The 72089-nt window shown below is 39.4% G+C and overlaps 1 protein-coding gene across 1 annotated transcript; it reads right to left on the bottom strand.

The window, feature by feature from the left end:
• Positions 1-31094: 31094 nt before the first annotated feature.
• Positions 31095-63559, bottom strand: ALPK2 (alpha kinase 2). Its single transcript, XM_044066162.1, has 5 exons — positions 63030-63559; positions 62849-62937; positions 48782-48999; positions 37705-37753; positions 31095-32480 (listed from the first exon to the last, which is right to left on the bottom strand). Exons 1-5 carry the CDS (start codon positions 63324-63326, stop codon positions 32267-32269), a joined length of 867 nt encoding a protein of 288 aa, XP_043922097.1. The 5' UTR covers positions 63327-63559; the 3' UTR covers positions 31095-32266.
• Between the last annotated feature and the right edge of the window lie 8530 nt (positions 63560-72089).

Raw genomic sequence — 72089 nt, 5'->3', positions numbered from 1 at the left:
TTCCTGACTGTATCTAAGAGAATTACTATACCCTAGAAACTTATGATCTGATGAAGCGTAGGGTACACTACGCAAAAGCGCTCATCTTCTTTTATGTGTTGTTGGAAAACTAGAAACTTACTTCATTAGAGCAAAGCAGATGTGTGGTGAATAGTTCTTCTCAGGTCCAAGACAGAGTACAGAATGCTCTGTCTCTCTAAGAGAGTTCTCAAATTAATATCTCAAATATTACTGCTGGGATAGCTTGCAGAATGACATGATTTCTTGTCATCTGACTCTATCCCAGGTGAGACCCCCAATACTGGAAGCTGACAATATTTAGCATCTACACATGAAAATACATAGACCTCAGATCTTTGGCAGATGCTGGAAATCATAAAACAATTACATTCCTCCACATTTCAAGACTAGTAATTATTTCACCCTAAAGACAATACATAAAGCTTCTCAGCACAGACTGTCTCTAGCTGCAATGAAAACTGAAATATACCATCTTTTATGGCCTAGCCATAAAATAATTTAATTTCATTTGTTTTTCTAAAATTTACTAGACTGAGGTTAACCTCTTGTATCCCAGTTTCCAGTGATAAAATATATACATTTAAACAGTTACAATAGTGCATGTATCTTTCCGTTCTTTTCTAGAAGGGCACATTGTGGTTCCATTTTAAACATAAGGATTTTGCAAAAGCCTTTTAAGCACACACTTCTGTACCAGCAGTTTGATATACACATGACATACAGTTCTAATACATTTGTAACATAAGCATCTTATATTAATCATGTTGATGTTCACAAATGACATATTTACAAAATTCCAGATAGCTCTGCTGGCAGTATCCCCCTTTGTCACAAATATAATAGTTGTATGATAATTATTATTCCCTTTAAAGGTCTGTATCCAAAATCACAGTCTCTCCTTGTTTCTTGAGCTTTTCCCCTGTTTCATCGACATCTCTTTCCACTTTGAGTTATAGTTTTCTGCTTGTGCTATGTATAGGAGCCTTAACTGTGTTGCTCTGAAATACCCCTTCAAATTGTGTAATCCCAATCCACCTTGTTCTATTGAAAGAATAAGTGTATCCTGCTTGACTCTTGTCATCTTCCCCTCACAGATGAGATCCTTCAGCTCTTTATTAATTGCTATCCACAACTTCCCCTCTGGTTGATAAAATATGCCTGGTCTGTGTATAAGACTAAAGAGACTAAAAACATTTTAACTGCTTGTATATTAATATTGATATCTGTATAATCGAATGAATTTAACAGAGAATGAGTGCGGACTAAGTTGTAGTATTTGCTTTGGCAGAGTGTTACCATGGGTCTTTGCAGGTACATTTCCAAGGGTGTATATTATGTTATCGAACTTTTAAAAGTTCAAATGTCATATGGTCGACACCATATGATCGAACTCTTAAAAGTTCGAATGTTTCAATGGAGATCTCTGTCCAATGCGAAATGGGAAAATTTCCCTTTCCTGCACTGTGCTGTGATCTTGGAGTTGGTATATTTAAAGAGCGGGGGGTGTGGGGGGCACAACCCCCCATGTGGAGGGTGCTGGGGGGCTTGCTCCCTGCTTAAAATGGTCAGGTAGGTTTTTGCTGTTGTTTATTTATTTATTTTTTTAGCTTTTTGAACTTTTAAAAGTTCGATCATATGGCTTCGACCATATGATGTTCGAACTTTTAAAAATTCAATAATGTAATATACACCCCATTTCCAAGAGCTGGCTAGTATGACTGAAGATGGTTATTAAAGTTAAGCTTACTGTCTGAGATCCTGATATCCAAAGGAAGGGTATTCCATATTTTAGCAATAGCACTGGAGTAGAGGGAGTCACCTGAGGTATTCCTGCTTTTGGTTACTTCAATAGCACTTTTTTGCTGGATCTTAGTACATTAAAGTACCAGCGAACTACCATATAGGTGGTAGTCCCCTAAATACAGAAAATGTAATAAGGGATCTGGGGACCCAAGTAGATAGTAATCTCTCCTTTGATAATCATATTGCCAAGGTGGTTAGAAAATCCTTCTATGTGGCCCACCTAATCACAAAAGGGTTCACATCTAGAACAAAAGAGGTTATTGTTCCTCTCTACTCATCACTCATTAGACCCATCATAGAATACAACACCCCATTTGGGATGTATCTTACAAGACACCTGCAACAGCTGGAAAGACCACAAAAGTACTTCACCAAGAGGATTACTGGCCTCAAACAGATGCCCTATGCTGCCCGACTCAAGAAACTCCAGCTGTACTCGGTTGCATACCGCTTACTCAGAGGTGATCTCTGCTTGACATACAAGGCCATGTCCAACCCGGAATTGAAGGACATGCTCCACCTAAAAAAAATAAAAACAAATTCCGGAGAGCCACACGCTCTAGAGATATAAACTTCACCATAACGATAAATAGGACATGCTAGAGGGATAGATTCCTGTCCCAGAGACTCCCCATGCTTTGCAACAGGATTCCAATATACATCAGGCAGAGCCCCTCACTAACACTCTTCAAGAGAAACCTTGATGGGTGGATGGGAAACAGAAAATTTATCCCGGGGATTACTGCAGTGGCTCTGCTGGACAGTGGCGCAGGGAACTAATGGCTCTGCTGGACAGAGGCACAGGGAACTAATCTAAGGGAGTGGTGAAAGCCAACACATTCTGGTTAGGCTTATAAATGCCCTTGGGCAGATAGCCTAGTACTTACCTATGAACCTATGAACACTTGTTCCACATGGACAGGCTCAAAAAACTCCAACTGTTATCTGTCTCATATCGACTAGTTAGAGGCGATCTCTGCTTGACTTACAAAGCCATGTCTGACCCAGCTCTGTTAGAAATGCTACATCTAAAGAAATCACAATCCCTCTGCACCACATGCTCCACAGACCTCAACCTCATTACCACAATTAACAGAATGTGCTGGAGGGACAGGTTCATAACCCAGAGACTGCCCATGCTATGGAACAGACTTCCCATACATGTTAAGCAGAGCACCTCGCTGACCCTCTTCAAGAGAAATCTTGATGAGTGGATGGGAAACAGTAAATTCACCCTGGGGATAACACCAGTGGCTCTACTCAACAGAGGCACTGGGAACTAAGGTTGGGTGGCACTATGCCAGGGTTATCCTATGGCTAGGCTTGTAAAGGCCCCAGGGCCATTAGCCTAGTACACACCTATGAACCTATGGTTGTTTGTACAGTGATTTAGGAGGCCTCGTAGGGCTGGGTTATTTTTTGGGGGTGGTATAGGATTTGGTGGGTGGTTGTAAGTTGGTTATAGGTAAGTATGTTTGGTAATTCAAGCCATGATAATTGTCTGAAGGCTAGACAATGATGGGTCTTGAAGGCTGAGTTGGTGGCAAACTTTGCAATTTTGTTGTAGTAGTTGGTTAGTTTAAGTCACTTTTGTTTAGATTAATTAGTATGGGAAAAATGTAGATTAATGTAGAAATTTGCTGGGTTCTACCAATGATGGTTTTACTGTTATCAGTGAGGTAGTTTTTCCATCTGTAAAGGGTTCCAATTTTTTTGTATACTTTTGTTATTGTTTGTGTTATATGCTTGTTGAAATTCATGTTGTGGTCTATGATAACTCCTAGTAGTTTGGTCTGTGAGACTGGTGTGATGAGGATATTGTTAGAGGAATATGGTCTATGGTGGGATGAAATAACATTAGTTGTGTTTTTTAGGGCTAAGTATTAGCTGTGAGTCAGCTAACCAAGATTTAGTGGTGGTGGTAAAGGATTTATGGGTAATCTTTTGCAATAGTTGCAGAGAGGGGGCAGAGCAGATTAGGGTGGAGTTGTTGGCATAATGGACCAGGCTGCCATGGAGGGTGGCTTTGTGAAGGTCATTGGTAACTAAGGTGAAGAGGAGGAGGACCAAGGATGAATCCATGTGGGACACCTAAGGTTACAGGGAGAAGAGAGGATAGGGAATTTTGCCATTTTATTGCTTGATTGTGGTTGGATAGATAGTCCTTGAACCATGATTTTTGTGGTGTTGCTTAGGTTGAGTTTAGAGACTCCAGTTAGGAGTTTGGCATGTGTGACCATATCAAAAGCCTTGGAAAAATCTAGAAATATAGTGGATACTAGGTTGCCATTGTTCCACTGGTGATTTACAGTGTTGGTAAAGCTAATAAGGGCTATGGTGGTACTGTGATTAGAATGAAAACTATGTTGTGTGTTAGCCAAGAGCTTGTTAGTTAGAAGATGGTTTACAACTTGGGAGTGTATACATTTCTTTTTAACAGGGTCAATAGTTAGATAGGACAGTTGAGTTACCTCATTTTGTTAAGCGCTTTTAACCAAATTTTGTACACTGCAGTGCCTGTATTTCATAAAATTGAACAAGGAAAAAGAGAGAAGAAGGGAGAAAGAAAGAAAAAAACAGCAACACATATTTACATTAGTAACCTCATTACACTGAAGAATAACTGAAAAAATACTTTATAACATGGAAAGAAAATCATGCAGTATTAAAACAGTACTATTACTCTTACCTTGCATATAGAAGCTGGAGAAATCAGACTCAGGACTAATAGGTGAAACTTAGCAGCACACATTCTTAACCTTTTGTGGTACACTGCCAGAAAAAAAAAGAATGTAGAAGTGAAACTTTTGTATTGAAGGACTCCTATTGCTACCAACAAGTAGCACTCCAGACATTGGGATGTGCTTAATGCTGTCCAAAATGTTGTAACCTGAAAATGTATATTACTTTACAACAGGGGTGCAGCCAAGAGTTAATATTTTGTACTTAAACCCCATACTGCCACCCCCACTATACACTTTGAAAAGGACACATTATTTTCACCTCTTGGCACTGCAACAATTATAGAGATGCATTCCTGTGACATACGTATGTGTTATGACACTACTTTAAGACAGTTCAAAACATTCTTAGAGAAAAATGTACTTATTTGAGTAGTATCATACCTTGTAACTGTACAGATTTTTGCAGAATGTCCAAATTTTTACCTCATATTTTTGGTCTTTTCCTGATTAAATTTGAAGTTTTCAGGCAAATTATAGAGGAAGAAAGTTACTACATAATGACATACATTTGACTTCCAGACTTTATACCCTTCAAAAAGTACATGCTAATGCAAAACCTGTTATTCTAGCAACTTTCTAAATTTACAAGAGCAATATTTAGATTCCATACTTATTATTGGACCTTTGCCCCCCCCCCCCATTATTTTTGGCTTTATGCAGATTTCTTGCACTTATAGATTGAGAGGTATTTTGAGTATGTGTCAGCACCCCTGCTTCACAAAGTTTATCTGCCATTAATAATGTGCAGTTTTTAAAAGAGCACTCGTGTTACAATTAAACGATACGATCATTCATAGTAAGGCCTTTTGTTCTACCAATGACAACTATCCTGTTTCCTTCCTGCAAATGGCTCTTTGAGTACTTTGCTTTATTTCGAACCTGTGCTTGCATCCCCTGAGATTTATTTTGATTTGAAGATGACAAGCTTACAATTAAGGGACACTGTCATGAAAGCCATCTCCACTTGAAACAGTACGAAGACGCACTAACTCAGTATATGTTCTGTATCCTGTATTGCACCAAAATATATTGTAGGTCATTTTTATTCCCTCCTTAGCTCTAAAGTGAAAGTTGTGCAGCACCACAAGTTCTGAAAGCATAAAGCTACTTCCATTTTAGTGCTCATATGCTATATTACTGTTGGTGCAGGCCTCGTTAATGTGTAACGGGATGTATCTCTGTCATTTCTGTGTTGTTGAGATGAAACAGGGGCTTTGCATTTGACCTTGGACACAGAGTCAGCTATTGCGAACATGCTGTTGTAACGACTGATAAGTGTATGTGCATTCCCCCAAAGGATGTGACTGTGCAATCTTTCTCTGAGTATATATGTTGGGGGGGTTGAAGTCTCCCACATGGGGTGCAGGTGAATTGCATTTACCTTTATTTTAAAGTATTAGTCTAAATTCAGCATTACTGAATTAATGTCTATGTACTTATATTAAGCACTGAGGTTAAGACACGTGTGTGTGTGTGTGTGTGTGTGTGTGTGCGTGTGTGTGTGTGTGTGTGTGTGTGTGTGTGTGTGTGTGTGTGTGTGTGTGTGTGTGTGTGTGCATGTGCGTGTGTTGTGTGGTAGAGTGGCTTCCTCTGGACTCCTGGTTCAGCAGCAGTTGACCGCCAAACAGTGCCACCATTTGGCAGAGTCTCACTTTCATTTCGCTTCTCTGTTTCACTGAACTCTCACTACTGTGCCTAAAGAAGCTCCACTTCAAAAAGTCTTGCACATTTAGTTACTTCAGTAAAAATATAGTATATCTGACAGTACCGATCACATGTGTAAGTAATAGGGAAGTAATAGTGTCAGGCAGTTTTGAATGCTAAGACACTGACTGGGATGCATGATGAATCTCCTTTCTGAATTGTGCAGCTGACACTTGCTGGTCTGACTATGCTAAGAACTGACCACTTTGTGATACATGAATAAATAAACAGATGGTCCTGGTGCACATTGTAAGCTATTGTTGTGAATTCTTCTGCCCAGCAGCACAAGTCAAGACCAGTAGTATTATTATGGCTACACAATGTTGCACAAATAATTGATGAATTCAGTTTTCATTTTTTCCTGCACATAAATGTGAACCTTCTCCTTTATTAAAATATCATGCTTATATCTAGGTTAGAGACCACTTCCCGCCTCCCTCCTTGTGATAATATCGCTGGTATGAGTATAAGTACATAAACACTCATTCCTATCCTACTTATTATCAAATTTTTAATCCCCCCCTTTCTTGTTTCCACTTTCTTGTCATATCCTTGGCAGCAGTAAAAGCATATAACCCTCCTCATCTGCATCCCTTAATCTCATGGCCCCGGTGATGCTATAAGTGTAAAACTTACATTGTTTCTGTCCCCCTCCCCAGCTTGTTGTCATGTCCCTGATAGCAGGAGAAGTATATAACTCCTCCCTCATTCCTGCCCTCCTTCTTGCCATAACCTTGATAGCAGTATAAATGTATAAAATCCCATTTGTTAAGATCAGTTACAGGCTTGCTGTTCTTGAAATGCTTGTAAGTTTCTGTGAGGCCATTTTTTGCTTGGGCTAAAGGGAAGTCTCTCTGTTGATCAGTGGCAGTGAAAAACATTGAGCAGCCTGCCTGCCCCTGTGGGAGTGGTTACTGACTTGAAACTGTAGTTATATTGGCCATTTTGGGTCAATTCCAAAACTCCTTCATCTTCCTCTCTTAAAACCTGGTTGCCTCGTGGTTTTGGCATCTTTTCAGGCTTGTTGGCTGTTGGTGAAGCACCCACCAAGAGGAGAAAATGCAGAGAGAAGAAAGGAGCCACTTTTGAGATTTTAAGTATTTTTCCTCTGTTTATTTGCTAAGTTTTTCTGCATAGCCGCCTATTTTGAGCATTTTCTGGGTTGTTAAACTTGATTTCTGCATTAGTAACTGTATTTAGAGCACAACCTAGAGCTGTTTACTGAATTTCCTGTTTGCACTTATTTTAAAATCGTTTTTCTCAAAACTTGCATTTTATCTGTCTTTGGCCTAGCACTCTTGTGTGGGGTCATTTACTGCACTGTTATAACTTGTTGATACTTGTAAACCTCTGCTATCTCTGAAAAAACAAAAACAAAAAAAATCTTGCTTTTTTCCCACTTTTCTGAGATTTAAAAAAGTTCAGTTACAGGCTTGCTGTTCTTGAACTGTTTGTAAGTTTCTGTGAGGCCATTTTTTGCTTGGGCTAAAGGGAAGTCTCTCTGTTGATCAGTGGCAGTGAAAAACATTGAGCAGCCTGCCTGCCCCTGTGGGAGTGGTTACTGACTTGAAACTGTAGTTTTATTGGCCATTTTGGGTCAATTCCAAAACTCCTTCATCTTCCTCTCTTAAAACCCTCTTTTGTACAGTTTTGCGCGTTTTTTAGCATAGCGCAACAGCGGGCAGCGCCGCCTAATTGGGTTTAAACTATTCCTGGCTCCACAAAGTCTGCTCTTCACTTTTTCCCTTAGAACTACTCTATCTCTCAATTTAAACACCATATTCTCATTGTAAGGCCCTTCACTGGTCCAAATAAGTAATCCTACAAGTTAGCACTATTAAACCATAAGCACTACTTACTCTTATACTCTCTACGATTACCCTGTCCTCTATTGGTCCGTCTTAAATTCAGTTTCCCTATATTACTCTAGCATGTCCAAAGGTCAGTCAATGGTTTCCTCACCAGTCCAGCTGGTGAATCTGGGAATTTTGAGGCAATGTTACAACTGTCTCATGTACACGGACAACCCTCTCCTCCTCCAAACAGGTTCAAATATATGTGAGAGATGCAACTATTTAGCCAAACTGGAGGCTGAGCTCTCTCATCTCAAAAGTGGTGAAACCAGTCAGGAGGAGAAGGTAACCTCACACAACACAATTCCAGTATCACATAGTCCCACCACATCAGTGAACCAAACACATAAATACACAAAAACATACTTGGAGGCTCTAAATAAGAATCTACCTAAGCAACAGAGACCTCCAAAGCAGACATCCAATCAAACGCTACCTCAAAACAAAACACGCACAACACATAACCCACAAAGTCAGTGTGCCAAGCAGCCACAGCCCTTAAGGCTGAATAACACACCTGATACTCTTGTAATAGGTGACTCTATTGTCAGACACACTGACGTCCCACTCACCAGGCTGAATAAAGAGAAGGTCACGTTGAGCTGCCTGTCAGGTGCTAGGATCCGCCACATAACGCAAGCACTCAGGTCACTCCAAAGCAAATACAAATATGACTCAGTCATTGTACATACTGGTGTGAATGACCTGAGACGTACCTCCCTGGACTACATGAAAAGAGACATAGAGGAGCTCTCTGATCATGTAGCCCAGGCTGGTATGACCCTGACCTTGAGCAACATCTTACCCTCACCTAGAATGATGCCACAGTACAAAGACAAAATGATCGATTTTAACAATTGGCTAAAATTTTGGTGTCATTCAAAGGGGATCCAGTGTCTGTCAGCCTGGGATGACATGCTTGACAAGCCACGTTGCTTTGCCAGGGACGGCTTGCACCTGTCACCACTGGGCTTTCGGATATTGGCAAAGGCTCTTGCCACCCCCATAGTGCCTTTTTTAGGCAAGGCTCAAAAGTCAAACCCACCCCCATAGACAGCACAAGGAACAAGAAACTAAGAGTAATGCTGCTAAATACCAGAAGTCTTAACCTCAAGATGCATGCACTCAAAGCTCTCCTCAATATGGAGAACATTGATATCTGTGCAGTGACAGAAACCTGGTTCAAGGCTCCAGAGAGCACCCCAGCACTACCAGGCTATACCTCATATCATGCTTTTCGCCCCAAAACCAGGACCGAACCACAAAAGGAGGGGGAGTTTCCATATTTATCAAGGATATCCACACCTCCAGGTTAGTGGCATTGCACGAAGTATCGGAGACCATCCATGTGCAACTAACAGTGGGCAAGACTGCTTTTCAGTTTATAGCATCCTACAGACCACCCTCTCAAAGTCAGGAATCACACTCGGCTTTCCTGAAAACATTGGAGAACATGAAGATCTCTCCGAACACCATTATATTGGGTGACTTCAACTACCCAAACATTGACTAGGAACACTACTCAAGCCCCAGCACCTTAGCCCAAAGGTTCCTGGAAATTATAAACTCAAATGCTATGGAACAACTAGTCACCACTCCCACAAGAGGGGACAACATACTAGACCTGATCATTACCAATGTGGGGACTCTATGCTCCACGCCAGAAGTATATCCCTCATTGGTAAGATTAGACCATAAATTAATTTCACTGGATGTCCCATCCCGACCCCACCCCCAGCCCAGAAAACCACAGTGAAAAACTTCTCAAAAGCAAACTTCTCACTTCTCAAAACCGAAGTGGAATCCTTCAAGGCCCCAGGGCCAGTGGAAACTATGGCCCAAACTGCAGAATCCTATATAAATGCATTCTACGGACATCTCCAGGAATGCATGGATCATGCTATCCCAAACAAAACCAAGACCCAATCATCCAAAGGCAGGCGTCCAGTCTGGTGGACCCTTGCCATAAATAAACTGTACAACAGAAGGAGGAAGCTACTACATGATAGAGCAAAATCCCTAATAGGGAAGGCATCTCTGATCAGTACTAGCAAAAAATGACGATCCCTCATAAAATCCTCCAAGGCCAGCTTCGAGAGAAAAATTGCACAGGACACCAAAGACAATCATAAGGCTTTTTTCAGTTATGTTAGAAACCTGGGATGCAACTCCCAGACTTGTTCTAAGTTGATTCTAAACGACAAAAAATACACTGAACCCACAGACATCACCAATATCCTGGCAGACAGGTTCAGTGCAAACTTCTCCACCCCCCCCCAAAAGAGCAAGTATCTATCCCGGCAGAGGGCTGCCTCCCAAACATCTCTGATGCTCAGGTGAAGGCTGCCCTCTCCAAAGCAAAAAACACTGCTTCCATGGGACCAGATGGCGTCCCAGGTTGTGTCCTACATGAACTCCAAGAGGAACTAATCCCTCAAATAAAACAGCTATACAATCTCAGCCTCACTACAGGATATGTGCCCACAGAATGGCGTACAGCAACAGTGGTCCCACTCCACAAAGGTGGAGCCTCTACGGACCCTGGAAACTATCGCCCCATAAGCCTGACTAGCTTAGTCTGCAAGGCTATGGAGAGGATCATCATGGAGCTCATAAACAAAGACATTGGGGACCTACAGACACTAGATCCTACCCAGTTTGGCTTTGTCAAGGGCAGATCCTGCCTTTTGAACCTGGTTGACTTCTTTGAAACAGTCACCAAAGCCATAGATGAAGGGAAGGTAGTCTGCACAGCCTATCTGGACCTTGCAAAGGCATTTGACACAATACCCCACTCGAGCATCATAGATAAGCTTTCCAGCTTAAATATAAACCCCTATGTCACAAGATGGGTCGCAAACTGGCTCAAAGACAGAACCCACAGAGTGAGAGTTGCTGGAGCCATGTCCAACTCAAAACCAGTCACAAGTGGTGTCCCACAGGCTTCTGTCCTGGGGCCACTCTTGTTCGGTATATACTTTTCCGAGGTACAGGCAAACGTGGGAGGACTATGGCTCACCAAGTTCGCAGACGACTGCAAACTGGGTGCCATAATCAACTCTCCAGCTGACACAAACATCCTTCAAAAAGGTCTCACAGAGACAGATAACTGGTGCCAGCGCCATGGTTTAAAGCTAAATGCCAAAATGTATAGTCATACCCTTTGGCAAAACAATGTGCCCACAAATTACCACATAGGCGGAAACCCATTAAGTACAGAGAAAGTTATTAGGGACCTGGGGACCCAAGTTGATAGCAATCTCTCCTTTGAAAACCACATTACCAAAGTGGTTAGAAAGACCTTCTACATAGCCCACCTCATCACGAAGGGTTTCACATCTAGATCAAGAGAGGTAATCGTGCCTTTATTCATCCCTCATCAGGCCCATCATAGAATACAATGCCCCTTTTGGGATGTACCTTACCTGACACCTGCAGCAATTAGAAAGACCCCAAAAGTATCTCACTAAGAGGATCAAGGGTCTCAAACAGATGCCATATGCTGCTCGGTTAAAAAAACTCCAGCTCTACTCAGTTGCATACCGCCTACTTCGAGGCGATCTATGCCTGACATACAAAGCTATGCCAAATACAGAATTAATGGACATGCTCCACCTCAGTAAATCTAAATCCCTTAGAGCCACATGCTCGAGGGACTTGAACCTCAGCACAGAAATAAATAGAACTTGCTGGAGGGACAGGTTCATAACCCAGAGGCTCCCTTCGCTCTGGAATAGAATTCCAGTTCATGTGAGGCAGAGCACCTCACTGAATCTCTTCAAGAAGAATCTCGATAGGTGGATGGGGGATCATAGGTTTGTCCCAGGGATTACTCCTGTGTCACTATTGGACAGAGGCACAGTAAACTAAACCTTAAAAAGGGCACAGTATACTCAAATCAAGGGGTGGTGTAAGCCATACAGAATCGGGCTAGGCTTATAATTGCCCCAGGGCAGATAGCCTAGTATAAACCTATGAACCTATGAACCTATCATAGGACCATAGGAGGTTACTGGGCTAATGGCTGTAGAGCCTTTTTAAGCCTAGCCATTTATGCCCCAATTTTCCTAATTATCAATGCCCATAGGCTAGAATGGCTTTGGTATATGCCTGTGCCTTAGGGCATCTACAAACTGTTCTTGTTTATATGGGTCACAGGCAACAAGCAAGGGTAAATTTGTGATTTCTCATCCATTGGACCAAAATGCATTCAAACAGGCTTAGAGAAGAGCTTTATTTCACATGAATGGAGAGTCTTTTCCAGAGAATGTGTAATCTCTGAGACAGATATGTGTCCCACCAACATGTTTTGTTTATATCACAGATGAGGTTTAGGTCCTTAGACCAGGAAATTCTAGTGCTGCTTGTTTTGTGAATGTATAGCAGATCCTTCAGGGCTGGATCACAGAATGCCTTGTAGGTTAGGCATAGATCACCCCTCAGTAGTCTGTAGGAAACTGAATACAGGGACAGGGTTTTGAAGCAGTCCACATAGGGGATATTAATTACACCCTGAATTATTTTAGTGAGGAACCACTATGGCCACTCCAGCTATTACAAATGCCTGGTCAGGTACATGCTGAAGGGCATTGTAATCGATTATTGGTCTAATGAGGGCTGAGTGTAGTGGGACTATGATCTCGTTAGATCTGGATGCCATGTCCTTACTTATAAAGTTGCACCACTTAGAAGGATTTTCTTACTGCCATGGACTCATGGTGACCAAAGTTCAGGGTTACCTACTTTAAGACAGTTCAAAACATTCTTAGAGAAAAATGTACTTATTTGAGTAGTATCTTACCTTGTAACTGTACAGATTTTTGCAGAATGTCCAAATTTTTACCTCATATTTTTGGTCTTTTCCTGATTAAATTTGAAGTTTTCAGGCAAATTATAGAGGAAGAAAGTTACTACATAATGACATACATTTGACTTCCAGACTTTATACCCTTCAGAAAGTACATGCTAATGCAAAACCTGTTATTCTAGCAACTTTCTAAATTTACAAGAGCAATATTTAGATTCCATACTTATTATTGGACCTTTGCCCCCCCATTATTTTTGGCTTTATGCAGATTTCTTGCACTTACAGATTGAGAGGTATTGTGAGTATGTGTCAGCACCCCTGCTTCACAAAGTTTATCTACCATTAATAATGTGCAGTTTTTAAAAGAGCAATTGTGTTACAATTAAATGATACGATCATTCATAGTAAGGCCTTTTGTTCTACCAATGACAACTATCCCGTTTCCTTCCTGCAAATGGCTCTTTGAGTACTTTGTTTTATTTCGAACCTGTGCTTGCATCCCCTGAGATTTATTTTGATTTGAAGATGACAAGCTTACAATTAAGGGACACTGTCATGAAAGCCATCTCCACTTGAAACTGTACGAAGACGCACTAACAAACTCAGTATATGTTATGTATCCTGTATTGCACCAAAATATATTGTAGGTCATTTTTTTCCCTCCTTAGCTCTGAAGTGAAAGTTGTGCAGCAGTAGTTTTATGCATGAATGCTGTTGCCTTCCCTAAGGAAAACCTATTTGTGGTTTAGCTGAGCACCACAAGTTCTGAAAGCATAAAGCTACTTCCATTTTAGTGCTCATATGCTATATTACTGTTGGTGCAGGCCTCGTTAATGTATAACGGGATATATCTCTGTCATTTCTGTGTTGTTGAGACGAAACAGGGGCTTTGCATTTGACCTTGGACACTGAGTCAGCTATTGGGAACATGCTGTTGTAACGACTGATAAGTGTATGTGCATTCCCCCAGAGGATGTGACTGTGCAATCTTGCTCTGAGTATATATGTTGGGGGGGGGGGGTTGAAGTCTCCCACATGGGGTGCAGGTGAATTGCATTTACCTTTATTTTAAAGTATTAGTCTAAATTCAGCATTACTGAATTAATGTCTATTTACTTATATTAAGCACTAAGGTTAAGACACGTGTATAATGTGTGTGTGTGTGTGTGTGTGTGTGTGTGTGTGTGTGTGTGTGTGTGTGTGTGTGTGTGTGTGTGTGTGTGTGTGTGTGTGTGTGTGCATGTGCGTGTGTTGTGTGGTAGAGTGGCTTCCTCTGGACTCCTGGTTCAGCAGCAGTTGACCGCCAAACAGTGCCACCATTTGGCAGAGTCTCACTTTCATTTCGCTTCTCTGTTTCACTGAACTCTCACTACTGTGCCTAAAGAAGCTCCACTTCAAAAAGTCTTGCACATTTACTTACTTCAGTAAAAATATAGTATATCTGACAGTACCGATCACATGTGTAAGTAATAGGGAAGTGATAGTGTCAGGCAGTTTTGAATGCTAAGACACTGACTGGTCTGACTATGCCAAGAACTGACCAGTTTGTGATACATGAATAAATAAACAGATGGTCCTGGTGCACATTGTAAGCTATTGTTGTGATTTATTCTGCCCAGCAGCACAAGTCAAGACAAGTAGTATTATTATGGCTACACAGTGTTGCACAAATAGTTGATGAATTCAGTTTTCATTTTTTCCTGCACATAAATGTGAACCTTCTCCTTTATTAAAATATCATGCTTATATCTAGGTTAGAGACCACTTCCTGCCTCCCTCCTTGTGATAATATCGCTGGTATGAGTATAAGTACATAAACACTCATTCCTATCCTACTTATTATCAAATTTTTAATCCCCCCCTTTCTTGTTTCCACTTTCTTGTCATATCCTTGGCAGCAGTAAAAGCATATAACCCTCCTCATCTGCATCCCTTAATCTCATGGCCCCGGTGATGCTATAAGTATAAAACTTTCATTGTTTCTGTCCCCCTCCCCAGCTTGTTGTCATGTCCCTGATAGCAGGAGAAGTATATAACTCCTCCCTCATTCCTGCCCTCCTTCTTGCCATAACCTTGATAGCAGTATAAATGTATAAAATCCCATTTCTTAAGATCACAGGACCATAGGAGGTTACTGGGCTAATGGCCATAGATCCTTTTTAAGCCTAGCCATTTATGCCCCAATTTTCCTAATTATCAATGCCCATGGGCTAGAATGGCTTTGGTTTATGCCTGTGCCTTAGGGCATCTACAAACTGTTCTTGTTTATATGGGTCACAGGCAACAAGCAAGGGTAAATTTGTGATTTCTCATCCATTGGACCAAAATGCATTCAAACAGGCTTAGAGAAGAGCTTTATTTCACATGAATGGAGAGTCTTTTCCAGAGAATGTGTAATCTCTGAGACAGATATGTGTCCCACCAACATGTTTTGTTTATATCACAGATGAGGTTTAGGTCCTTAGACCAGGAAATTCTAGTGCTGCTTGTTTTGTGAATGTGTAGCAGATCCTTCAGGGCTGGATCACAGAATGCCTTGTAGGTTAGGCATAGATCACCCCTCAGTAGTCTGTAGGAAACTGAATACAGGGACAGGGTTTTGAAGCAGTCCACATAGGAGATATTAATTACACCCTGAATTATTTTAGTGAGGAACCACTATGGCCACTCCAGCTATTACAAATGCCTGGTCAGGTACATGCTGAAGGGCATTGTACTCGATTATTGGTCTAATGAGGGCTGAGTGTAGTGGGACTATGATCTCATTTGATCTGGATGCCATGTCCTTACTTATAAAGTTGCACCACTTAGAAGGATTTTCTTACTACCATGGACTCATGGTGACCAAAGTTCAGGTTACTGTCAAACTAAGTTCCCAAGTCCCTTATCACTTAGTCTGCTCTTAGGGGAGTGTTCTGACCCTTCTTCTTGTCATGTCATGGTAGCAATAGACGTATACAAAACCCTCTTGTTCCTGCCCACCCTTGTTGTCATGTCCACAATAACATTATAAATAGTTAACTACCTCTTTGCTCCTTATCCTTTCTGGTCATGTTCTTTTTCCAGTATCACCTTCCTTTCTTTACCCCCTTGTTGTTGTGTTCCTGGCAGACCAGTTTTTACAGTAGGAACATTCATTATTACAAAATAGTCAAATAAAACTTCACTAAGGTTATTCTAAAAAGGTTGTACAATTATAAAGCTGTTCTTATAGAGTGATTTGAGAAAATGCATTATATAAGCACATAGAGAAGAGAGTTAAGAAAATCTATTTACAGTATTTACACAAGGGGGTTCAAAGATAAATAATTGTAGGACATTTTGAGAGCAAAGGTACATTCCAAGTGGGATATCAATGTGTTCTTGGATAAGTTTTAGGTGGGGTAGACTATATGCACTGCCTCACCTTTTTACATTCTAGGTAGGATATCGGTGTATTCTTGTATAATTTTAGGTAGAGTGAAGACAGGAACATTTCCACTTAGTGGACAGATGTTTGAAAAGCTGAGTTTTGAAATTTTCAGAGTTTGATATTGTTCTTAAAGAGGAAGGGAGTGAGTTCCAAGTATTGCCAATAGTGAAGGAGAAGAGATGTTGGCCAGCTGGACTTTTAGGTTTGTTGATAGCAATCAGACTTTGATGTTTGGATCTGAGAGTTCTATTGGGGATGTAGGGTGGAAGGATGTTAGCTAGGGCAGGACAGTTAGATGGCTGAAATATGTTTGTGCGCTGTGGTGAGCTGCAGATAGTTTAGGTAGTTTGGTAGTTCTAGCCAATTTGGGGATTGAAGGAAAAGGCAATGATGGGTGGAATTTTTACAGTTGGAGGCAAATTTAGAGATTTTGTTGTAGCAGCTTTCTAGTTTGGAGGTGATAGAGGATGACAAGTTGGTTAGGAGAGGAGCTTCATATAATAACGAGGGCAAACGGTAGGTAGTGGCCAAAGTGTGCCTGGTGGAGTGAGAGAGAAAGCGATTATTCCTATATAGCATGCCTAGTTTTTGGTGGGGTTTCTTAATATTTTGTTGAATGTGTATGTCGAACTTTTGGAATTCATTGACTATAACACCGAGAAGTTTGGCAGGGAGAACCACTTCAATAGTGGAGTTGGAGTTACTAAGGACTTTGAAAGTATCTTTATCATAGGAGTAGGACTTTCTGGGGGAGAAGAGGAGAATTTTGGATTTGTTAGCGTTAAGGGAGAGGTGATTTTGGCACATCCAGTTTTCAGTGGTTGAGACAGCAGCTTGGGTTTTGAGGAACAGTTCAGAGATGTTTGAGGCAGAGCAGACTAAGGTTGACTTGTCTGCGTATTGAATAATTTTGGCATCGGGGATAGCAATGTGAAAGTTATTAATGTAAATATTAAATAGCATGGGTCCAAGATTGGATCCCTGTGGTACACCTGTTGGGGTAGGTAGGAAGGAGGAGATGGAGTTTTTCCATTTGACTGCCTGAGACCTATCTGATAAGTAGCTAGAGAACCAGGATATAGAGTTAGATGAGAGATGCAGGCTTGAGAGATGAAGGAGAAGGTGTTTATGGGAAACAGTATTGAAAGCTTTAGAGAGATCAAGCAAAACAGTAGAGACCAGGTGACCTGAATCTTGGGCTTGATTGATAGTTTCTAAGAAGGAGAGTAGAGCAGTAGTAGTGCTATGGCCAGAGCGAAAGCCATGTTGACTTGGTGTAAGAAGATGGTTTTGGGTTAGAAAAGGCATAAGTTGGAAGTGCATGCACTTTTCTAAGATTTTAGAGATTGGTGAGAGTAGAGCGATAGGGTGGAAATTTGCGATGCTGGTGTTCTTGCCTCCTTTGTGAAGAGGAAGGATGTAAACTGTAGCAAATCACTTAAGCTAACTGTAACACAGGAAGTGCTGAACACTTTGCCTCTGAGAAAAAAATGCAGAAAAGACCTAATTTCTGAATGTCAGCACTGCACTAGACTATCTACAGAGCACTGAAGTGATTCAGTGAATACCACGTCAGCATTCAGAAACTGAATGCCAGTACTAAGACTGACTCTCTAAAATCAGGCACCGGGGGGGGGGGCTGCTCTCTTTACTCCACCCTAGTTAAGCCTCAGCATTTACATGAAAGGCAGGTTAATATCAGAGAGAATAACTGTAATCAGTGTTGGTATCTCAAAAAGTAGACCACTTGCCTTTGACGCTTGAAGATCAAAAAGCTGTGTGTTCTATTTCCACACTAGAAGCTTGGATTCTTTTTTCAGTTTTGTCTCTGTAGTGCAGCATAAAGTGTGTGGGTGGGTAGGTGGGTGGGTGTGCATGTGTACCGCACTCCTGAGATGCTGCCATTCAGATGAGATGTTAAACTGAGGTCCCATCTATCTGAGTTGGTGGTAGCTCTGGTGGATGTAAAAGATCCAAGGGTGCATGTTATGAGTAGGAGAATTCTGCTGATTTACTGGTCAGATTTCTTCTAGTCAGCTTGAATACTACCTTTCACTTATTTCTTTATTTATTTTAGTTTGTTAACCAGGGTAGAGCACTAATTAGAAGTGGCCAATTTTTGATTCAGCCAAGACTTTCATTTTCAGCCCAGAACCCTGAAACTAGTAAATATTTAGAGGAACTAATGTAGTCAACAAAACATGAATACCATAATTAAAAGTCACCTCAATACCTATTCACAGATCTGTCATTTAGGCTATAAACCCTGCAAACAAAAGATTGTGGCTCTGCAGAGTTGTGATGCTTAGCTGCCTACCTATTGCCTGTGTCTATTTTTATGCAAGGCTATAACTAGTATCTATCTGAATACTTTTATACATTGTATATGTGTCTTACTGGACTTCCATACTAATGGCATATTCGGAATCATAATCTCATCTTTTTAGTTCAAGAATCAGGGTCAAAGCCAAAAAGAACGTGAGGAACAAAGGCCCCAAAGTAGAGGCAGATTAAAAAAAACTGCTGTTATAAACTAAGAAAGGTTTTATATTATCACACATTTACTGAAGGGTATGAAAATTGAAAGTCAAATTTATGTCATTTAAATTACTACACTCCTGAATGATTTGCCAGAAAACCACAACATTTATGAGGGCTACACCAAAGATACGAGGCAAAAGTCTGAGTGCTGTGAAATACTGGACAGTTAAGAAGTATATTCAGAGTATTTGGAATCTGCACCTGCCTGAAACTGTTCTTATGTTGTTATAAATTATTTTGATATTTTTGTACTGAGATGCTTGAATTTTCATGATGCTTTGGTCTTTGTTTGTCCACCTTAAGAATAGACTTCTTGGCTAGACTACCACATGGAGGTCTGAAGCTCAGATTAATTTGACTGCCAGCAAACAGGGATATGCCTAAATGTAGTGCTTATCTCAGATTGAGTTCTCCTTGAAACTTGTCCAGGCAGCTGATCTGTGTTTTATTTTATTGGTAAATATTGTAGTTCCTGGTATTCCTTAATGTCCTCCTAATGTTTGCTGCACTTTACTAAATATTTAAATTTTTGAATACTACATAAGAGCATGAATTCACACTTACTATGATCTGATAGTTTATTTTAAACAATGCTTATGTCAGCCACCTATACAGGACATTGGCATTTTGAAGGGTCATAGCTTTCTTGGCAATGCTATTCATCCTGATGCACCTGTTATGCTTCCTGAGCTGCTTCAGAAGTCTGGAAGGGGGAGAAGTAAAGTGGCATGTCCTGCTTGCCACTCAAAGAGTGAAGGAATGAGAAGTTTACATGTACTTGGAGATACATATGGCAGTACACTCTCCCTGGTGGAGACTAGACAGACCACAACTCATGCAGGGGCATAGCTGCTTGAAAGCTCCTGTTCCTGTGGAAGTGAGGGGAAGTCCTTCCCAAGCAGACCATTACATGCCCCTTCCTTGTGCCACTTTGGGGACATGTATGTTAGGGATGTTGAGAAAATAAAAAATCATGAACCCCTTCTAATGGCTATCTGGATGATCACCTCTCTTAGTTGACACTTTGCCAACAACAGGAGCAAGTGGGATGAGAGAAAAATCAACAGTCTGATGGTCAGCATGCAGCAGGGGCAGAGTACAAAAACAAGCTTCCTCAGCATTACAAATCACTGCCTCTTATTCCAAAGGACTTTTTGCCATTCGCTTGGTCAAATCTTATTAAAAAAAAAACAGACAAAAATGTCTCCTGAACCTTCAGAAACTCATAAAACCAAAACCAAAAACTGAAAAAATGTAGCAATGTGAAGGTAGTGAAAAGTATTGTTTGATATGTTCATAGATAGATGAAAGTGCTAACTGATTCAAGTTAATTTTACATCTCTGGTTATCTGCTTTTTGCTGCTGGCACATTATTTCAACAGTTTCTTGGAAGTGGTAAATCCACAGTAAACAGATCAGAGATTTCATTTCATGCACTCCTTAAAATGGAGAACATCGACATCTGTGCAGTGACAGAAACTTGGTTCAAAGATCCAGAGAGCACCCCTGCATTACCACGCTATAATTCATACCACACCTTTCGGCCACCTAACCCGGAATGAAGCACTAAAGGTGGAGGCGTGTCCATATTCATTAAGGATATCCACACCTCCAGGCTAGTTGCACAGCATAATGCATCCGAGATTATCCAAGTGCAACTAACTCTGGGCAAGACCACAATCCAAATTGTAGCTTGCTACAGACCCCTCACCATGCCCCAGGATTCCCATTCCTCATTTCTTGATACACTGGAAAGTATTAGGGTACAACCTAACACCCTAATAATAGGCGATTTCAATTACCCCACCATTAACTGGGAAAACTACTCATGTACCAACTCTTTTGCTCAACGTTTTCTGGAATTCATAAATTCCAACGCCTTGGATCAACTTATTCACACCCCCACCAGGGGCAGCAATATATCCTAGACCTGATCATTACCAATATGGGCAACCGGTGTTCCACACCAGAGGTCAATTCCTCGTTGGTCAGATCCAACCACAAGCAAATCACCCTAGACATCCACAACCTGCCCCCATCCTCCAAAAAAAGGAAGCCAATCTGGTGGTTCTCTGCCATAAACAAACTCTACAACAGAAGAAAGAAACTGTTGCAAAAAAGAGTAAAATCCCATGACTGGAGGAACTCCCTGGTCAACCTCAGTAAGAAGCTGAGATCCCTCATAAAATCCTACAAAGCTAGTTACAAAAACAAAATTGCCACTGATTCTAAAGACAACCACAAAGCATTCTATAGCTATGTCAAGAATCTAAATGGGAACACTCAGATCTGCTCTGAGTTACACCATAATGGCACTAAATATACAGAACCAACTGATATTGCCAACATCCTGGCAGATAGGTTCAGTGCTAACTTTACCCCCTCTCACCCCCTAGAGGGCCCATCTCTATACCAGAAGAATGCAAAGTTCCTGTAATCACAGCTGCACAGGTAAAAAACACACTCTCCAAAGCCAAGAACACAGCATCCATGGGACCTGACAATATCCCAGGCTGTGTTCTACACGAACTACAGAATGAACTGGCATGCTACCTAAGTACCATGTTCAGTCATAGCCTCACCTCAGGCTTTGTGCCCACTGAATGGTCACCACGACGGTTATCCCACTCCACAAAGAGGGAGCCACGACGGACCCCAGGAACTGCCACCCCATTAGCCTGACAAGCCTGGTCAAACAAAATGGAACTCATAAACAAAGACATTGGTAATCTCCAAACTCTGGAGCCTAACCAGTTCAGATTTGTAAAAGGCAGATCATGTCTCCTAAACCTGATTGACTTTTTGAAGCAGTCACCAAAGCCATAGATGAGGGTAAGGTGGTTCACACAGCTTATCTAGATTTTGCCAAGGCTTTTGACACCATCCCCCACTCTGGAATTATAGATAAGCTCACTAAACTAGGTATAAATCCCTATGTCACAAGATGGGTTGCCAACTGGCTCACGGACAGAACCCACACTGTAGAAGTAGCAGACTCCAAATCCAACTTCAGACCAGTGACAAGTGGAGTACCACAGGGTTCAGTCCTGGGTCCTCTCCTGTTTGGTATCTACTTCTCTGAAGTACAGGCTAACACAGAATGTCTTTGGCTAACAAAGTTTGCAGATGACTGCAAACTAGGAGCCATAATCGAAACTCCTAACGATGCGGACAAACTACAAAAGGGCCTCACTGAGACAGATGCCTGGTGTCAAAGCCATGGCCTGAAGCTCAATGCCAAAAAGTGTATTGTCATCCCCTTTGGTAAAAACTCTGTACCCATGAACTACCACATAGCTGGTAGACTACTTAATGCCAAAAATTGTGATGAGACCTTGGGACACATGTGGATAGTAGCCTCTCCTTTGATAATCACATTGCCACAGTGGTCAGGAAATCCTTCTACGTGGCTCACCTCATCACAAAAGGTTTTTCATCCAGAAAATAGAGGTCATTGTTCCCCTCTACTCATCATTCATTAGACCCATTATAGAGTACAATGCCCCTTTTGGTATGTACCTCACAAGACATCTACAACAACTGGAAAGGCCACAGAAATACCTCACAAAGAGGATTACTGGCCTCAAACAGATGCCCTACACAGACCGTCTCAAAAAACTCCAGCTTTACTCCGTCGCATATTGCCTACTCAGAGGCGATCTCTGCCTAACATACAAAGCTATGTCAAACCCAGAGCTGTTGGACATGCTCCACTTAAAGAAATCCCAATCCCTCTGAGCTACATGCTCTAGGGACCTAAACCTTGTCACCACAATAAACAGAACATGCTGGAGGGATAGATTCCTGTCCCAGAGACTTCCCATACTCTGGAATAGACTACCTATCTATGTCAAACAGAGCTCTTCATTAGCACTCTTCAAGAAAAATCTTGATGATTAGATGGGAGATAGGAAATTCACCCCTGGGATCACTTCTGTGGCTCTGCTCGACAGGGGCACAGGAAAATAATTTTCTTGGGTGGCGAAAGCCAGGGTACATTTTTGGCTAGGCTTATATAGGCCCTAGGGCCAATAGCCTAGTACCTACCTATGAATCTATGTATAGTCCATAATACCAAACCACATGTGGTGCAAATCAAACTCTTGAGCCTTTTTGAATGCTACAGATTCTACTATACTTTACCAATGAAATGCCTTTAGGAAAAACAGTGCCAATATCCATAACTGAGGGCTGACAAAATATTTTCTCACATGTCCTGTTCACCATTTTACTCCACGTTGTTTTTGAACATGTCAGCTCCAGGAAGTAATCCAAACCTTCACTCCTCAAGAAGAAATGCAGGATTTTTTTTCTGGTGCCCTGAATAAATTGCCTATAGTCCTAATAAATACCACTTTGGGTCTCCCCTAAAAACAAACAAACAAAAAAAAAAAAAGCAAAAAACACGTATTTCTAACCAAAGCCTTTTGTATACCATCTCCAAGAATACTACATGACTATGATTTATGTTATTTTCCAAATCTACAGGAAAAAGCATTTTGTGAACTTCACAAGAAGAAGTTGTATTAACTGCACACAGAATCAGCATCAGAAACAGATCAATCAAACAAAAGGTTTCATTACTTTATTTTATAGCAACAAGTTGTAGAAACACAAAAACATATAGTTGTAATCAATAGTACTGAAAACCACTAATGTTATTGTGAAGACCAGGCTTATAGTGATGAGGTTTTAAACCCACTACTGCCAACCAGTGTGCCACAAGGGTATGTGCAAGACAGGGATCTACAGTCATTAGATCCACTTCACTGCCCTGGATAGGTCTGATAGTTACTAGAGGGATGGTGTCTTAAATTACACCACTGGTAACCAACTAGTTAAAGTATATAATACTGCACAGAAATCTGAATCAATAACCATTTCACCAAATGTAACCGACACCAAGACCAAGAGTATAAAATGAATATACACTGCTGTCCTGGTATACACTTCAAACATCTACACCAGTCAAGGATTACACACTCACCACTGATAGAGCTGTCTTTAGCCTAGCAAAACAGGTGCTTTTCTCTGCACCAATTCTGTGAACACAGTAATTTCCAGTGTTCCTTGCTCACAGTAAATGCCTGTAAAACAATTTTTCACAAATACACACCTGCGCGCGTGCACACACACACACACACACACACACACACACACACACACACACACACACACATTTCCCAGAAGAAGTTCATAACATTATTCAGTTCCACAGAGCTTTTACAACTTTTTATCCTGGCAAGGTATTACAATCAATACCATAGATATGGTTAGAGACAAAGCATATCAGTTATCTGCCACTCTTTACTTAGCCAAATATAAAATAAGAAAATTATATTTCACTGGTAGCATGCTCAAGCAATCTGGTTAATTAGAGGTGGATACCACATCTTGTCATCCTACAGTACATAAATAAATAAATAATATATACTAACCACAAGATATTAAAATTGAATGAATAAAATTTTATGTAAACAAAAATGAAGTAAAGATAGTGCTGATACACACATTGAAATACTCAGATGTATATAATGCACAAGAAATAAAAAATAGTCATACAAGCCTACCTCGCTATGGCCAAGGCCTTTGATACCATTCCTCATTCGGGAATTATTGATAAACTCACCAAACTAGGCATCAACCCCTATATCACTAGGTGGGTTGCAAATTGGCTCAGAGACAGAACACACATTGTGAAAGTAGCGGACTCCAAGTCAGACTGCTGACCAGTCACAAGTGGAGTCCCACAGGGATCAGTCCTGGGTCCTCTCCTGTTCCGCATCTACTTCTCAGAAGTCCAGACCAATGCAAAGGGACTCTGGCTGACCAAGTTTGCAGACAATTGCAAGCTGGGAGCCATTATTAACTCCCCAAGTGATGCAGATATCCTACAGAAAGCCTTCACTGAGATGAATGACTGGTTTCAAAATCATGGCCTTAAGTGTAATGCTAAAAAATGCATCATCATCACCTTTGGTAAAAACTCAATTCCCACTAATTACCATATCAATGGGATCCCACTGAAAAGTGAAGGCATTATAAGAGATCTGGGGATGCAGGTTGACAGCAACCTCTCCGTCGACCACCACATTGCCACTGTGGTCAGAAAGTCCTTCAATGTGGCACATCTCATTACCAATTGTTTTGCATCCAGGAAAAAAAAAGGTCATCATCTCTCTCTGCTCTTCCCTCATTAGACCAATCATTGAGTATAATGCCCATTTGGCATGTACCTCACTAGACACCTGCAACAGCTGGAGATGCCACAGAACTACCTCATGAAGATCCTAGGCATTAAACACATGTCCTACATGGAGAGACTCAAAAGACTCCAGCTATTCTCTGTCTCATATTGTCTACTTAGAGGCGATCTCTGCTTGACTTACAAAGCCATGTCTGACCCAGCTCTGATAGAAATGCTTCATCTAAAGAAATCCTAATCTCTCCACACCACACACTCCAGAGACCTCAACCTCATTACCACAATCAACAGAACATGCTGGTGGGACAGGTTCCTCACCCAGAGACTGCCCATGCTCTGTAATAGACTTCCCATACATGCTCCTGGGCCATTAGCCTAGTACACACCTATGAACCTATGAACAAGACATAATATAAAAAAACATAACTAGGCTAGATAAATAACTTTGATATCTCTGACAGGATAATGTACGCCTACTGCTCTAAATTTCTAAAGTATGCACTGAAAATGTTGACAGCAGCATGTATAGACATATTTGCCTCAGTCATCCAAGTAAGACTGACTGACTTTATACAAGTTTCAATTCAACAGGTATTTCTACCTACAGACCTCCCCTCATGCAATGGAGAGTTTCTTATTTGAATACTGTTGACTGTCTCCTTTGAAGAGTCTTGCACTGCATTTTATGGCATTTTTCTTTCTGACTCCAACATGCAATCAAGTCCTTCCTGAGAAACTGCAAACAATTACACCTTACATTTTGATTATAAATTCCATGCATTTCTCTTTTGGTTTTCATCTCTTTTTTATTCATTGAGGAAGTTGACAAGGGTGCCTTCACTTTCCCAATGCCAGAAACACACATATTGCAGATTTCATAGACCTCAAATATTGGTATACAAACATGCTAACTGTCTGAAATAATATGGAAGAATGCATCAAATTTTAAAATGATGTTTTCTACCTTGGCATCATGGCTATAAGCTTGCATATTATTATTTTTTTATGCAGTGTCACAATTTAGGTAGTTTATATTAATGAATCTAGTACATTGTAATTGTCCCATTACAGTATCACTGCATGTAACATGCCTAAGTTTACATATTTTGGAAGCCGTTTTTATGCAGCTTGAAAAGTAACTCCCTCCTTTTTGCAGACATTATATAACTGAATATTCAGAATATATAATAACCATAACATTTAGTTTTTCATCTGACTTATTCTTCCTCATTATTCACTTATTGCTGCTGAACTGTACATCCAGTGCAGGCTGACATAGCATTGACAAATTCCAAGTTTTGTATATTATTATTATTATTACTTACCAGTCTCTGTTCAACGACATCCATCATCAGCATCCTAGGTATGAAATCCATAATCTGTTCTGCATTGCATTAGTGCTACCTAAAATACCAAGAACTCCAGCAGACTGTTGTCTGCTTAATCTGGCAGCTGTAGCCTCATAACTTCTGCATATGTTAAGGTTATAACTGATCCTTACATCATAAAATTGTCTTGATATCTCAGTCATGTGATAACTGCCATTTTTCAAACCTGGGACAACATGTTTTTGCAACCCCAAAATGGGAATCAGGGTTTCCTAGAAAACCTGCCTACTGAGAATGCTATAAGCATTTTTATTGTTTATGACACATGATTGTTTCATAGTATGCAAAAATATGGGGCAAGATGACTATAAACAACCAAAATTGTGAAGCAATATTTTAATAGATGCGACCAGTGCTATGAGGAGGACTTTTGTTTAGATCCTCAACTTTGAGCTGAGCGAGGTACCAGACCAGGAAATTGCACAGGGTACTAGATAGCCTATCTATTATTCTGAGGTATGATTTCTCATGAGAAATGTCATAGCGCTGGAAAATCTAACTATTCAAAATGGCTTCAGGAATTGTTCTTCTGTTCTTCTTCTTGCAGGTTACCTAGGGATGATCTATGTCTGGTCTATGTGCTACCTTTTTAAAAGCCTATGGAATGCATGTTGGGGGTGTTAACACTAGATTGGGGAACGTACCACATAAATTAATTATCAGCAATACAAAAACTGACAGATAAATTGCACAATATATTCAAAAATAATGGAATAAACTCCCACTTAGTATTAGGAGTTCATCATTAACATGGGCTATAGCAATCAATCTTTTTGAAGGACAATAGGTCATAAGCTTGACCATGAAACTTATGAATCAAAGCTTTTCTGTATAAACAATTTCCTCCATGCTTTAGTGATTATCTGTCGGTGTGGCAGAGATTCCACTGCTTTTTCCTTTGCCCTGCCCCAGAGATCAGTTGTTGAATGCCATTTTTTCCTGACTTTCTTTTGTTACCAGACAGCCTATCTCTTCAGCCTGTCAGACTCTCTGGAGCCAGTCCAGTACTTTTCATTTTGGTACAGTCTTCCTGCACCAGCAGCTGTCATATTACCTGGAGTTCTCAGTCTTGTTGTTTAATTTCCATGGTTATACTGCAGATTATGTTTGAGGAAATCTTGCATGGGTAGTGTAATTTATGTACACAAGAAATGCAATGAGTATGACAAAAATCATGACAAAGTATAGCTCACCTGATCTTTGTCAGACTCATTGCACTTTTTGCATACATAAATCACACCACCCATGCAAGATCCCATATTCTCAAACATAATCTCTTAAAGTAGGCAACCCAGCATGCTATCATGTAAAAATCTTTCCACTTGCATATATTGCCTTAGCCTTCTGTCAGCTAACCTTCACTGCACCATCTCATACCAGTCATTCAAAAATACATAAGCCACTGCTGTTGTAGTATAATAACACACAGATATGCATGACGTATATTAGTAATTAATCTGTTACACATCTGGTAGTATCTTACTATACCTTTGTCAATTTTACTTTTATACTATATGTTGTTGATAACTGTTTATAGATTTATATAAGCAATAATTAAATACTTTTATTTTATTTCAGACTATGCCGGCAAATGTTTTTTTTTTTTTTTTTGCCTTTGGCCCAGTAAATCTCTCACTTACCAAATGTAGTAACCAAGCAAAAAATAAATAAATAAACATATATCACTCAAAACAAATGGTAACATCTATGAACTATTTCAACATGTGTTTAAATACATTGTATCAAGACAGTTTATACAGAGGGTAAATATACCTCTACATTACATAGAGCATAGCAAATCTTACACTGACAAAACTACAGTTCAGACTTGAATTCTCATTTATTGCATTTACAAGTACTGCAGATGGATGAACCATCTCAATGAAGCAAAGTGCACTAAAACTCAAACACACCAAATTTTCACAACATCAATTCAAGATAAAGATTATTACAGATGTAAAAATGATGCAGCACTACATTGTTTGAGGAAAAGGTTCATTCAGCAAATAACATTTAATATGTATGTGTCTTGCATACAGATGTAGGTAGGTAGTGTAATAGTCATTTTACATATCGTGATAAATATATCATACACAGTGCAATATAGTATATGTGCAATAAACACTAATATGCTTAACACAGATTGCTCCAACATAGTACTAATATATATTTGTATGAGTAGTACAGAAACAAACACTGATCCAGTATCTTTCATAAAAATTAAACTAATATAGTTTGTAATTAAGTCAGATTGCCTTCTAAAGGCAATCTAGTTGCCTACAAATAAAAATTAAAAGTATATTTATATACAGTCAATGTACAGTTCATTTAAGATGACCCAGAAAAGTTTATTGAATACTCTAGGCACAAAAAATTAATCTGAACAGAAAAAAGAAAAAAAAATGCAGCTGAAAGAGAGGCTAATATGGTTCTAAAGGACCACATAGTCTATACTTTAATTTATTCATCAGGGTTGGCATATACAAAGATTCTGTTACAAATTATGCATGTGAGCAACTGTGAACACAAATACCACCTACTCAAAATGGTATTAACTAACCCCATTTATGGGCACAGTTCTTATTTTATGGTACATTTATTTATCAGTGTGCCGTTTCACTTCTTTGCCTCTCTTTTCTCACCTACTCATCTGTCCAACTGAAATTACTGTTTATTTATTAGATTTCTGCAAATATTATCGGTGGGCCATGATCTCTCATCACTAACTATGAAATATAGCCATATGGAATCCTTCACACATCTGGCATACCATTATGAAAAAAAAAAAAACTAAAATACAGTGTGCTGTTGGAAGATAGGCAAGTATAACTGTATTTCCTAAAGGCTTTAGGTTTATTGTGATAATTCTTCCAATGCATTTTCTGTTCATTTTTCCCAATCTGCGTGTGGTACTTGATAATCATTGCTTATTTAATTTATATATTATGTAAGCACACTACACTGAACTGCATCTTTTCTGGGATGATGCAAGAGCTCTATTTTGTGGGTAACTCACTTTGTTAGAGTTACAGTCTAGAAGTGAAGACTGACAGACTCAAACCCAGAGCTGCAGGAAAAACACATTTGCAAGCAGTCTTAATTTTCTGTACTGTACTGTCGGCTATACTAAAATGCTAGCAGTTTTCCTTTGTGGTTTTGATGTTGAACAAGGAAAACAGTAACATATAGTTCATTGTATTACATTGTTTCTTTTTACATTAATTTCTCACTTTCATACTAGTCTTCAAGGAGTTACTTTGTTCTCATTCTTCCATGCTTTTGTATTTCTCCCGAGACCAAAATGACAACTTTTGAATGGCAAAAAAAGAAACAAAATATGCCATTCGTGCGTGTATAGAGATCAGTCTGTTTGTTACAGTCAAGCAGCAATGCTTATTAAACAGAAATATCTTTTTTTCAAAATCTGTTCCCTCCATCAGTTCATAAATTCACATTAACATCAAATGATGAACAATGGACAAGCAAAACAAAGCAAACAGATGGAAGTAATAGAAGGTGCTAGTTTAAATACCACAGAGAGTGCAGAGTCTACAAATTGTATAGTCTGTTGTCAAATACATGAATGATGTTTGATGAGGTGAAACAGAAAGGGAGTGACAGAGAGAAAGAGAATGTGATATGAAGTATACGACTTGCATACATACATTTCCTACTCTTAATTAGCTTTCATATTGGTGACATTATTAGAGACCAAAACAAGTGTTTAAGACAAAATACATTATCACACAGATGTTGCTATATTACCTTTACATAAGTTACCTTGATCAAGCCTATAAACCAAAAACATTTTAACTTTGAGATGTTAATGTGTATACTGACACACACACACACACACACACACACACACACACACACACACACACACACACACACACACACACACACACACACACACACACACACACACACACACACACTCACACTCAACAAGTTCTACTCCTGCTTGCATCAAGTGGATTGCCATCTTGTGGTCACAAAAAAAAAAAAAAACGAGAGAGAGAGATTTCCTGTAGCACCTTTTATATTAGTTCACTCTATGGTGGAACAACAGTGGTTCCTTCCAGCTATCATTTGTTTCTGTGCACTCTATTGTATTATTGTACTCTACTCAACATATAACTCACTAAAGAACAAACTCCAAAATGAATAAAAACTGGGGAAAATGTTACCTGCTGTTTGATTAACTGCATTTTAATGAATTATTCTGTTCTTTTAATTGTGCGCATGCATGTGTGTGTGTTAAAGCTAGAATGTATTTTCGTTCCTAAAAGTATGTCAGACATGCACTTTTCAAGTTTTAGGGGTATAATGGGGTGCAGCTAGCAAATAATGCAGTACAAAACTGTCTTCATTAGGGCTTTTCAGGGAAATGAGTACAGTATAAACAGAAGTACACATTTTATTTAGCTGTAAACTCTGCACATTGATACATGTTTTCCTTCATTGATTCCCAAACATTTGTTAAGTGACATAATCAATGGCACAAGGTCTCGCAGCACTGACATTTAACTTTTTCTGTAATTGCCACTAATGGGACAGCCTGGTTAAAGACATGCAATGTAACTTTTCATAGCTCAGGTGTATGCCATTCTTTGTATGTATTGTGGGGGCATGAATGACAGATGCACTATCATATAATAACAATAGCCTACTGCTCCCCCGCAAAACTTGATCATTTGATATACTCTAATTCTACCAGCTATGATCACTGTCTTAGAATAAACCATTGAGTGGGGGAGGCTGCTGTTCACAGACAGTCTGTGTTACCTACAGAAAGCTTGAGTAGGGAGGTAGAAAATAGGTACAATACATACATTCTGCTGTTTGCCACTGGGAAGACTTAATTATACAAACATTAATGCCTTTATCATTAGATTTACATATATCAGCAACAAGAAAGTGAACAGGACAAATTAGCATCCAATGAAAATAAAGCTTAATATTCAAGTGTGTCTGTATGCTTATATTTATATCTGTACATAGCTCACAATCATAGTGTGTGTGTGTGGGTATCTATAAATATATATATATATATATATATATACATACACTACACATATATACATTTGTCAGCACTTTTTCCACTATTTCACTGACTTCACTGACAAAAAAAAACAAAAACATGTATATTGCTGCTACTTATCTTCAAGTCATATATCCAGGATTTCTTAAATAGATATTCCAAGGTTATATATCGTTATCTGAAGGCAAGTATAAAAGCTCCATCAAATAAAACAAAGTGCCTGAAAACATGTCTGACTACAATTTACCTGACAAATTCATTCCAATATCCTCAAAATAGCATATTGGTTATATGACACATAGAAAGAGATGATTGCATGTGTCTAGATTATTTTTTTCCCAGTTCTCCACCTGCAACACTATATCCTTTTTTAAACAGGAAGGATTGTACCGATCCTTTTCTTTCAGTTAAGAAATCACCCATTGCTCAAATACCAGTGGAAAATACCTTTTTGTAGTATACAATGTCATGCTTGGCAGTTTGCATTTGGAGACTTTGATAAAATGGCTACTCCGGAGAAAGACATTGATTCAAATTTCCAGTGATCTGCTATTTGAATTACAGCACCAGCAATTTTATTTACTTATTTCACCTGTCAAGATGCAGCATTTCCATTATTTATTATATCATTGCTCTAGGCCAAAGGTTGTTCCATGTTATCACAAAACTGACACTTTGTGACTGTGCAAAGCAAGGAAAACTGGATGCCAACCAGATGACAGTGTGAAATGGAAAACATCAGCATCACTTTGCCTTGTTTTTTGGTAGAGCAGGAAACACAGCTGTTTTCTTTGAACTTGGCTGAGCTGTGGACTTTACATGTGCTGATTTCTTGGACTTCTGGCTATTCTCTTGTAGGGGAGTTAGTCCCAGCATTGCACAGTACTTATTACACTGATGAAGAACTTTAAATTGTTCAATGAAGGAAACTGAACAGTTGCCTTTGAAACCTTTATACCTGGAATGAAAAAGGAATTAGACAATGTTAAAGCAGTCAATAAGCTACTTACACTGAAAGAAATGAGTAACCAAGATATCCAAATTTAAACAGAAGAATTTACTGCTGGCAGTCAAAATTAATCAGTTAAGCTACTCATGGTTATTAACTGCCAATATAGACAGCTGCAGCTTTTAAAATATAGTTACTTCCTGTACTAATATAGCTTGAAATCATCTGATAAATTATATTTATGCCTTTCAGTGCTGCAATAGCATATAGTTATTGCCAGTTTCAGCCAAGTTTACTGATTTGCTCATGACATGTGTAGTTATGTGACTACTCTTAAACCTTCCCCTGAGAAAGATCCATACACACATGATTCAACAACAGTGCTCAATGCAAAAATAACAAGGGGGAACAGGCCCTCTCCATAGCTTGAACTTGTATAAACTAGTTTCTTGGTCACACATAATGATGGGGAAAGGAGAAACTCTCCAGTAATGCACACAACAGTACTGACTAAAACAGCAATCTTGCTGTAGCTAACTCTCTAGGCTGTGATCCACGGTAAAGACAATGATGCCAGCCACTTGAGCCAGGGCAAGTAGAACCTCATTAATTGATCTTTGATCACCTGTTAGAAAACTATTTGTAATAGCTGTATCCCCTTGGTAACTGCTGATCATGTCACATACTCTGTTCAGATCATAAACCAAGATACAATATGTCCAAAAAGTGGATGTCAAGAAATTAATATTATATTTTGGATGCCCCAGGTGACTTTGTTTTTTTCATACATATAAATCACACATTTATAATAATATGTATATTATGTTACTCATTGATTAGATTAGCAGATTATATCCTACTTTCTAGTCTTTATCTTTATGCTGCATATATACCTGACACTTTGAGGTTTTCCTTTTCACAGCATATCTTCCATTCCCCTTATACTAATTCTAATACTCCCTTGCATAGACTTCCATCTTCATTGCCCTTCTCAGAATGGCTGCCATGACTGTTATATTGTACTCCAAATGCCACTTTCCCCGTGCTCAGTCCGCTGACCTGAGCATCTCCCTTTAGCATTATACTGTGTGGAGACAGCCTATAACTGATTATAACATCAACATCCTTTAGTTTTTCTGTCTTCCTTAAAGCCATCATTCCTAATTTGTATGCTCCATGGTAAAAGCTAATGTGCATAATCTCAATTTTTTTAAAATTTAACCAGCCTGCCACCTGTCTACCCTCCAAACTTCACTAGAGCTTACTCATACTGGGTCCAACATTTGTGGCCCTCAGTAATTAATGGCTTCATAAAGGAGAATCCTGATCTTGTTCTCCAACTCTAGTAGGATTTCTGATACAAATATACTATGAGGAACTAGCCCTGGTGTACTGAAATCCAAGCAATTCCCACTGAAGTGTCACTGTCTGTTTCCAGCAGTCAGCAAGTTTAATACTTAGTTCACAGATATGGTGTCCACGTCCATGGCAACTGCCAGTGAGGCAGTGTCAAAGAACGTTCTAATGTTCATAATCATTGCTTCCACAAGGCAACTTTTTTTCATCGTAGTTGCAACCCAGGCACTGAAGGGAGCTTCGAAAGGGAAATCGCAATCCTGTTAGTCACACTTCAGAGATATGCAAAGAAAGAGTGTAAGGGGAATGGAAGACATGCTGTGAAAAGGAAAAACTCAAAGTGTCAGGCTTATATGTAGCATAAAGACAGAGAATGGGACAGCATGATTTCAGCTGACTATAGCCAGGCTACAGCCCATCTGCAGGAGAATTAACATTCAGAATGCAACAAGCTTGCCCAACAAGATCTTTTTCAAAGCCTTTCATGTGACAGAAATGAGATTAGCAGGCCTAAAAATTAACAATTCCTTCCTAGACCAAACTTTGTATGTCTCAGAAGTGTGACTAACAGGATTTCAATTTCTCTTTTGTAGTTCCCATCTTTACCTGCATTTATGTAAGAGAACTGCTGTATCTATTCTTCATCACAACTCCACTTTCTATGGAATACCTCTAAACCTCAATGTTCCCCAAACACTAATGCAAACTCTTCCAGCACATGGGAAGCTAGTTCATCTGGACCGTGGACCGTATCTACTTGCAGTATCTTGTGTTCATTTTTGTTTTCTTCCTGGTCACTTTTTATTTTGTACTTTTGTCCCCATGTTTACTCCCAGCTTTTCTATGTTGGCACTTTAGACCTTTATTCTCTGTAAAACTGATGTAAATTACTCAGTCAACGTACCTCTCTGAAACTTCCTTAGTCATTATTTCAGTAACCCTGTGACATACTAATTCCTCCTGTCTTCTCTAATATAGCCAAAGAATTTAATTTGTCCAACCTTTACCACTCTGCCACCTGTTTCTACCCTTTCTTTCCCTCTCAAACTATTGATCCTCCTGCAGATCTTCTTTTCATTTATTACCCCCCTTAACTCACCCCCCTTAACTCCATTATTAGCCAAGTTAGTTCTCTACCTTTCTCACAATCCCTACCTTTTCATACAATACATTCCCTTTCTGACTTCTTCCTTGAACTATGCCTTCTCTTCTGTTATTCCTCTGTCACTGACATCACTCCATATTATTTCTCACTGTACTTCCCAGCTGAATGATGTCTACCTTTGGCACTTTGTCTTAGATCTCTGTGCTTGTTGTACTTCACAGCACTAGCCTTTGAACTCACACTGTGACCTGACCAAAACTGATTGGTAACTCTCTGACCTTTATCCATCATTATATATATATACATTTTTTTTTGGAGAAGTCACTAAAGCACAGACTTTTACATTGAGTAGTGACTATTTGGCCCACATAATTTCCCTACCTTGAAGATAGTCTGCAAATCTTAACTGATCATTGATTTACTTTTTCTCACCCATTTTAAGAAATGCCTTATGAATGTGTCATACATTTTTTAATATTTTGTCACTCCAGGTAAGTTGTTTCAATTCTCTACCAAATTAATTTATTCATTCTCTGATAACTCAATCCAGTGCAGGGTCACAAGGAAGCTACAACCTATTCAGGCATTCACTGGGTACAAGACAGTGAATCAAATTCTGAATAGGGTACCAGCCCATTGCAGTACACACACACACACACACACACGCACACGCACACGCACACACATGCACACACACACACACACACACACACACACACACACACACACACACACACACACACACACACACACACAGTTTCTCTCTCTCTCTTCCTCTCACAAACACACACTCATACTCACTCACACATGATACATACATCCGTAGAAAATTTGGAGAACCATCCATTCATCCACAGCATGTCTCTGGAATGGAATATGGGGGGAGGGGGGCATAGCATAGGATAAAACCCTAGACAGATATAGGAAGGATATGCAAACTCTGCACAGAAAACACTAAAGCCAAGAGCCAAAATGGAGAACTGATCATTGTGGGGCAGCAATTCTAACCTCACTCTCATTTCTGTTAAAAAAATAAAATCAGTCCTTCCTTCCCTGAGCATCCAGTAAGTAGTTTCAAATTACGCCCTTTTGTCTATGTCTCTTTTTGTGAAATATGGAGCCTCTGGTCTTCATTCCCTTGCTACACTTAAATGTTCATAGTTATGCTACTTTATTTTCTCTCTTCATGACTGCCTGGTACATTTTTTCTATTTTTTGTGTAGTTTCTTGAACAAACCTTGGCCATTTTGGTTGTCCTGCTCTGAACTGCATACATTGTACCTGAGCTTTGCAATGTTGATGCTTACAGATGTCCTCTCAGTACCCTTCCTGTTACTGACTGCATTAAGCAGGTTCTCCTTCATTACTGGGTCCTCCCATTTTGTTAAAGTCTGACTGCAGTCCAGTTTTCCTGAGGTTTCTCTTTTCTTCTTGTATTGCATAGAAGCCTCTCCTATTTGTGCAGGAATGAGGTCTGTATTGACTGTTGTCATACAACCCTTTGTTATCAAGTAATATTGCTGTAGAGCCTGCTGGCATACTTTGTTCTGAATATATCAGACTACATACCATAAGTACTCACCATTTGGCCTTACTTTTCACCCCAGCCTCCAGGCTAGCACCTCAGCTTGTCCTCCCCCTCCTTGCATTGTCATCATCATCATCATCTTCATCACCATCATCACCATCCTCATGGGGCTCTTTCACTGTGCATTTTACTCCATCCTATACACACACAATTTATATTTCTGCAATGTCTGCGGTGCTTTTGCTGCACTCTACAATCACAGCATGCAGCTATATCATTTTTATCTGGGCGCCTTCACTGTGCATCATACCTTTCAGTTCACCACTTCCTACCTATCTTCCTTTATCCTTGTGTAATTTGTTTCTTCATTCCTACCCCTCGGACTGCCTTCTCACACCAGTTACAGATTGATTTCTCTCCTTTTCCCATTTTACTGTAAAAGGGCGCTGTTTTAATAAATGTCCTACTCTATCAGTACCTTCATTGCGTAAGCAGCTCAACGCAGGCGGTTCTAATAACGAACCCCTTGATTCTCCTCTGTATGCGTCAGTCACCTTTTAACCCAAATACCTGCTCTTCTACCACTCCCTCACTGGATTACTTTCTGTTTTCTTTCCTTATCGCTTTCATAAAAGGCACTAACAGCACCTCATTTTTTAAAGTTTTCATTGGGTTTTCAATCTGGAAAATAATCACAACAATATTTACAGTCATAGATTTGTGAACATAAATGAAAAACGTCCAACTACACCTCACACACAAAAGAAACAACAGTTATTTACAGGAGTGCCCAGCACCTCTTTGAAGACCACTGAGCTTCCAAGCTTCCTACAAATTACAGACCATCCACTTACCTTATAAACCATACCTTGTGCCCAGTATTCCTCACAGCCAAATGTACAAACCGCATTACCTGCTGCTCCCCACAATTTCATGAGATATACTATAATCTCACAAACCAGCACCTCACTCCCTCACTTCTACTTCTCTTGCCCCTTCCTTTTTAATTCCATGCTGGTTTCTTAACTCCAAAGCAGGACCTCATTTCCACCAATAGGAGAGAAGCATGCCCCATTTACCTGCTATCACTCATCACTCTCCTTAATTGTCCTCAGACTTCAGTACTGTTTTCCATACCTACGCATTGGAGAGTTAACTTAACAGTTACTGCTTATTCATATGAATCTTATTCATATGAATGAAGTTCTTATTATTATGTATAGTAATGCTTCAGTGGTACTTACCCTTTGCCTAATGTTGCTATGCCAACATCTGTCAGTTTCATGTTTACACCTGAAGAGAAAAGAAATCAAATTCAGTTATTCACATTTAGTTCAGTAGTAGAAAAAAAGCAACGGCAGTCTTCTAACAGACGGAAACATGATGCAGGACTTGTTCTTTAAAACCTCATAGTACACAGTCCTCCGACTGATTGTGCCACTGTCCTCTTAATAAAAACGCATTTGGTATTGCCATCTTGTTAAAGAGGTCTTGCTAGCATCTTGGCATGGTTTTACATAACATGCTGTTTTTTGAAGGATACCATTAACACCTTTAATTCCATAAATGTGAGATACCTTTCAACAAATAGCAGTCTATTTGGTTAAAGGTCATCTTGCTACAGCTAGGGATTGCCCTCCCCTTCTCCCATATAGATTCTGGTACGCTGCACTACATCACACATTCTGTTTACTGAATGAGAAACAGAACAGAGTAGCAGCTGTAATTTCACAGTAGTTATCTCTCTAAACTTACCACTGACAATTACATAGCAAATTAAAGTAGTTTTCATAGATTCATAGGTTCACAGGCAAGTACTAGGCTAGGTGCCCTTGTGAGCCATTTTAAGCCTATCCAGTTTCCCTTTTCATGCTCAAATTAACCTATTCCATTTGGTTAGAGACTGGCCTTAGCCACCCCATGGTCAGTAATCATACATTACCCCTAATGAGAATAACTGGGATCATACCACTGATAATTTGAGGGGACACATACATGGGACAAAACATTTAGAAGCTGCCTCTGCCCATAAGTAGTACAAGGGGCAATCCTGGGGTAAATTTTCTGTTTCCCATCCATAGATCTAAGGTGCGCATGAATATAGACAGGGATGTACTTTGATGCGAATGGGGGAGTCTGATCCAAAGCAGCAGTATCCTCCGTGAGATATACCTGTCCCTCCTAAGTGCTCTGTTGAAGTTGCAAAAGAGGGCTTAGGTCCTTAGATTGAGTATTTTTGATGTCATCTGACTTGCTGATATGCAATAAATTCATCAGTAATGGGTTGGAGGATGCCTTATATGTCAGACTCAGTAGTCTGTAGGATACTGAGTAGAGTGACAGGACTTTGAGTCAGTCACTGTAGGACATATTGTTCTGGCCTTGTATTCTATTATTAAAATATCTCGGTGGGTGTTTCCAATTGTTGCACGTGTCTGGACAGATACATGTCAAACGGGGCACTATATTCAATGACTGGCCTAATAAGGGGTGAGTAAAGAGGAAGGGTACAAACTTGTACTTGCTTTTGCTTGCTGCAGTCCTAAGATGCAGACTGCGTCTTCACTGGCCACAGTCTCATGCATGAATCACCTGGCCCTCCAATGCTCTCTTCCTAGATGTTCAGCATTCAGACATGGGCATACCTGCTTTCTCTTGTTTGGCCCCAGTCAATTGGAATGTGTTCCCTGCTAACTAAAGGTGGAGGTGGGCTTCTTTGCATAATGCATCATTTGTAAATTTACACAACCATTAAGTACTCCATTTTATATGCTTTTGTACCTGTTTGTAACCCCACCAAGATTTTCCTTCCAAACATGCCTCTGAGTTGTCTGCTTACCTTTTCCTACGCAAATCCTGTTATTTCTCTATTTAACATTTCTTCTTATGATGTTACCACCTTACATTTCTTTGAAATGGCATACTCTGTCTTCCTACAGATTTCTAAAATACTCATATCCCTGTATGCTGACTGTATTCTGTTGTTTGTCAAAGACTTTCTAGTCTACATCTGTTATCTCTATTTGATTGTGTTATTATGCTTCTTCAGTTATGTAGTGCCTTTGTAGTTTTGTTGTATTTGTGAATGCTTAGTGAAAGACCAGTTATCCAATTTCTCTGCATATCACAGCTTTCTTCTACTTTCCCAAGACCCACCTTCACAAAGTTCCTTTCCCTGAGCCCCAGCTTCTCAATACTGAACTCACCAATTACTGTTTTCAAAAGAAATCTACTGTTAGTGCCAGCAGTGATTTTTTTGTTTTGGGAGATTCCCCCTTTGTATTTATACAGCTGTAGTATTGATATATGTAAGTCCAGGTGGAGCAGGGGCTTACCCTCACCTGCAGTGATACAGGAGGAATTGATTCCCTGTAAAACCTTTCCTTTTGAGCTTCGTTAGTGGGCTGCATTCCAAGCAGTTTAACTTGGTGAGTTGTGCTGTCAGTGAGTTAAACCTCAGTGAGTTGTGCTGTTAATGAGTTAAACCTTGGTGAGTTGTGTTGTCAATGAGTTAAATCTCAGTGAGTTCTGCTGTCAGTGAGATAAACCTTGGTGAGTTGTGTTGTCAATGAGTTAAACCTTAGTGAGTTGTGCTGTTATTGAGTTAAATCTCAGTTAATTGTGTTGTTGATGAGTTAGTTAATTTTGTCATTGATGAATTAAACCTCATTAAGTTATGTTGTCAGTGAGTTAAACTTCAGGGATTGGTAGATAAATGGATACATACAGCATTCAAAGTGAAGATTGTGGTGAATTCAAACTTAACCCCCCAACCTTGCCCCAAGCAAGTGAAAGAATGCCAACATGGAAATGTGCAGACAATGAGACTGTCATGTTTTGTGTGACAGTAATTTCTCAAGCACAGCTGCAGTCTTTATCTGACACATAATGGTTTTGATCTTAATTGTAACGCTAAAAGCAATCCATAATAGCCAATAAAGTTTAACCATAACCCTGAACATAACTATAGCCTTAATACTGGGCCTAGAACTTAAAATTATGGTTTAGACTGAATCTGATAGTGAGAAGGTTAGGCATGCTAAATGTGTGAATGCACAAGCTTGATTCATGAGTCTACCATCACTTGAAGGGCCAGCCATCTTTATTTATTTATTTAAACATTCTGTTTTCAGATATATTATAATTCCCTGGAGTACCTTTTTACATGAGGAGTTTTAGGTTTTAGTCACTGCTGTCATATGCTAGACTTCTGTGTTAAATGTAAAATATTACTGATAATGAATCATTTAATTAATCTACAATTTGACTTTCTGAACTTTGATGTAATTTCATCTGGTTGCTTTAATTTCAGCTATTTACTGCTGTCATAGTGACAGTTTGAACAGAAATGCTGTGCACTTTTTAATGTACAATTTATAGGCTTACCTCATTCTATTTTGCATTAAGTGTCTTAAGATGATTTTTTGCAGTATTTTACAGATGATATCTTCATTTAATTGGACATTTTCAGCTTGTATATTAAGGATATCTTTAATCTTGCAAATAATCATTTTTTTGCATGCACTTTAATATGTATATTTTAAGTATTCTAAGTTGTATACTACTATGTACTCATTTTGCAGGTCTAGGCCATCCTGTAGGAACATACCGTTTATTGCATTTGTTTATTAAAGGTCTTTTTCCATTACTTTTGCGTGTGCGTTTTCCTAAAATGACTTTGCAGAAAGGAATCTTTGCTTAATGGGATATTTAACATTTATGTATTAATCAATATTTTCTGGGTTTTTAGGTGATTTCAGCATGCACATTTCACAACTCTTGGAATTAAAATTGTATGCACTATAGCTGTATAGTGAACTTTTAGAACTGTTATATTTTTAAATTCTAGTCTTACACATCTGTTTAAATTACATTTCTTCATAGTTTTACCTTCCTACTGGTTTAACATCTTGCGTCACTAAGTGCTTTCCCTTTATCTACTCTCTCTGTTATAATTCCCACTCATCTACTAGTTTAAGTTCTTTTCCATTACCATCTCTTGTTAACATTACTTCCAAACAGTAAAACAAAGCCTTTCTTTTTAATTTACACTTTTACTTTGCTTTCTGTTACCACTCGGCTCTCCATGCAATCTATTTTTCAGAGAATTCCCACCCTCTTTTAATTTTCCATTTAACTTCCTTATTTACTAAAATGCTTGATCCAATGCAACTTCTATTTCCTCTTTCATGTTCTTCCTCTTCAGTCTAAAAATACAGTTACAGCCACACACAACCTTCACCCTTTTCAAGTAATCAAGAATCTTCCACCCTTCTTAAAAAGACCCTGAATATTTTTCCACTTCTAAGCATTTCTTCTTTTACTTCTCATAGACAGCAGTATAAATCTCAACACTAGTGCTTCATTTCCATATCTTACAAATCAACAATATTAGCCTCCGTTCATAAAATCTGCATCTCAAATGCTGGAAACATGAAAACAAACTACAACATTGAGTCTCCTTCATTGACAACTATAGACCCTGTAATTGTAGAACTTACCAAAGTCTGTCTGAAAATTATATTGCTTTTTTCCCCTGGTTACTCCTATATGCACAACCCTAGACAAAAGGAAGGAAGGAAGGAGGCCTGTGTTTTTATACAGAGCCTTTTACCCAGCTGAACTTCATAACCAAACCCTTGGCAAAAATGACATGACTCAAGCTGGATTATTCAATTGACTCTACTAGACAAAACAACAACAACAACAACAACTATTTAACAATACAGCCCTCCTACTTCTAACAAAATCAGTTTTGAAACCCTTCCTAAGCATGTTATTAATTATACACCACCCTCTGTACAAGTAATAATTCTTGGAAACACAGTACAAACATTATTGGGCCTCTGAGTAATGGAGCTCTACCAGAGCTGGATCTGTAGCAGCTAATAAGAGATCCTAATACCTGTCTAAACCTTAAATCAGGTAAACATCCATGTCAGGACGTAGTCATTAGTAATATCCTCCAGTCCATCTCCTCCCTACAAATAATGCTTTCCAGCTTAAATGACCAATGTCCTATTACTTCTAATTAGAAAAAAAAACATCAACAGCAGCAAAACAACTAGGCAAGTTCACTATGTTTAATGACTTTTATTTAAATTGCTTGGTACTGCAGCTGTTAACCTAGATAGCATATTAATAATGCCAAAAACAGTCACTATTCTCTGAATTTGACCTACATACCTGTTTGGTGTTTTACAAGTATATTTAATAGCATACAACATACCCTGTGAAGGGCAGGTATATTTGTCATTATTATATACTTTAACACCATTTAAATTCAATCCATTAAAATGCATCACAAACTACAGATTGTGCACCAAAATCATAGTATGTAGATCAAAGCCAGAAAAAAGTTAAAATAAGGCTATTGAAACACTTAGGTGAAATCAGAAGAGATATTGATTCAATACCCAAGGAAGTACACAGTAATGAATTACGTTAGCAATGATATTTCACTTGTTAATGCTATTCTTTCTGGTAAGCCACTCTTAAAAAGAGCCGCCATATTAACATTGCAAGCACAGTTATTTTGTAATTATAAAACATTGACACCAAATGGAGTAGATATGGATTTAGATAGATCTGTTTTGTTATAGGAAACATAATGCTGTTTCACCTTAAAAACCTCATTAAATCAAAAAGATGTCAATAATGCCATGATACGGGAGAGTTAATTGAACTCTGTGGTAATTGTGTAAGAATATAAAGAGTAATTGGTTCAGCTGTCTACAGCAACCATCGGTATCTTCTTCCCAAACATATATTTTCATACTTCTCGCAACAAACATGCCTGCGGCAACCATATTTTTCTGCCCTAGCCCTTAACTTTTGGAATTACTCTCTGGGCTACAGTAAACGTGAAAACTAGACTCTTCCCTTATTTTTTGAAGGAGACTGAAAAAATTATTTGTTGAAAACTTCAAAATACAAATGATCCCAAGATAATCACTCTTCAACCTCTTTTTCTTCTTTTTGTCATTTTTTTTAAATCATAGCTCACTCTTGCAAATATAGTTATGTATTAAACTGAAAATATTTATATGCCATGTGTTTCAGTTATTAGCATGTTTGATATTATAAATGTCATCTGATATTTATTTCTCTGAAATTTCTTCTTCTTTGTTTTATAGATTATAAATACTATTCTTTCAGTATTCATGACTATATAGTTTGGCTTTGATATTTCGCATTTCCTGTTTTGTATGTTTCTTCCGGATGTGCTTCTGGGTTGAGTCTGAAAAAGGTTAATTTGGATCAGTGTTCTACCCCAGTAAACACTGCAAATGTATATTTTTTCTTAATGTTTTTTGTTCCTTCACCTGCTAACCATGAAACCTCCCCTTGTGAGTCTCTGCTGCTACTCACATCCAGTCCTTTTGGTAATTTTCCACAGGGTATGCACTTTCTTTGCCTGTCTATATAAGTCCATCTTGTCTACCTTAGGCTGTGGCCCTGTGGAAACTTACCTTGCTTGCTTGCTCCTGGGCGGGGAACAACATGTTGCACCCCCAAGAAGATCCATATCATTTAGGATGTGAGCAATAGGTGCATGTCTATGTTACGCCCTAATCTAGCTCTGGTAATGACTTGTGCACCTGCATCACTGCAGGAACTACCAATATCCTTCCAACCTATGTGTGTACATGCTATCCCAAGTGAAGACAAGGGCTACCACAACTGGCTTGGGTAGTCGTGACACAGATCCTTTCTGATAACAGATCCTGCTTTCTATGCTTTCAGAACTCTTCTGTTACCACTGGGGCAGCGGAAGAGCCAGTCCAGAAATCACCACACCCTTCCTCTCTTCAGGATGGATGAGCTAAAACTGTTCATTTCTTAGTCTCACCTTCCCAGCTCTTCCAGTACCTGACCCATTACTCAAACTCAGGTTATTTGAGTCACAGTCAGGGTTTTATCTCTCTTCAGTACACAGCTGGAACTTTTCAAAATATACTGTTGCAATGAAAGTAAGGGATCTAGGATTAAGTTAAGCTTGGGATGAGGGGTGGGTTTACCTTACAGAGGAAAGGTGAGGGAAGATGCAGAATTACTTCAGGTTTATCTTTAATCAGCAGGTCTTCCCTACTCATTAAAGTTACAGTTAGTGCTATGATTAGGATTTGGGTCATCTGGACTCTCATGGCTAGGTAGGTCGGGTCTATATTAGATGATCGAAGTTTTACTACTTCAAATCAGTAAACATCGATCACTACTGATCGAAGTAGTAAAACATCGAATCATCATTAAAAGGTTTTTGGAACATAAAAAATAAAACAAAAGGGTGTAGGCAGGGGGCAATCCCCCCTGCACCCCCACACCTCCTGCTACTTAAATATACCAACTCCGAGATCGCACTTTAATGGAGTATGGTGCGGAAAGGGAAGATTTCCCTTTCCTACAATGTAACGCAATCTCGAAGTTGGTATATTTGAGTAGCAGGGGGTGTGGGTGGTACAGGGGGGCTTGCCCCCCTGATTTAAGCCATCAGAGTAAGTTTTTCTTGTTTAATTTTTTTTTTTTTTTTTTTTGAAGTTACAGAACTTCGATCATATGGTGTCGACCATATGGTATTCGATGTTCCGTACCTTCGAGATTATAATATAGACCCGGTAGGTCATAGAAAAGTAGTGTGAATGAAGATGCAGGCTTATTTCAGGCATGTCTTGAAGCAGCAGATGAAATTTAGTCCTCCATTTTACAGAAAGCAATAGGATTAGGATTATGAAGACTCTGAGGACCAGGTTAGTCTATATTAGGCTGTGTCAATGAAGATTTAGGTTAACATCAGACATATCCCTAATCAACAGCTCAATATTAGTCTTCAATGCAACACAGTTAATGGCAGGGGATAGTGCTGAGGTCAGGATTAGGATTAGGAATGGGTTTGGGTGATTTTTCACTTAGAGTTGGATTAATCTACATGTGGCAATGGGAGTGAATATATAGACTTATTTCAGGCATACCCTAATCATCAGTGTAAATTTAGACATCATAATTGTGCCTGTACTTAGGAGTAGGCATTTATTCTGGCTATTTTCTGAATTTTTTTATTGTCTTTTATTCTCTTTCTCCTTCATCAATGTTGTGGTGTTGAATTTGCTTTGTGGCCTTTAATCCCTCACTGGAACATATTAGAGGAATAAGGAATATGAAAAGCTACTCTTCTGTTTCTGTTATTCTAATCATCACACTCTGCAATGAAGGTGTCTGCCTAAATGTTTTCAGTTCCTCAATGGAACTTTTCATTTTGCACATTCAGTTTAGCCTGAGTCTTCTTTTTTTCAGTTATAAACTAATCCTCATAGGACATATCACTGTCAAGAAGTATCAGGACTGCCTGCCAGGTCTGAAGCAATAATATTGTGAGTGTGTCAGTATGTATTGTGTATTGTTTCTCTTTCTGGATCATGTAACAATATTTAGGTGTGTCCAACATGTTCATTTGCATTCCACCACAAAAGTGGCTTACTTTAGCTTACATCACCAATACACACCGTGTCTCCGAATCCCATCCTCAAAATTTATCAGAAGCACACACACACATGCAGATGCACTCACATATACACAGACATGAGCACACACACACACACACGCACACACACGCACACACACGCACACACACGCACACACGCACACACACACACACACACACACACGCACACACACGCACACACACACGCACACACACGCACACACACAGACACACACACACACACACACACACACACACACACACACACGCACACACACGCACACACGCACACACGCACACACACGCACACACACACACACACACACACACACACACACACACACACACACACACACACACACACACACATACACGCACGCACATACATACTGGCATGACCAGCTACATGTTGACACATTTTATTCTTGTCCTGATTTACAGATGCAGGACTAAATGTTATAAACTACTTCCAAAACACTGTGATGTCATATCAAGCCTTGATTGCTTCTATTGTTATTAAATCATAACGTGAAGTCAGAGACTTTAAATTACCTATTACATTAGTAATGATGGCAATACACACAATGATGCCAGATAGCATGAAAGCTGTAAAACACCTGCATTTATTGTAATATTGTGGTGGCTCAGTGTTTTGTAATAACTGAGATACTGACATAGAGTGATTGCATCATACTTTTCAATACGAGTAGTGTCTGGATTGTAATTATGCCCCAAAAATATTAATTATAAAATTTTAAACTGCATGGCAATATTGAGGGTTATTTGTAGGAAAAGTCTCAGTAAAATTTGAATAACTATCACCTTGCAACATGCAATAAACAGGAGTCACACAAAGATAATGAGGACAGCAACTGTAAAGTGGACTGTGTTTATAATCAGTTGGGAATGTAATCCTTCAGACAGAGGTGTTGGGTCAAGGGCTACAGATCAAAGGTCATTTTGGTCATCAAGTACCATTGTGTACATCAGCTTGTGAGAGTCTGCATCTAAAATAAGCAAATCCTGTAATCTTTGCAGACATATAATAGATTAGCATTCTGTACTTTGGTTGCCTACAAGGTCTCTTACATACTTGCATCACTAACAAGTGAAAACGTGGTTAATACCTGTGCTTGTAAGCTATCTGACAGCAAAGTAATGAATATAATACTAAGGTATCTGCAACCCATGTATGACACATAGATGTTTCTACTGTGCAATACTAGTGCAGTGATATTACTATCAGCAAGTGTGCAGCTGGTACTTTTGAAACAGTATTGCAGTCATGAGGTGTAACAGTACAAGCACATGCTTCATTTCAAGGGATGTTTTACTGTATACATTACAACTGAATGACATCTTTAAATATCTTTGCAATACCTGTGATATCTGAGAGAGGTTTTATGTTTTCCTACCAGATGAAATGCATGATTTAAGTTTGTGGCAGACTACTTTTTTAGTAATAGTATGCAGCCGAAAAATATACAATAATATACTGCCAAGTGGCTTAGCTCCAGGAATGTATCTCTAACCGCAATAAAGATGACCTGTGTTTGATTAGCATCATGGATGCTGCAGGAATTGGGCCCGGAGGATTGGAGTAAACGGTCAGTGTCAGCTCACCCATCCTGGGAGGAGGGAAGCAGCTCTGGCTTGCCACTACAGTGCCATCTAGTGGGAGCTCTGGATACTGCACCTTCAAGGCATGAGCATGCTAAGCAGATGTTGCTTGTGGTGTGTAGGGTGAACAAGTAGGAAGCACTATGTGAAGCGAAAGGTAGCCGCTGCAGGGATTGTTTCATAAAGAAAGTTTGTCCATTGAACAGAAACCTGTGTATGGCCTGTTCTCTATTATCCAGCTCTCACTATAAGGTGAACAAATGGTCTTAAGAGGATGTGCAGGCAGGAACAAATGGGTTACAGGTCTCTTGTAGGGATGCCCAGACTTTGTCCCCAATGGAATGAGTGGACTGACTGTGTGAAGGTAGATTGTAGGCCCCATGGAGATAGGGGATGGGAAGGAGGGGAGATAATACACCAAGTGGAATTTTAAAGAGATTTTAGATACAACTGCCTAATGCTGTACAAACCAAAATGAAAGCTCTAGGAGATTACTCAAGCATTTGGAAAACACACACATATAAAACCATGCTAAATACCCAACCCCACATTTTATTTTAATATGGTGGTGGCACAGGGTTTTGTATTAATTGAGATACTGACATAGAGTGATTGCATTACACTTTTCAATATGAGCATTCTCTTACTAAAACCAGGAAAATGCAATAACGACTTGCTCTAGAGCCTTGGATTAAGTGGGATTAACTACAGTCCCCATAATTAGAGGAGGAAGTATGTTTGTATACGGTTTCCTCTGGAAGGCAATGCTTCATTTTGTTTCAGAAAGCAATGTGATTGCGAAGCATAATGACTAAGCAAAGGCAAAGCATCACTGATACACACAAATCAGGTTAACCTGTATAGTTCTTTTTTTCAACAACTTTTTATTTAATTTTAACCTTTGTAGTTCTGATAAGCATCTGACATACAAATACCAAGACTAATTATGGCACAGGTGAAGAGTGGAAGAATCCAGGCATGTGTTTACTATAAAAAAAGCTTTAAACTTCTACACTGAAAACATAACTACTCTCTTTCAAGGCAAAAGACTCTAATTATAAAGAAACTACCATGTTACTCAAATTTTGTAAGACTAAATTGTCATTATAATGTTAAATCCAACTTCTTATTAACACAGCAGTAACATATCCTTGTATATTGCCTCCTAATCACTAATAATATGCATTTTATGACTTGGAATGCAGTAACATAAGTTCATATACCTTGCATATCAGTGACTAACAGATTTCCACCTGTCTTTTGAAACACCCAGTGCTGGAAGGTACAACACTTCCGGCCAGATTCAGATTCTCGTCTCATGAAGTTGATTTCCCGTCCGTCCCTCACGGAGTACTTCACAAAATCTCCCATGAGTTCTTCCTCCAGTGTTGCATAAGGGACACTGTTTGTTTGCCGATGGATCAAGAACACAGGAATGATTCTAGATAAAAAAAAAGACAAAAAAACAGATTTAGAATTTTCTCAGATGCTTTTAGCGCACTGATAGAGCTAACGCATTAACACCTATGTGGTGTGGAATGTCACACCTCTAGCAGCCTTCACACATCTTACATAACAGAGCATTTTCTGATAAATAAACTTAAAAAGCATAAGGTAACAAATGTAAATATTTTAAGCTGTAAGCATTATTAAAATTGTACAGATAACAATGTTATCATTAAGAAGCACTCTTTACAGTTATAATAGTGCATTTGTGAAGACTGGTAGAGAAGGGTGAAAGCTGCCAGCCTAGCCAGATAGAATTTTATACATAATTCTATCATTTGTAAATATGAATGTGAATCACAGGCTTGTCTCAAATGAAAAATTGCTGTTACAAAAATGTGGCAACAGTGCTCTCTACTGACACAGTAAAAGCATGTTGTGACCCTTTGATCTAAAGTCGGCTCCAGTCCGTCTAGATGAAGACATTCTTTCTATTGTTTTAACCAGGAGTTAAATTGCTAGATTTAAACATGCAAATGTATTTTATTGCTCTCTTCCTGACCAGCTGCAAGATAACAAAAGGGAGATGTTAAGAATGTAAATGCAGTTAATGTGTTGCTTGGGAACTCCAGGAAAGTACAAAAAGATGATGTAGTGTTTATCAGAACTGTAATAGCAATTTAAACAGAGAGAATCAGAAGACATTAAGCATTTTTGTCTTGATCATCCAACTCACAGAACTCTGCCTGTTGTCTTATGTAAGTTATCTTAGACTTGTGTTTTCTTGTACTAATAGCTAGGAATTAGAAAGGTTAGACTAAGTGTTTTTCTGTGATGTCAGAGCTGTACTACTGATTTATTTTAGGTATTTCTGTGTGATCTCTGAATTCTTGACTTACACTGACTGTGTAGTCGAAAGTACTGTCTTGTGGTTTTAATTATTTATTATTAAATATTTTAAAACCTTTTAACTGTGGCTGGTTTGTGTAGAGATAAGTTAAGCTCTAGAGTACATTGCATATTTATAGAGTTAACTGTCCAAGTCACTCTAATAAGCCTTGAGACTATTTAGTCACATCTACCAATTGGATAATAATATTGCACAGTAATAATTGGACACCCTTTTAAGGGACTTTGAGTAGCTGATAATTATTAGCTGGGTGGTAGCAGGGTACTACCGTATAGTCTGGGTAAAAGGGGCACAGCTGGAGAATCTGTGCCAGCCATCCCCAGAAGTGTCTGTGTGGTTGTATAAACTCTTATCTCAAAGTGTGTGTGTGTGTCAGCTACTTGGGCAGGGACACGAAGCACTGGTTGGACAGAGAGGATGCTGGAGATTTTAGCTTGCCCAGCTAGGCTGAGATGTGGACCCTATAGATGTACTAGTGGGAAGTCTTATTGGGGATCTGGAGAGCAAGGGAGCGACCAGCCCCAGACTGACTGTGATCTCTGTGTGCTCTTAAGGGAACTTGCATTTTACTGTCTGTATTTTTTTATCCTTTCCTCATATATGAGATACCCTCTCTGATGTTAGTGGTGAGGATTGAGGCTCCTTGATTGCTGAGCCAGGGCACAGGCATCACATATTAATTGGTGGCAGTGGTTGGGATATCCACCTCACATATTAATTGTTTGTCAGCGGTGGAATATCCACATCACATATTAATTAGTTGGCAAATACTAGTTGGCTTGTAGTGGTGTGTGTATAGTGAATCCTGTAACTTGTATACAGTGAGCTTTGTATATGTTTGTACTCTACAACAGCCACACAGTGAATACTCAGAGTTTAGATCACAGTTGTTTTATTTCTTTTGTTAGCTTAGTTAGTCAGGGTGAGCAGACAGCATGTCAGCAGAGGAGTATGGAAAGCTGACAAGGAGCCAGCTGGCAGAAATGTGCCAGGATAGGGGACTGGTGCATGGAAACCTGATTAAGGCAGACCTGATTGCAGCCTTGATTACAGCGGCATCAGAAAACAGCAAACAGGAGGACAATTAGACTGGCAGTGGAGATATAATTTCCTTGGAGAATGGACAGCTCAATCTTTATGCAGTGGACTTAAAAATCCAGCTGGAGCTAAAGAGATTTGAGTTGGATGCCAGGCATTTAGAAATAGAAGCAGCTGAGAGACTGAGGAGTCTACAGGTTGAGGAGAATAAGAAGCTGTTACGTCTGGAAGCTGAGGAAAAGGAAAGACAGAGGCAGCACGAGAAGGAGATGCTGACTCTTCGCCAGAGTCATGGAGGTAATGGGGAAGGGAGTAACTGGACCCCAGAAGCACAAAAGGTCAGTAAATTTCTTCCGCAGTTTAAAGAGGGGGGTAATTTTGATAGTTTCATTCATATGTTTGACAGGGTATGTAAACAGTATGAAGTTGACCAAGGGCTCTGGGTACAGTTCCTGACCCCCTTACTCCATGGTAAAGCTGTAACTGTTCTGTCCAAAATGACATTGCATGTTTTGATTATACTGCTGTAAAGAAATGTCTTTTAGAACTGTCTAAGCTAACACCTGAAACATATAGGAAAAAGTTTTGTGAGCATAAATGCAAGGCAGATGAAAGTGTGTGTGAATATGTTGCTGAATTGAGCACTTATTTCCATAGGTGGGTGAGTGGATGTCAGGTCACCACTTTTGAAGGGCTGGCAGACCTTTTGGTGAGGGAACAAGCCCTTAGCACTTTGCCCGAGGACATGAGGATCTGGTTAGCTGATAGACAATGTGCTACTTCAGATGAGTCGGAGAAGAAGGGAGACCTATACCTGGCAAGCAGGGCACCCCTGCACAGGAAGAAGACTCCCAGTACTGCTCATGGGTCTAAAGGAACCCATGGTGGCAGCACAGACTGCCATAACAGAATCTGCCAGTAGCAGGGGAAGCCACTAGTCCAGGTAAATGTCCAGGAGCTAGGGTTAAATGTTTTGAATGCAACCAGTGGAGCCATGTGGCATACAGGTGTCTACAGAGGCAAGGTGGGGAACAAAAGGTGAGGGAGCCAGCAAGTGGGAAAGACAAAATGCCAATAGTAGGTTGTCTTGGGACAACAAGGGTACCAAAGTACCACCAGAGGCTATATCCTATTGTAGTGAATGGCAAAGAGGCCATTGCCAAGAGAGACACAGCCTCTGGCCTGCAATGGTTACAGAGGAGCACTACTTGCCTGGGCAGTCTACTCCAGTCAGGGCTTCAGGAGGGATCTCATTTCAAATACCTTTGGCTAGGGTTCACCTTGACTGAGAGGGTGGAAAATGAAGCCAGCAAGTAGGTGTGTTTAGGATATACCTGCAGATGTCCTGATAGGGAATGATTTTGATAGTGCAGTACCCTGTGCATGTGCAGTTACATGCAGTCAGGCTTGGAGACAAGCATGTGGGTATGGTAGCCTGGGGGAGACCCAGAGAGACTGCATACTTGCAGCCAGGACTGGTGAGGTGGTTGCTTCAGGGAGGAAGCAATGCAGTAACAGTGAGACTGAATGTGAGCCACAGCTGCTTGTGGGTACTGATGGTCCCTTGGACAGAGTAATTGCAAAGGTAGAGGTTAATAGTAGTATCCAGGCTGACAGTGAGGCACCACTGTCAGAGGATGCCAGACTTTCTGTGGAAGGGGTGCTGAGAAGGGTTACAAGGAGAGAGTTGAGACATGCTCAGCTCTCAGACCCTACATTGCAAAGCCTGAGGCAGGTAGCTAGAGAGGCACCTGATTCTCAAGGAAAGGGGAAATCTCTATACTGGGAAAAAGGGTTACTATACAGAGAGTGGACCCCTGAGGGAGGGCTAGAAGGTGAAAAAGTACTGCAGTTGGTACTGCCTAGAGTCTACCATCTGGTGCTTCTAGCCATAGCCCATGATATTCCCTTTGCAGGTCACATGGGCATAAAACGTACAAAGAGGCATATTATGCAGAACTTCTATTGGTCTGGAATTTCCAGAGATGTAACAGGGTACTGCAGAACCTGTGAGCAGTGCCAAAAGGTAGGCAAGGCAGGAGACAAGGTGAGAGCTCCTTTGATGCCTTTGCCTGTGATTGAGGAGCCATTTCAGAGGGTAGCTATGGATATTGTGGGTCCTCTGAGTACCCCAAGTTCCACAGGGAAAAAGTATATCCTTGTGGTAGTGGATTATGCTGCACAATATCCTGAGGCAGTGGATTTGTCCTCCATTGAGGCAAAGAAGGTGGCAAATGCTTTGTTAGAGATTTTCAGCAGGGTAAGTTTCCCAAAAGAAATACTGACTGACAGAGGACCCGATTTCATGTCAGACCTGCTGGCTTGTCTGTGGAAGTCCTGTGGGATGAAGCACATGAAGACCATCCCCTACCATCCCCAGACTAATGGTCTTGTTCAGAGGTTAAACTCTTGTTGAGAGGTTAAACTCTACAATCAAGTCCATGCTATGGGCATTTGCAGATCAGTTTAAGAGGGAGTGGGACAAATACTTGCCCCATCTGTTGTTTGCTTATGGAAAAGTTCCCCAGGAATCCACAGGTTTTTCACCCTTTGAGTTGCTGTATGGGCATAGGGTGAGGGGACCTCTAGATTTGATTCGATATGAGTGGGAAGGTGAGTGCGAGTGTCACAAGGAGTCTGTTGTGGCATACATCTTATACTTCAAGACAAGGCTCAGGGAACTCATGTGCTTGGCCCAGGAGAACCTGGCAGAAGCCCAACAACAGAAAAAGGTGTGGTATGACAGGAATGCTCGAGCTAGAGAGTATGCTGTGGGGCAGCAGGTAATGGTTCTCATTCCTGTCAGACACAACAAGCTGCAAGCAGTTTGGGAGGGACCCTACAAGGTGGTAAGAAAGGTAAGTGATGTTAACTACATGGTGGAACTGCTAGGCAAATGGCAGGGGCACAAATTGTACCATGTTAATATGATGAAGCCTTATCATGATAGGGAGGCACTTGTGCTGAGCATTTGCAGTGGATTGCAGGAGGAGTCTGAGGGAGATCTGGGGACTGATCTCCTCAGAGAGGCTCGGGCTGACACCTCAGTGGAAGGGGTAGCAATGTCCCAGAAGCTATCTCCTACCCAGGTTTGAGAAATCCAAGCAGTGTTGCAGGAATCTGGGGACATGTTCATAGGGAAACCAGGGTGCACCCACCTGGTGCAGCACCAGGTGGATACAGGACCCCAAAGGCCTATTAGGCAGGCTCCTTATAGAATGCCAGAGAGTCAGACAGACCCTGAGGGAGGAGGTACAGGAGATGTTGGAACTAAGGATGATTCAAGAATCCAACAGTCCCTGGGCCTCCCCAGTGGTGCTGGTGCCAAAGAAGGATGGCAGCACCAGGTTCTGTGTGGACTACAGGAAATTAAATAGTCACACAGAGTCAGATGCTTACCCCATGCCTAGGACAAATGAGGCCCTAGAGCAGCTGGGTGGGGCTAAATATCTTACAACCATCGATCTTACCAAGGGTTACTGGCAGGTGCCCTTGACTCCCAGTGCTAGAGAGAAGTCAGCCTTTGTGACTCCTTTTGGCTTGTATGAGTTCACAAAGATGCCCTTTGGGATGAAGAATGCCCCAGAGACTTTCCAGAGGCTGGTAGATTGTATCCTAGCAGGAGCAGGAGGGTTTGCTTTTGCTTACCTAGATGATATTGCTATCTACAGCCATTCCTGGCCAGAGCAGCTTCAGCATATCAGGGAGGTGCTGGACAGACTACAGAGGGCAGGGTTGACCATTAAGCTGAGCAAATGTCAGGACGGTATGGCGGAGGTCTCCTACCTAGAACATACAATGGGGAGTGGTAAGATAAGGCCAGAACCTGCCAAAGTGGAAGCCATTCAGGCATGGCCTGCACCTGTTACCAAGAAGCAGGTGAGGGCATTTCTAGGGACAGCAGGGTACTACAGAAAGTTTGACCCCAGTTATAGTACCATAACTGCTCCCCTCACAGACTTGACAAGGAAGAACAGGCCAGATAAGGTAGTGTGGACCTCAGCATGTGAGCAGGCATTCCAGAAGCTTAAAGAAGCTTTGGGAGGACCCCCTGTGTTAGCCAGTCCATATTACAGCAAAGAATTTGTTGTGCAGGTGGATGTTTCGAACCATGGGGTGGTGGCTGTACTTAGCCAGATTTTTTCAGAGGGGGAAGAGCACCCAGTGGTTTATCTCAGTCGTAGGCTCCAACCCAGGGAGGAATGTAATGCAGCTGTAGAAAACGAATGTCTAGCCATAGTGTGGGCACTGCAAAATCTTCAGCCTTATCTGTATGGAAGGAAATTCACTGTTATGACAGATCACAACCCCCTAACATGGTTAAATAGAGCCAGCCAGCAAAATGCCTAGTTGCTAAGATGGAGCCTAGGGTTGCAAGCATATGATATGTCAGTGGAGCACCGCAGTGGGAGTAGCAATGCCAATGCAGATGGGCTCTCAAGATAGGGAATGGGGTGAGGTACACTCAGATAGACCTAACCCTCTCAAGCGGCGTTTCTCAAGGGTCACTTGAAAGACTAGCTTGAGTTCTCTGGGGGGGGGGGTGTGAGGACTGGTAGAGAAGGGTGAAGGCTTCCAGCCTAGCCAGATAGAATTTTATACATAATTCTATAATTTGTAAATATGAATGTGAATCACAGGCTTGTTGTCTTAAATGAAAAAAATGCTGTTACAAAAATGTGGCAACAGTGTTCTCTACTGACACAGTAAAAGCATGTTGTGACCCTTTGATCTAAAGTCGGCTCCAGTCTGTCTAGATGAAGACATTCTTTCTATTGTTTTAATCAAGAGTTAAATTGCTAGATTTAAACATGCAAATGTATTTTACTGCTCTGTTCCTGACCAGCTGCAAGATAACAAAAGGGAGATGTTAAGAATGTAAATGCAGTTAATGTGTAGCCTGGGAGCCCCAGGAAAGCATAAAAAGATGATGTAAGGTTTATCAGAACTGCAATAGTAATTTAAACAGAGAGAATCAGAAGGCATTAAGTATTTTTGTCTTGATCATCCAACTCACAGCACTCTGCCTGTTGTCTTATGTAAGTTATCTTAGATTTGTGTTTTCTTGTAGGAATAGCTAGGAACTAGAAAGGTTAGACTGTGTTTTTCTGTGATGTCAGAACTGTACTACTGATTTATTTTAAGTATTTCTGTGTGATCTCTGAACTCTTGACTAGCACTGACTGTGTAGTAGAAAGTATTGTCTTGTGGTTTTAATTTCTTATTATTAAATATTTTAAAACCTTTTAACTGTGGCTGGTTTGTGTAGAGATAAGTTAAGCTCTAGAGTACATTGCATATTTATAGAGTTAACTGTCCAAGTCACTCTAATAAACCATGAGACTGTTTAGTCACATCTACCAATTGGATAATAATGTTGCACTGTAATAATTGGACACCCTTTTAAGGGCCTTTGAGTTGCTGATAATTATTAGCTGGGTGGTGGCAGGGTACTACCATATAGTCTGGGTAAAAGGGGCACAGCTGGAGAACCTGTGCCAGCCTTCCCCGGAAGTGTCTGTGTGTTTGTATAAACTCTTATCTCAAAGTGTGTGTGTGTCAGCTACTTGGGCAGGGACATGAAGCACTGGTTGGACAGAGAGGGTGCTGGAGATTTTAGCTTGCCTAGCTAGGCTGAGATTGGGACCCTAAAGCTGTGCCAGTGGGGAGTCTTATTGGGGACCTGGAGAGCAAGGGAGCGACCAGCCCTGGACTGACTGTGATCTCTGTGTGCTCATTAGGGAAATTGCACTTTACTGTGTGTATTTGTTATCCTATCCTCATATATGAGATGCCCTCTCTGGTGTTAGTGGTGAGGATTGAGGCTCTTTGATTGCTCAGCCAGGGCACAGGCATCACAGCATTCATAGTTTTACCATAAATATTGTAATATATTATAATGCAAACAAAACCAGAATCATATATTTTTTTTGCTAAACTTTCACAAACTGTCATACCTTGATAACTGTACAACCTAGACATATATTGTTAGAACATTTTTTTAACCAGACATAAGCTTTCATATGACAGCAAGTAATTCCTTTCTGAGTCCATGTTTATTGAAATATTTACAGAAATATGAAAACACATGATTAATTGTATAATTAGCAATATAAATTAACACTGAATGACTCTCAAGATGTGCAACTTAATGTGCAAATATTGATGTTCTTTTTCTTCAACAACATCTAATGTTTCTCCTGATGCTATGCAATAGTTTGTAAGTCCCTTGTTTTTTTGAAGTCTTTACATATGGAAATGTTGCTTAGCAATACCTCCAGTATAATATGATATAAATGGACATTGACAATGCATTTTTCTGTTTCCCATCATGGCATTTCACAACTTACCTCTCAATAGTGTGTGTGTCTCTCAGTTACGAAAATGTGAAGATAAATATAAAAATATGAATAGTAAGTGGCAAACAATGATTAATTTCTCTACTGTAGGACATTGTAGATTAAACATTTTAGTCTCATTTTGTTCCTAAGTCATGCCCTTTCTAATGCTGCCTATTATTAGCTGGTAAGTCACTTAGTTAAAGAAGCCAGACCACAGAATAGGTCTGGATACCATAAGGAGCTATGGGTGTTAACTAGAAGTATACAAAAAGGTGTTAAAGGCTTGATGTAAAACCACCATCACAGTTCTAGGGATAATTTAAAGTCTCATACAAAGGATGACAATGAAAAATGAGCACACCAGCAGGTAATGGTTGTCTTTGGTGAGAGTTGGATCAGTGCATGTGTTGCAATGCTGCAAACCCAAGGGATGGTGATGGAGACTGTCAAATATGAGCTGGTAAGCCCTGTGATGGCATGTCAGCATGTTGGCATCTGTTTCAAGTAGCTTGTGACTTGTAAGATGGGAAAGAAAAGGAGAAACAAAATAAACCCATGTCATGATAGATCCCAGAAATGCACCACCTTTATCACGGTGGTATAGCAAGAGGTGTGTGTAAATATTTAGGTTAGCATGGTAGCGCTGCCTGTTTATCTTTGGAGTTCACATTGGAGACCAGCATAGTGAAAAGCAACAGCACAATCTAACATATGTAAAATTTCAATTGACCAGGTGTTCTGCAGTATGAATGGCTTAAGTGATGGCTTCACACATATGCAACAGTTTTATTGAAGCAGTGCAACTATATTTATAGTTCTGCATTTTTGTTTACTTTCCCCAGTAGGGCAGTCCTATACCAATCATAAAGAGGTAGGTATATGACCAACATGCTTTTGCAGGGAGTTGAGGGTTGATGTAGTGGTTAAGGTGTTTGCCTCACAGACACAAGTTACTTGGTCTGATTCTCTGAAATTAGCTAGGCTTAAAATTAAGAATGTATAAATAGTTAAAAGTTAAAGTCAACTCCTCATTGGTCTGATCCGACCATAAGCTAATCACCCTTGATATCCACATCCCACCCCCACCCCCCATTAAGGAAACCACAGCAAGAAATTTCTCCAAAGCCAACTTCATGCTTCTTAAGACAGAAGTAGTGAACTTCATGACACCCATGCAGATGGACAATACAGTTACAACTGCTGAATCCTACAAAAATGCGCTCTATAAGCACCTACATGAGTGCATGGATCGTGCTATCCCAAACAGAACCAAGACGCTATCCTCCAAAAAAAGGAAGCCAATCTGGTGGTCCCCTGCCATAAACAAACTGTACAACAGAAGGAAGAAACTGTTGCAAAAGAGAGTAAAATCCCATGAGTGGAGGAGCTCCCCGGTCAGCCTCAGTAAGAAGCTGATATCCCTTATAAGATCCTCCAAAGCTAGCTACGAAAATAAAATTGCCACTAATTCCAAGGACAACCACAAAGCATTCTATAGCTATGTCAAGAATCTCAATGGCAACACCCAGATCTGCTCTGTGTTACAGCACAAAGGCATGAAAATTACAGAACCAACTGATATTGCCAACATCCTGGCAGATAGGTTCAGTGCTAGCTTTACCCCCCCCCCCCACCCCCTAAAGGGCCCATATCTATACAGGAAGAATGCAGAGTCCCTGTAATCACAACTATGCAGGTGAAAGCTGCACTCTCTAAAGCCAAAAACACAGCATCCATGGGACCGGACAACATCCCAGGCTGCGTTTTACACAAACTTCAGAATGAACTGGCTCCCCACTTAAGCACCATGTTCAATAATAGCCTCGCATCAGGCTTTGTGCCCAATGAATGGTGCACAGCAACAGTTATCCCACTCCACAAAGGGGGAGCCACCACTGATCCTGGGAACTATAGACCTATTAGCCTGACAAGCTTGGTCTGCAAAGCCATGGAATGTATCATCATGAAACTCATAAACAAAGACATTGGTAACCTCCAAACTCTGGATCCCACCCAGTTCGGGTTTGTGAAAGGCAGATCATGCCTCCTGAACCTGATCGACTTCTTTGAGGCAGTCACCAAAGCCGTAGATGAGGGTAAAGTGGTTCACACAGCCTATCTTGACCTCGCCAAGGCTTTCAACACCATCCCCCATTCTGGAATTATAGTTAAACTCAATAAACTAGGCATAAATCCCTACGTCACAAGATGGGTTGCCAACTGGCTCACTGACAGAACCCACACTGTAAAAGTTGCAGACTCCAAATCTGACCTCAAACCAGTGACAAGTGGAGTACCACAGGGTTCTGTCCTGGGACCGCTCCTGTTTGGTATCTACTTCTCTGAAGTACAGGCTAACACAGAAGGCCTCTGGCTAATGACGTTCGCAGATGACTGAAAACTAGGAGCCATAGTCAAGTCCCCAAATGATGTGAACATCCTACAGAAGGGCCTCTCTGAGACAGATGCCTGGTGTCAGAGCCATGGCCTCAAGCTCAATGCCAAAAAGGGCAGTGTCATCCCCTTTGGTAAAAACTCTGTACCCATGAACTACCACATAGGCAGCAATCTACTTAACACCGAATGTGTGATAAGAGACCTTGGGACCCAGGTGGACAGTTGTCTCTCCTTTGATAGTCACATCTCCACAGTAGTCAGGAAGTCCTTCTACGTGGCACACCTCATCATAAAAGGGTTCTCATCCAGGAAAAAAGAGGTCATCGTCACCCTCTACTCATCACTCATTAGACCCATTATAGAGTACAATGCCCCTTTTGGAATGTACCTCACATGACATCTGCAGCAGCTGGAAAGGCCACAGAAGTACCTCACAAAGAAGATTACTGATCTCAAACAAATGCCCTACACTGACCGCCTCAAAAAACTCCAGCTTTACTCCATAGCATATCGCCTACTCAGAGGTGATCTCTGCCTAACATATAAAGCTATATCAAACCCAGAGCTGTTGGACATGCTAAACCTAAAGAAATCCCAATCCCTCCGAGCTACATGCTCAAGGGACCTAAACCTTGTCACCACAATACACAGGACATGCTGGAGGGATAGATTCCTATCCCAGAGACTTCCCATACTCTGGAACAGGCTACCCATCTATGTCAAGCAAAATTCTTCATTAGCACTCTTCAAGAAAAATCTTGATGAGTGGATGGGAAATAGGAAATACACCCCAGGGATCACGTCTGTGTCTCTGCTCGTCCGTGGCACAGGAAAATAACTTTCATGGGTCGCGTAAGCCAGGGAACCTTGTTGGCTAGGCTTGCATAGGACCTTGAGCCGATAGCCTAGTACCTACTTATGAATCTATGAACCTAAAAGTAAAGTAAAAAAAAAAAAACAGTTTAATACAAGGAAACACCTTTGCATTATTGTAAGATTCATGCAGGAAAATCATTCACAGAATTTTGTTGAAGATGAAATTTGATTTATTAAACATGGATCTTTTAAGGTCACATTCAAACTTCACCCATCAGATGACTATGCTAGAAAGGGTAAATTACTTTAATCCTTGTTATAAGTGACAAATTTCTTAGTATCTTTATTTCAATAGTGATGATCAGGGTATTAAAACACCTTTTACTCTCACTGTTGTTTTAAGCTGAAATTTAATTCCTCATGTTTATAATCAAACATAATTTGCCTGTATAAAAATAATTATAGATCCTTTGTTAATGTTTCAGTTTTTCAGATGATTACCTTATTTGACTATAATTTAGCACCAGAATAGACATGTAAAACATCATATTGTCAGACAACAAAGCATGTTACATAAACATGCTGTATCTGTATCCATCCTCATCAAGCTTAATGTTAATTGTAATAATCTTTAATTTATAAGCTAATTTTTCATTTTCATGTGGATTTTATTAAGTATTTTATTTTTATCCAGTAGCTCAAAATCAGCGCTATATTAGCATTAAATAAGTAAGTTTATCATATACACCAAAATATGTCAGATCTGGGCTGGGATTCATGTATGGGATGCACAATGTTCAGTGCAAAATAACACTGGTAGTGTGCATTTGCAGGCTGTGGACAACCCAAAGACACATTTGCACAAAAGCAGAACTGTCAGACTTGTGTGACATACAGAGCATTATGGTTTTAGGCAACAATCAGGAGGAAACTTTAGATTTAGAGAGAAGGGGGTAATTTAGGATTAGGGAGCATAACTCTCAACTGCCCAGAACTTTCTAGACTGTCCAGATTTAAAAAAAAAAACACAGACAGTGGTATCAATGTCATCCAACATGTCCCATGCTAAAACAAGGACCATCACAGAAAAGAGTATTTGGACTATTGAAGGGTAGAATTTGCTGCTTATACACCTCCAGTGTGGCCCTACAATACAGCTCAGACATGCACAGTATGTTCCTGCTCCTCACCTGGCTGAACCCATTTCTCCCCTCCTCACCCTCTCTCTTCTTATTCTCCACTTTCAGTATATCTCTATTTGCTTACTGATACCATGTGATTATAACAACATTAAACATAAATAGTATGTGAGTCAGTAGGTAAGGTACTGGTAGCAGAAGGGGGGGGGGGAGTGTGTCACACAGCTCTGTCCTGGAAAGGTAAAGCTAAAAACTTTAATGTGTAGGACCATTCTCCTTAAGGAAATAAAGCAAGTCAAATTGAATTGAATAAACTAGACTAGTTTCCAGAAGTAAACAGTAACATATTCATGGTTTATGTCAAGTTTACACTAAGACAGCTCAGTTTGTAAGAGTTATAATGTATAATGTAACAAATGTCAGTATATCATTAGTTTTGAAATATACCTATGTAGAAATGTATAGAATTAATAAAAGTAAATTTAAAATAAATTAAATGATGACATTGAATGCAGGAAAGTCTCAGGTTACTGTGTGATCAAAACTGGTTAGACTGGTGATTGAAAGAAATTACACTGTATTGGAAAATGCACACTAAAATGCATAAGTCTTGGGCTGAGGGTAAATTAATACAATATTAGCATTTTTTATTATTTGTTTTCAAAAATTAAGATTTTGTCAAGTGTCATCTTGACTAAGAAGAATTTTATGGTACACATTCTGCATTCATCACATTGTGATGAAGAAAAACTATAAGGTAGTAATACAAAATCTTTTTGAGGTGAATGTTTCTTAAATTAAGGTAGATTTGTGTCACAATTCCAAGGATTTACATTAGCAAACAGTTCACCACAGGAATTTCCTAGGAATTACACTGGCCTTTTAAACCATGTTGTCTTCAGCATTGATGAATGCAGATGGAGGAGGGCAGATGGAGTAACTCATACATTGTACTTAATGTTCATTTTAAATTAAAGTAAGTTAGAGGAGGGCAGACAGAGTAACTCATACATTGTACTTAACGTTCATTTTAAATTAAAGTAAGTAGCATAGATGACCTACACTCATGTGTTCCTAGAAACTGTGAAAACTCTCAAAAATGTCTCATGAGTAAGATGACATTTTTTGTTTGCATAAAGCACCATATGGCATTTTGCTATACTAAAACCAGCAATGAAGTGTTTATCTGTTTAACAAACTCACTCTGGAACTTCTCCAAATCCATCTAGACAGCTGACTTCCAATGCATATGTTTTGGCATACTCTCGGGCAATATTCTGGACACAGCACTCCTATAAGACAGAACAAAAAAAAGGTATGTTTCTTCATTGTTCACGCAATAAAAACGAAGAATAAAGATTTTTAAAGACAATGTGAGCATTACCTGAATTGCTAAGTTGTAATTTTTCTGTATTAGCTCATCATTTGTTTTGGTCCCATATGTGATAGCACTGTGTATTTTCAGTACACACGGATGGCCAGGGTTAAACAGAGGCACAAGGCCATGAACAACTTTACTCCGAAATGCTCTGCGATGCACTCCTTCACCAAAATGAAGTTCATCTGTTACAATTTTTCCATTCAAGTTGCCACCAAAGTAGCTATCACTGATGATATCATCTCTGAATAGCAGCTGAGTGAATTCAACATCTTCTCCGTCTAAATAATTCAATAAATGCATTAGGAAATGCCTTCTAAAAGGTAACGTGCAGTTTTCTACATTTCTATTAAAAGTTAAGTACAATGCTGACAACAAAGTTGCAAACAAACAACCTAAAGTTTTCCAGTTAAACTCATAAAGTACTAAATCTGATTAAAACAAACAAATAAATGTCTTGTGAGTCAAAAGTAGTTCATGCAACCAGCAGTATTAAGAAAAAATAAGGCTATATACTGTATGATAGCTGATGTCCAGAATGCTAAATATGTAAAATATAGAGATGATAATCTTTATTTCCTGTCATGCTGTTAGAAAACTGGAGTTTCTAAAATAAAGCAGAACAAAACTTAAGATTCCTGACAGTCTGACTATTAATATTTGCACTTGCAAACAGCATGAAGTTCACGTGTTTGGGTTTGCTTTTTATAATCATCAAATGACTTTGTGTTTCCTTTGAACTACCAACTTCTCAGGTAAGGTCATGTGTTTACCACTGCATTTACAACAAAATAATTCCATTTCTACAAGAGAAATAAATCCAGGCACTGGAATCCTGACCACACTCTTTTATTCTCCATCTTTGTAAAGAAGTCACAGTCAAACGCTTGGAAAATTCATATTTGACAACGGAACACTGAGTTTCATCATGTCATTATTTGACACTTGTAGTGCTGAATACATTTTGGTAATTGCATCATCAACATTTAGTTATCTCATGTCCTATTTTGCTGCAACTGACTCTGAGTCTGGGTGACTTACTAAGTAAAGAGAAATTGTGCCGTCTTTTGTTCACTACTTTCCCTTGTACTCCAAGTCTGTGTGACCTTGGAGTTAGAGACTGGGATTGTGGGGGTAAAGCTTCCATGTTTGGGAGTGGCAAAAGTGCAGCCAGTCCTGTGAAAATGCTGTTTATTGAGTACATTGCTGTCTGTTTTCAGAGTGATAACTAGGGTGAAGTGAAGTGGGTGGCTTCCATGGGCACAAGATGTAAGGGGGCACAATCAGCAGTTTGCTGATAGGGTGCATATGCAGTACTGACATTCAGTTATGAAGCTGTGAGGATACTGCGGCTTCATAAATGAAAGCAGATACTGCATTCATGGCTGCAGCTGAACCTTTTCCCACGGCAATATACTTGTTACAGTTGCAGCAAGCACAGAATACTTTTTTTTTTGGCCCAAAGCTTTGGAGAAGACTTCTTTTTGCCCCCCCCCCACCTTGAATTGATGGAGTGACAGTCTGGGAAACTGCCTAAGACAGCACAAGGCCTAAAGATCTTACTGTTTCCTGTAATCACCTAGGTTTTTATTCTGTGAATTGCAACTTTAGTGACAGTAAGAATAAGTGGAATGGGGAAATTAATTTTAAAGTACATTTTGGTCATTCTCTGAGGCAGTATGACTGAACAATAACCCCTTACAAAAATTGATTTTTGGTGCTTTTTAAGGTGGTTTATATTTCATTCATTTTGGATATGAACAGTTATTTCCTCAGGCTAATGCCAACATTAGTTTTATACACGAGCAATTTAGTCAACAGGATCCCTAGGGGAATCCCAACAGAGTTGTCGGTATTGGCCAATAATAAACTAAGTAGAGGCCTTCTGAGGCCCAACTTCAGAAGCAGATAGCCTCGTCAGTTGTGGAAAGTCTACTATTAATATCATTGACAATGGAAGGCATTTGTAGACTTAGAAAACTAACTCAGTTGAGTTATTTTATAAATACTAATTTGCTCAGCACATATTTTTATAGTTTTAAGTGTAAAATAGTTCACATGTAAACATTACACAAGCTGAGAATTTTTAGACATGGGAAATGTAAATCTTTTACTTTCCAGGCACTTCTAAGTTAGAGAAAGAATATTTAGGAATGCTGAGTTATAAATAGTTCTTTTAAATGGCTGTTGATTTTCCAGGTGTTGAGGGATGAGGGTTAAGCCACTATGGTCATCCAGTCCGTTCAATTTAAATGTCTTATGTTAGGAAGTTTATTTTTTCATTCTGTCATACAAAAGCACACTGTTCACCTTGTTTCAAGAGGGTGTCCCTCATTCAGAAACTGGCATCTGGAGCCAATAATATACACATTTAATAATGTGAAGCAGCACCAATGTTCATGAAAACTGAGGCAATTTCCCTTTCAGTACTGTTAGAAACAACTAAGTAAAATGAGGCACTAACTTCCAAAGCTGACAAACAGTGAGTGGCATGTTTCACAAGTTAAAATAATTTATTTCTAGAGATGTGGACTTCAATTTATATGATGCACAAATCTGCCACTGTGTAAACCCTGACAACAAAAACACATATAGCATTGTGTCCTGCTTTAAAGAGTACCAAGCAAGTTCAAGGTCACTACCTGTTTATGGCAGTATACGCTAAATGATTTATATTTTTGAGAATGAGTTCATTGCTTGTTTTGTATAACAGGTATCAAATAACAGACAAAAGCTCTTTGAGGTAAAGAAAAAGCATGCATATATAGGCAAGGTTACATTCATTGGCCACTTATGGCAATGTACTGCAGAGTTATATATGAATCTGAGACTATGTTTTGACTTCAGAAATTATTTCATGTAATAACGATCAACTATTTTGATAGGAAGAAGTATTTGGTCAGTCTTGAAAAAAGAAAATGTATACTTTATGGGTATTAGTTGTATATATTGGGTGTTAACTACATAACAATACTTAAATATGTAACTGAGCATCCCCTGACTACTCATTCTAATTATTTATTGCTTATTTTACTTTTAAAGATGCCACAATGTTTTTTAACAGAAACTGTTCAAGAGTCACATGTTTTGATGTGAATTATGTACATGATTTCCTGTATTTCCAGACCACTAAAAGTCAGGAAAGATGACATTCAGTTCATGGGGAAAGTAAGTGGTATTTTGGAACTAGGCAGCTGATGTCTCATTGATTTACTTTATCATTAATAATATATATTTTTTAAGAGGATTTTTTTGTCTCCTGGAGTTAAAAAAGGCAAAACCTCATAAATGGCCTAATCATATTGACTGAGTAAGCTATAAGCTGGAGTCAAAAGAAAATAAAAACATCATAAAAGTTTTAATCATACAAACTGAGTAAGCTATGATTTGAAATAAGAGCTTGATTTATGAAGTAGTGCAAGCAATGCCTGGGGAAAATATTATGGAAGATGCCTTGTAATTTTGTTTTCTATAACCTCTTAGAAGTCTATTTCTCCAGAGGCTCATTGCAAGTCTGTGATTTGCTGGCTACAGACATATACACTATTGACTGGTGTGGCCAAAGGATTCTGAAAAAAGAATTTAGAATTGATTTTGAGAACTGTTCTTTGACATTTAGGATTTGTATTCCCAGTCTGTACACATGTATCTCTGAAAAGAATCCTGTAAATTAAATAACTCTCTTCCTAATTACATACAGCCTCGAGAATATCACTTATCACTTATATTGAAAAAATATATATACTAGTCAAAGTTGTGATCTACTGCAATGTGTATATTGGCCCGTAACGCTTTTGTGCACACACTAGTTGTACACTTTGCTAAGGTGAAGAAAAATAACATAGGCAACATGACAGTAAAACCTTTGTGATGAGGTCAAAAGAACTAAATTGTTGCTGTAATATAAAAGTGTATCATGTTTAATGTTTTTCTTTTTTAATTTTTCAGGAATTTTGAGGCCAGAAACATGGAACTAGTAGGAAAAAACTCTAAAACTAAGTGTGGTCTGGAAGAGAAGTTATATAAGTATTTGTTTTTCAGATTTAGGAGATAAGTACACCAGGAACATATACCAATAAATATGTACTATGCAAGCATAATTTCTTTTGCAACAGCTGCGATTTTTTTCAGATATAAGTACAAATTAATTCAGAAGTGTAGTTCAGAAAAATTAGAAGAAAAAGTATTAATCTTATATTAATCAAGCTAGAATTTTCATTACATAATCTCCTAGTATTTGTCAGATTATTAGAAACATCTGAGATACAGGTAAGGGAAGAGAGCATATCAGCATAGTTAAATATAACAAATCAGACAGATCAAATGAACATCACTGGGTCCAAATAAGGAATACTAGTGCTACAGATAAGAGACAAAGTAATGGTCAATTTTTAAAGTGTGCACAGTGGCGGCTGGTGACTTCAAATCAAAGGGGGGCTGCAGGAGACAGCTGAATGGGTGGGGTCAATGGGAAGGGATGCGTCCAACTAAAAGGAGTAGGAGCTATGCTCAAAACCACAAAAAACTGTAACTTTAATTAAATACGCTGCCCTGGGTGCCAAACCGTCATTATGAGAGTCCAATCAAGACAAAATGAAGTGTAGAAGAAAAAAATATTTCAGTGCATTGGCTGCATGACAGCTTACTTAATATCTATATGGAAACAAAAAGGTTGTGCGGCATAAAAAAATAAATTACTTTTTAAATACATTACTGGAATGCCAGTCAAAATCAAGTATAAGAAAAACAAGCAGCACTCAACTCAAACCACTTCTCCTTGCACTGCAGTTCTAATTATAATTTATATTCAGCTTTATTAAAGTACCAAGTAACATGCTGAAAGTAGCAATCTCTGTGATACCCCCAATTGTAAAAATGTTTCTTATCCAAAAAAGACCTGCTGCCTGACAACAACTATCTACTTGTTTCATGTGGAAAACATGATCAAAGTAAAAAAATGAAAAGCAAACAAGAAACAAGCTCAAGATATATTGCTGAAAGGATTACTGCACAGGTTATGGATCACACATGATAGAGTGGCATTCTATTTAGTTTACAGGTAAAGCCTGCAAAGATGACTGCAAGTCTCTAACAAATGTAATGAGCTTCTTAAAATAATATAATCCTGTCCTTTATTACAAATACTGTCATATGCATTTCAATACCTAAAGTTATACATTATCTAGTTATGTAAGTATTCTCTGCATGGCCACAACAGAAAGGCTTTCAGTGTTGGCAATTCTTTAACAGTATGCTTATTAAAGCTTACTTGCATCTTACAATCTCAGACAAGCTTACCTGATGGTCATTAAAGCATTGCTACTTAAACACAGAGCAACAAGCACTTTCTGAATAATAATAAGCATAAATCAACAGTATAAAAATATGACAGAAACCAGAACATTCTGCAAAATCAAGGACAGTCGAAAAGCCACTGTAGTACTTGTGTCTACCTTGGAAAAGGGGATAGTCTGCACATTTACACTGCATAACTGCTCCTTGCCTTGCTTGGACACATCCAGAATCGCTACATGGAGGAGTGGGGTGCAACAAGTATGTCACAATTTGAAATGTCTCTGGCTGACTGTGATAGCCCTGACACATTTGTCATACCACTCAACCTCAGAGCAAGAAATCTAGACAAAGCCATACATAGAAGTGGGACAAAGGCCCAAAAATAAGGACAATTTTTAAATATTGCTCTTATAAACTTAGAAAGATAATAGAATAGTAGGTCTTGCATTAGTATGAATTTTCTGAAGGGTATTAAATCTGAAACTCAAATGTCTGTCATTATTTTCTAACTTCAGTCTTTAATAATTTGCCACTTTTTGTTGTTGTGTCTTTCGGCTTTTCCCGGTTAGGGGTCGCCACAGCAGAACTTCAGTCTGCTAATGATTGGCAGTAGATTTTTACGTGCCGAGTTGCCAGCTCTGACACACAACCAATGAATGTATGCCCATTCACGCATGTCTCTACACAGAAGACGCTCTAGCTGAGAATTGAACTGGACAGCGTATTACTGTGAGGCGACAACGCTACCGCAGCACCACCACCGCAGTATTTTTAATGAATTGCCACTAATTTGCTAAAAAAACACAATTTTATGAAAAATGTACCAAAAATGCAATGCAAAAATATAAAATAGCCACACAATACAGCTGGGAACCTGTCAAAGAAGGGACACTTTTTTAATATTAGTACTGTTAACTTGAGCAGTTGACAAAATAAAAGAACCTACATGCATTTCTCAAATAAAAGTAATCAGAACAAAAATGAAATGCAAAAATATAAAATAGCCACACAATACAGCTGGGAACCTGTCAAAGAAGGAACACCTTTTTAATATTAGTACTGTTAACTTGAGCAGCTGACCAAATCAAAGAACCTACATGCATTTCTGAAATAAAAGTAATCTATAACTCTGATTATTACAGTTATTTATTAATTGTAAACCCTCCATGTTTTCTTCCAAAATTGCCATTTTGCGGAGGGATTATTAGGGGAAGAGCAACATTTTGAGCCAAAATCGGGGACAATAGAGAGGTCTGGATATGTCTAATTTTATAAAGCAATTTATTTGCATGTACCTTTCAACCTGTTAATGCAGGAAATCTGGACAAGGCCAAATATATTGAGGGAACATATAAACAGTACTAAAAGTTGCTCTTGTATAAACTGAGACAGTTGATAGACTAACAGGTCTTGCTTTAGCATGCATTTTTCTGAAGGTTATGAAGTCTGAAACTCAGTGTTTGCAATTATTTAGTGACTTAATTCCTAAATGATTTGCCGGAAAACCACAAATTTTATGAGGAACAAACCAAAAATAAGAAGCACAAATCTATTCATTTTGTGAAAATCCGGGCAGTTGAGAAGTATAGTTCAGCCGGGGCTGTCTATGAGTTTGCCGCCCTTCCCCCTCACAAAATTATGGTCAAATGGAGCCTCCCCCCTGCAGCCATTCACCCCATTTACCATAAACACTAATACTGCTTTACTTCTACGATGATTTGGACTTCATTTGAAAGTTTTATGTTGCATTTTACAGCACAAACACTAAGACATCTGCTAAACAAAGCAATGGAGTCTCATAATGAAAACAGACTTAGCATTAAAATTTCTCTGCCCTTGAAACTCACATTAATTGAAACAGCATTGAAACCCACATTCAAAGAAAATACATTTGGCTAGTGGCAGATAAAGATTAACTTTGGGCTATTTTCAAATGATAGGCCTCTTGCACACAAAACATACATGTGTTTTGTGATGCACCTTCCTGATTGCATTAAATTATATTCCTTGTATAATACAGTACAGTTGTTAGAGGGTGTTTTAAATTTATTGTTTTGAACATTTTTCCGGTAAACAATGAAACAAAATTCATGCACTAATAATGACAAAACTGTCCAATTGGGAACATTTCTATCATAAACTTCTACAATCCACCAGTATCAGTAAATATGCACAATCTCTGCAGAAGTAAAAGTCATCTAAATAATACTACATTAAATCATCTGTAACTAATGAAGAGGTTGCTGCTAGCAAACAACTTTATATTTCATTGTTTCATCTACAAATAAAGTGCCTATTGCCCTTGAGGAATAAATTGCCTATATTACATTAAAACAATGATAAGCTAGTAATACTGCAGTAGGGAATGGATGACAAATAATGGATGGGTTCATAGTTACTAGGTATCTTCACCAAAGAGGACATTCTCAAGAGAGCAGCATCCACCCCGTTTACAACACAGTACAATATTAGCAATGATTCTATATACTGTGGGAGTAGAACCCACAGCCTTCTGCATCAAAAGCACATACACTACCTGTTGTGCTATTAACAATGTAAGCAGTAGCAGCATAAGCAGCACTAAACTTTTCTTCCCCTGCAGCTCTCAGCTCCTTGTAAAATCTACTTGACACTCAGCTGTATCTCTCAACTTTGCAGCGTAAGAAATCTGGAAAAAAATCAAAATGCATTGGGGAGGGACAAAAGTCCAAAAACGAGGGACACATTTTAAACATTACTTGTATAATCTTGGAAAGTTGCTAGAATAAAATGCTGTGTTACCACCATGCATTTCACTGCCAAGTCTTGAACCCAGGACCCTGTGCAAAACAGTCAGAGCAACATACCACTATGCCAAATTAGCCATTTTGTGAAAGAGAGGAAGACTGAAACTTAAATGGCTACCATTTAGTGAATTCAGTTCTCATCATAGCTGTCAACCTCTTAGCACAAAACACCTGGACAAAGCCAGTAATGGGGGAATACAGCCCTCAAACATATTCAGTGAATTCAGTTCTCACCATAGCTCTCAATCTTAGCACAAACAACCTGGACAAAGCCAATAATGGGGGAATACAGTCCAAAAAATAGGGACAAATTTCAAATATTCATCTTATAAACTTAGACAATTGCTAGAATAAAAGGTTTTGTGTTACTATGTGCTTTCTGAAGAATATGAAGTCTGAAATTCAAATGCCTGTCAATTTTATTTATTTAACATTTGTTAACCAGAAAAGTCTGACTTGGAACAAAAGCCAATTTTCAACAGAGGCCCAGGGAGAAAGACTGCAGACACTTCTTTGTAACATGGAAGAACACCACAGCAAACCTACACAAACACAGGGAGGACATACAGACTCCACACAAAAGACACCCCAGCCAAGAATCAAACCAGAGAACCTCTAGCTGTGAGGCAACAAGGCTACCACTGCACCACCAACTATTTAAGGAATTAAAAACTCAGAAACCACAGATTTTACAAGGAGCAGAGCAGAACAAAATATGAGGCAAAAATCTGCAAAAGTTTCACAAATGATGATGGGTAGGGAATTCAGGCTCTTGTTGCCTGCACTCAAGGTACAGGGTTTAAGCCTGAGGCATTCTCTAACCACCACCAGCAGGTATCCTGAGTTCTCTCTAGCCACCAGTATAAACCAAATGGGGCATTTCACACACACACACACACACACACACACACACACACACACACACACACACACCTTCTTCATCCTGAGTCTCCCGTACCTCACTCCACAGCTTCTTCATCCTGAG

The sequence above is a fragment of the Protopterus annectens genome, chromosome 1.part0 (assembly GCF_019279795.1).
Source record: "Protopterus annectens isolate FY-2018-M chromosome 1.part0, PAN1.0, whole genome shotgun sequence".
Taxonomy (NCBI): domain Eukaryota; kingdom Metazoa; phylum Chordata; order Ceratodontiformes; family Protopteridae; genus Protopterus; species Protopterus annectens.
The sequence above is the reverse complement of the archived record's forward strand: the minus strand, read 5'-3'. Positions and strand labels throughout refer to the sequence as shown.

What these genes read in the sequence shown, in the direction of transcription:
- ALPK2 (XM_044066162.1), bottom strand. Translation starts at nt 63,326, where the DNA reads ATGCATTTATTGAATTATTTAGACGGAGAAGATGTTGAATTCACTCAG. An exon ending in ATTACAACTTAGCAATTCAG is followed by an intron (nt 62,938 to 63,029) that starts GTAATGCTCACA and finishes TCTGTCTTATAG; the next exon opens with GAGTGCTGTGTCCAGAATAT. An exon ending in GGATTTGGAGAAGTTCCAGA is followed by an intron (nt 49,000 to 62,848) that starts GTGAGTTTGTTA and finishes TTTTTTATCTAG; the next exon opens with AATCATTCCTGTGTTCTTGA.